Source organism: Triticum aestivum, chromosome 3A, assembly GCF_018294505.1.
Source record: "Triticum aestivum cultivar Chinese Spring chromosome 3A, IWGSC CS RefSeq v2.1, whole genome shotgun sequence".
Lineage (NCBI taxonomy): Eukaryota > Viridiplantae > Streptophyta > Magnoliopsida > Poales > Poaceae > Triticum > Triticum aestivum.
The window spans coordinates 659,225,433-659,297,107 of record NC_057800.1 but is presented as its reverse complement, the minus strand read 5'-3'; the positions used below and the strand labels follow the sequence as shown (position 1 = coordinate 659,297,107).

The 71,675-nt window shown below is 45.3% G+C and overlaps 4 protein-coding genes and 1 non-coding gene across 6 annotated transcripts; 2 read left to right on the top strand and 3 right to left on the bottom strand.

Moving 5' to 3' along the window:
- Positions 1–39,124: 39,124 nt before the first annotated feature.
- LOC123063008 (uncharacterized) lies at positions 39,125–39,656 on the top strand. Its single transcript, XM_044486713.1, has one exon. The coding sequence runs from the start codon at positions 39,181–39,183 to the stop codon at positions 39,457–39,459; it is 279 nt and encodes a 92-aa protein (XP_044342648.1). The 5' UTR covers positions 39,125–39,180; the 3' UTR covers positions 39,460–39,656.
- A 1,435-nt stretch (positions 39,657–41,091) lies between these two features.
- LOC123058992 (increased DNA methylation 1) lies at positions 41,092–43,866 on the bottom strand. The gene is made up of 6 exons (XM_044481657.1): positions 42,662–43,866; positions 42,501–42,574; positions 42,140–42,372; positions 41,934–42,020; positions 41,675–41,774; positions 41,092–41,576 (listed from the first exon to the last, which is right to left on the bottom strand). The coding sequence occupies exons 1-6, from the start codon at positions 43,836–43,838 to the stop codon at positions 41,235–41,237; spliced, it is 2,013 nt and encodes a 670-aa protein (XP_044337592.1). The 5' UTR covers positions 43,839–43,866; the 3' UTR covers positions 41,092–41,234.
- An 8,628-nt stretch (positions 43,867–52,494) lies between these two features.
- Positions 52,495–56,300, bottom strand: LOC123058991 (uncharacterized). The gene is made up of 4 exons (XM_044481656.1): positions 55,664–56,300; positions 55,102–55,138; positions 54,158–55,022; positions 52,495–53,250 (listed from the first exon to the last, which is right to left on the bottom strand). Exon 4 carries the CDS (start codon positions 53,209–53,211, stop codon positions 52,720–52,722), a length of 492 nt encoding a protein of 163 aa, XP_044337591.1. The 5' UTR covers positions 53,212–53,250; positions 54,158–55,022; positions 55,102–55,138; positions 55,664–56,300; the 3' UTR covers positions 52,495–52,719.
- A 2,857-nt stretch (positions 56,301–59,157) lies between these two features.
- TRNAR-UCU (transfer RNA arginine (anticodon UCU)) lies at positions 59,158–59,230 on the top strand. Its single transcript has one exon. It is a non-coding gene; the product is annotated as a tRNA-Arg (tRNA).
- A 978-nt stretch (positions 59,231–60,208) lies between these two features.
- Positions 60,209–70,033, bottom strand: LOC123063007 (general transcription and DNA repair factor IIH subunit TFB1-1). 2 transcript variants are annotated; one of them, XM_044486712.1, is made up of 20 exons: positions 69,598–70,032; positions 68,871–68,949; positions 68,432–68,505; positions 68,254–68,317; positions 67,884–68,022; positions 67,099–67,174; positions 66,914–67,009; positions 66,720–66,764; positions 65,445–65,501; positions 65,122–65,277; positions 64,965–65,030; positions 64,673–64,796; positions 64,203–64,259; positions 64,000–64,124; positions 63,498–63,677; positions 62,094–62,207; positions 61,801–61,878; positions 61,102–61,149; positions 60,929–60,997; positions 60,209–60,648 (listed from the first exon to the last, which is right to left on the bottom strand). In XM_044486712.1, the coding sequence occupies exons 1-20, from the start codon at positions 69,670–69,672 to the stop codon at positions 60,568–60,570; spliced, it is 1,803 nt and encodes a 600-aa protein (XP_044342647.1). In that variant the 5' UTR covers positions 69,673–70,032; the 3' UTR covers positions 60,209–60,567. The 2 variants fall into 2 exon arrangements, 1 of the variants encoding a protein (XP_044342647.1); XR_006430013.1 differs by lacking the exons at positions 60,209–60,648; positions 60,929–60,997 and having other exon boundaries at positions 62,094–62,240; positions 69,598–70,033.
- Between the last annotated feature and the right edge of the window lie 1,642 nt (positions 70,034–71,675).

The following is a 71,675-nucleotide window of genomic DNA, read 5'->3' as shown; positions in this document are numbered from 1 at the left end:
CGGTTTTGATCCCGAACTATTATTCTGTCAGTATAGTCATTTGGGCGGTGATGATTCTGTGCCGGAACACGCTTCCTAGGTCCGTAAATGGACCTGGTCAACCCGGCTTTTATGTGTAGGTCCTCACGCAGGTCTTGTGCTGACTTGTGTATGTCATCGTTACCCGCCCTGTCACGACCACGGGGTGGCCGGTCCGGTTGATCGGCCATTTTATTCTCCGGCTGAGTGGGCTCTAAGGCCTCGTCGTCGAATTCAGGCAACTACTTGCGCATTGGATAGCTTTTTGTGTGGCGATTACCTCCGTACTTTTCTTCCGTGTCAAGCACTTTATTCCATCTGCTGTTGAGTGTATTCTGTGCGGTCTTAAGCCTTTGCTTCTGCTTCTTCAGGCTCCGCACGGTTTCAATGAGCCTTTTATGAAGGTTCTCTTGTTCCAAGTGTCTTTCAGGGATGATGTGTGCATCGCCGTCCGGACTATTCATGTCTTCGGAGACAGGTTGATGAGTTTTACCCTCGGGGTCGTCGTGACCGGACAACGGCTCCGTACTATGTTCGCCATCCGCTGGTTCGCCCTGCTCCACCGCTGGGTTCATGTGGTCATTGTCTCCTTTGGGGTCGACCGGGGTGTTACTCTTTCTTGCACTGTTATCGTTTTTTTGCCGGGGCGGGATTTGGAGCGGCGCTTACGCCGTCACTTTGGTTGCTTCTCGAGGGAATTGTCCTTCGCTGCTTCCTCCCGCTCCTCGTCATCATTTTCTTTGGGTGTATCCACCATGTATATATCATGTGATGAAGTGGCAGTCCAGCGCCCTGCGGGCGGTGGTTCCTGTTCGTCTCCCGCATCGTCGTCCATACCGTCGATGTCTTTGGAGCCGAAATCAACATGTCGGTCAAGTCGTCGACAGTGGCTATTAAGTGGGTGGTGGGTGGGGAACGAATTTCTTCATCGTCCACTTCCCACTCGAGCTAAACGCAGTTCGGCCAGGGACCTCCTGACAAGGAGAGAGACCTTAATGAATTCAGCACATCGCCCAAGGGCGAGTGCTGAAAGATATCCGCGGAGGAAAATTCCGTGATCGGCGCCCAATCTGATTTGATAGGTACGGATGCAGGTGGTTTGGAGACCGTGGCCGGGGACGAATCCAAAGGTCCGACAACACAAGTCTCATAGGAGGTGAAGTCAGTATTCGGCTCTATCGCAGCTGAGTGTGTGGCCTCCATGGCGGGGTCCATCCACCCGTCCTCAGATGGCGCGATCTGTTCCGGATTGAGGGCCGGAGTAGTTACAGGTGTGATCTCCCAAACACTATCTGACGGCAGAGCTAAATCATGCTCATCGTGACTGTGCGGCGCACCTAACATGGGTTCGAATCTGTCGAAGATCAAGTCTCCACGGATGTCAGCGGTGTAGTTCAAGCTTCCAAACCTGATCTGATGGCCAGGGGTGTAGCTTTCGATCTGCTCCAGATGGCCAAGCGAGTTGGCCCGCAGTGCGAAGCCGCCGGATATGAAGATCTGTCCAGGGAGAAAAACCTCAACCTCGATGGCATCGTTGCCGACGACCGAAGGAGCCATCAAGCCTTATGGTGACGACACAGTGGAACTCTCAATGAAAGCACAAATGTCGGTGTCAAAGCCAGCGGATCTCGGGTAGGGGGTCCCGAACTATGCGTCTAAGGCGGATGGTAACCGGAGGCGGGGGACACAATGTTTACACAGGTTCGGGCCCTCTCGATGGAGATAATACCCTACTTCCTGCTTGACTGATCTTGATGATCTGAGTATTACAAGAGTTGATCTACCACGAGATCAGAGAGGCTAAACCCTAGAAGCTAGCCTATGGTATGATTGTTGTTGTCCTACGGACTAAAACCCTCTAGTTTATATAGACACCGGAGGGGGGTAGGGTTACATAGAGTCGGTTACAAGGGAGGAGATCTACATATCCGAATCGCCAAGCTTGCCTTCCACGCAAAGGAGAGTCCCATCCGGACACGGGACAAAGTCTTCAATCTTGTATCTTCATAGTCCAACAGTCCGGCCAAAGTATATAGTCCGGCTGTCCGAGGACCCCTTAATCCAGGAATCCCTCACTCACCAACATTACATTCATGTTCACACACTCATGCCAATTGTCGGTGCTCATACTTTTTCATTGTATCATCCATGCTAGTTTATTTTCCTTTTAAGCTTTCTTCTTGTGTGTTTGAATAACCTTAAGAAAAACCAAAAAAATTAGTTGTAACTTTTAGCTAGTTTACTTTCCATGCATGTAGTAGTAGTAATTAAAAAGAAAACCCAAAAAGATTTCTCGTTCTTCTTTTGTTTGTTGGGAGCTTTCCCGTGTAAATAGTTTTGCTCCTTTCCTTTTCTTTGGGGGTCGAGAGGATAAGACCATAATGAAAATGTTGAGTGGCTCTCTTATGAATTATTGTTGATCTAACAAAGAGCCCATATTACCTTGTCTTCTCTCTTGAATTGAATGCTTGCAGATTCCAGCTTAGTCCAATGCAAGTGCACTATTATTATTATCCACACTATTCGGTCGTGCAAGTGAAAGGCAATAATGACGATATATGATGAACTGATTGAGATGAGAAAAGCTGGTATGAACTCGACCTCTCTTGTTTTTGTAAATATGATTAGTCCATCATTCCTGATTCAGCCTATTACGAATGAAACATGTTTGCAATGACAGTTTGAGATTATAGTTGCTTATGCCATGCTTAATTAGCTAGGAGTTTATAATGGTTTACCTTGCCTGCCAACATGCTATTAAAATGGTTGTGATGTGGTATGATGGGGTGGTATCCTCCTTTGAACGATTCAAGTGGCTTGACTTGGCACATGTTCACGCATGTAGTTGAAACAAAATCAACATAGCCTCCACGATATTTATGTTCATGGTGAATTATATCCTACTCATGTTTGCATTCAGTGTTGATTAATTTTAATGCATGTTCATGACTGTTGTCGCTCTCTAGCTGGTCACTTCCCAGTATTTTTCTAGCCTTCACTTGTACTAAGCGGGAATACTGCTTGTGCATCCAACTCCATAAACCCCAAAGTTATTCCATATGAGTCCACCATACCTTCCTATATACGGTATCTACCTGTCGTTCCAAGTAAATTTGTATGTGCCAAACTCTAAACCTTCAAATAAACATTCTGTTTTGTATGCTCGAATAGCTCATGTATCAACTATTGTTGTCTGTATCCTCCATGTTAGGCGGGTTATTCTCAAGAGGAGTGGACTCCACTCCTCACTCACGAGAAAATGGCTGGTCACCGGGATGTCCAGTCCCATGCTCAAATCAAAATAATTGCAAACAAAAATCCCCCAGGATTGTTGTTAGTTGGAGGCACCCGTTGTTTCGGGCAAGCCATGGATTGATGCTTGTTGGTGGTGGGGGAGTATAAACTTTACCGTTCTGCTTGGGAACCGCCTATAATGTGTGTAGCATGGAAGATATCGAGATCTCTCGGTTGTTATGTTGACAATGAAAGTATACCGCTCAAAATATTATTCATCTCTATTTCAAAATCGAGCTCTGGCACCTCTACAAATCCCTGCTTCCCTCTGCGAAGGGCCTATCCATTTACTTTTATGTTGAGTCATCACCCTCTTATTAAAAAGCACTAGTTAGAGAGCACCGCTGTCATTTGCATGTATTACTTTTAGTTTACATTGAGTATGACTTGACTGGATCTCTTTTACCATGAATTACAATGTCTACTCAGTCCTTATCTTTAAAGGTGCTCTGCATTTATGTTTTGCGGTCTCAGAAAGGGCTAGCGAGATACCATCTTGTTATATCATATTATGATTGTTTTGAGAAAGTGTTGTCATCTGAGATTTATTATTATTGCTCGCTAGTTGATTATGCCATTGATATGAGTAAACATGAGACCTAAATGTTATTGTGAATATGGTTAGTTCATAATCTTTGCTGAAAGCTTGAATGCTGGCTTTACATATTTACAATAACAAGAGCAAACAGAGTTTGTAAAAGTTTTTCTTTATCACTTTTAGTTTATCAACTGAATTGCTTGAGGACAAGCAAAAGTTAAGCTTGGGGGAGTTGATACGTCTCCGTCGTATCTACTTTTCCAAACACTTTCGCCCTTGTTTTGGCCTCTAACTTGCATGATTTGAATGGAACTAACCCGGACTGACGCTGTTTTCAGCAGAATTGACATGGTGTTATTTTTGTGCAGAAATAAAAGTACTCGGAATGACCTGAAAATCAACGAAGATTATTTTTGGAATATATAAAAAATACTGGCGAAAAGATCCACGTCAGGGGCCCCACACCCTATCCACGAGGGTGGGGGCGCGCCTACCACCTGGACACGCCCCCTGCCTCGTGGGCCCCCTGACGCTCCACCGACATCCATCTTGACTCCATATATTCACTTTCAGGGAGAGAAAAAACAGGGAGAAGGATTCATCGCGTTTTACGATACGGAGCCACCGCCAAGCCCTAATCTCTCTCGGGAGGGCTGATCTGGAGTCCGTTCGGGGTTCATGAGAGGGGAATCCGTCGCCATCGTCATCATCAACCTTCCTCCATCACCAATTTCATGATGATCACCGCCGTGCGTGAGTAATTCCATCGTAGGCTTGCTGTACGGTGATGGGTTGGATGAGATTTATCATCTAATCGAGTTAGTTTTGTAAGGGTTTGATCCCTAGTATCCACTATGTTCTGAGATTGATGTTGCTATGACTTTGCTATGCTTAATGCTTGTCACCAGGGCCCGAGTGCCATGATTTCAGATCTGAACCTATTATGTTTTCATGAATATATGTGAGTTCTTGATCCTATCTTGCAAGTCTATAGTCACCTATTATGTGTTATGATCCGTTAACCCCGAAGTGACAATAATCGGGATACTTACTGGTGATGACCGTAGTTTGAGGAGTTCATGTATTCACTATGTGTTAATGCTTTGGTCCGGTACTCTATTAAAAGGAGGCCTTAATATCCCTTAGTTTCCAATAGGACCCCGCTGCCACGGGAGGGTAGGACAAAAGATGTCATGCAAGTTCTTTTCCATACGCACGTATGACTATATTCGGAATACATGCCTACATTACATTGATGAACTAGAGCTAGTTCTGTGTCACCCTATGTTATAACTATTGCATGAGGAATTGCATCTGACATAATTATCCATCATCGATCCAATGCCTACGAGCTTTTCATACATTGTTCTTCGCTTATTTACTTTTCCGTTGCTACTATTACAATCACTATAAAACTAAAAATATTACTTGTGCCACCGTTACTACTACTATCATATTGCTTTGCTACTAAACACTATGTTGCAGATATTAAGTTTCTAGGTGTGGTTGAATTGACAACTCAGCTGCTAATACTTGAGAATATTCTTTGGCTCCCCTTGTGTCGAATCAATAAATTTGGGTTAAATACTCTACCCTCAAAAACTGTTGCGATCCCCTGTACTTGTGGGTTATCAATGTTCCACGATGATCTCATCGGTGAACCACGATGTCGGGGATTCAATCAATCCCGTATACAATTCCTTTTGTCCATCGGTATGTTACTTGCCCGAGATTTGATCGTCGATATCTCTATACCTCGTTCAATCTCATTACCGGCAAGTCTCTTTACTCATTCCGTAACGCATGATCCCGTGGCTAACTCCTTAGTCACATTGAGCTCGTTATGATGATGCATTACCGAGTGGGCCCAGAGATACCTCTCCGTCATACGGAGTGACAAATCCCAGTCTCGATTTGTACCAACCCAACAGATACTTTCAGAGATACCTGTAGTGCACCTTTATAGCCACCCAGTTACGTTGTGACATTTGGTACACCCAAAGCATTCCTACAGTATCCGGGAGTTGCACAATCTCATGGTCTAAGGAAATGATACTTGACATTATAAAAGCTTTAGAAAACGAACTACATGATCTTGCGCTATGCTTAGGATTGGGTCTTGTCCATCACATCATTCTCCTAATGATGTGATCCCGTTATCAATGACATCCAATGTCCATGGCCAGGAAACCATGACCATCTATTGATCAACGAGCTAGTCAACTAGAGGCTTACTAGGGACATATTATGATCTATGTATTCACACATGTATTATGGTTTCCGGTTAATACAATTATAGCATGAACAGTAGTCAATTATCATGAACACGGAAATATAATAAGAGCCACATTATTATTGCCTCTAGGGCATATTTCCAACAGTCTGCCACTTGCACTAGAGTCAATAATCTAGTTACATTGTGATGAACCGAACACCCATAGAGTTCTGGTGTTGATCATGTTTTGCTCGCGGGAGAGGTTTAGTCAACAGATCTGCGACATTCGGATTCGTATGCACTTTACAAATATCTATGTCTCCATCCTGAATATATTCACGAATGGAGTTGAAGCGGCGCTTGATATGCCTGGTCTTATTGTGAAACCTGGGCTCCTTGGCAAGGGCAATTGCTCCAGTGTTGTCACAGAAGAGAGTCATCAGGCCCGACGCATTGGGAATAACTCCTAGGTCGGTGATGAACTCCTTCATCCAGACTATTTCCTGTGCTTCCTCCGAGGCTGCTATGTACTCCGCTTCACATGTAGATCCCGCCACGACACTTTGCTTGCAACTGCACCAGCTGACTGCCCCACCATTCAAAATGTACACGTATCCGGTTTGTGACTTGGAGTCATCCAGATCTGTGTCGAAGCTAGCATCGACGTAACCCTTTACAATGAGCTCTTCATCACCTCCATAAACGAGAAACATATCCTTAGTCCTTTTCAGGTACTTTAGGATATTCTTGACCGCTGTCCAGTGTTCCATGCCGGGATTACTTTGGTACCTCCCTACCAAACTTACGGCAAGGTTCACATCAGGTCTAGTACACAGCATGTCATACATAATATACCCTATGGCTGAGGCATAGGGGATGACGCTCATCTTTTCTCTATCTTCTGTCGAGGTCGGGCATTGAGCCGTGCTCAATTTCACACCTTGCAATATAGGCAAGAACCCCTTCTTGGACTGATCCATATTGAACTTCTTCAATATCTTGTCAAGGTATGTGCTTTGTGAAAGACCAATGAGGCGTCTCAATCTATCTCTATAGATCTTGATGCCTAATATGTAAGCAGCTTCTCCAATTGAAAAACACTTATTCAAGTAGGCCTTTATGATTTCCAAAAATTATATATCATTTCCCATCAATAGTATGTCACCCACATATAATATGAGAAATGTTACAGAGCTCCCACTCACTTTCTTGTAAAAACAGGCTTCTCCATAAGTCTGCGTAAACCCAAACACTTTGATCATCTCATCAAAGCGAATATTCCAACTCGGAGATGTTTGCACCAGCCCATAGATTGAGCGCTGGAGCTTGCATACCTTGTCAGCATTCTTAGGATCGACAAAACCTTCCGGCTACATCATATACAATTCTTCCTTAAGGAAACCATTGAGGAATGCCGTTTTAACGTCCATTTGCCATATCTCATAATCATAGAATGTGGCAATTGCTAACATGATTCGGACGGACTTCAGCTTCGCTACGGGTGAGAAGGTCTCATCGTAGTCAACCACTTGAACTTGTCGATAACCCTTAGCGACAAGCCGAGCCTTATAGATGGTCACGTTACCATCCGCGCCAGTCTTCTTCTTAAAGATCCATTTATTCTCTATGGCTTGCCGATCATCGAGAACGTCTGTCAAAGTCCATACTTTGTTTTCATACATGGATCCTATCTCAGATTTCATGGCTTCAAGCCATTTGTTGGAGTCCAGGCCCGCTATCGCTTCTTCATAGTTCGAAGGTTCACCGTTGTCTAACAACATGATTTCCAGGACAGGGTTGCCGTACCACTCTGGTGCGGAACGTGTCCTCGTGGACCTACGAAGTTTAGTAGCTTGATCCAAAGACTCATGATCAGCATCATTATCTTCCTCTCTAGTCGGTGCAGGCACCACAGAAACATCTTCCTGAGCTGCGCTACTCTCCGGTTCAAGAGGCAGTACCTCATCAAGTTCTACTTTCCTCCCACTTACTTCTTTTGAAGGAAACTCTTTCTCTGGAAAGGATCCATTCTTGGCAACAAAGATCTTGCCTTCGGATCTGAGGTAGAAGGTATACCTGATAGTTTCCTTAGGGTATCCTATGAAGACGCATTTTTCCGACTTGGGTTCGAGTTTTTCAGGTTGAAGTTTCTTGACATAAGCATCGCATCCCCAAACTTTCAGAAATGACAGATTAGGTTTCTTTCCAAACCATAATTCATACGGTGTCATCTCAACGGAATTTTACGGAGCCTATTTAAAGTGAATGCGGCAGTCTCTAAAGCATAACCCCAAAATGATAGCGGTAGATCGGTAAGAGACATCATAGATCGCACCATATCCAATAGAGTGCGATTACGATGTTCGGACAAACCATTTCGCTGAGGTGTTCCAGGCGGCGTGAGTTGTGAAACAATTCCACATTTCTTTAGGTGTGTGCCAAAATCGTGACTTCAGTATTCTCCCCCACGATCTGATCGTAAGAACTTTATTTTCCTGTCACGTTGATGCTCTACCGCACTCTGAAATTCCTTGAACTTTTCAAAGGTCTCAGACTTGTGTTTCATTAAGTATACATACCCATATCTACTTAAGTCATCAGTGAGGGTGAGAACATAACGATAGCCACCGTGAGCTTCAACGCTCATTGGACCGCACACATCAGTATGTATGATTTCCAATAAGTTGGTTGCTCGCTCCATTGTTCCGGAGAACAGAGTCTTGGTCATTTTTCCCATGAGGCATGGTTCACACGTGTCAAATGATTCATAATCAAGAGACTCCAAAAGTCCATCTGCATGGAGTTTCTTCATGCGTTTGACAGCAATGTGATCAAGGCGGCAGTGCCACAAGTATGTGGGACTATCATTATCAACCTTACATCTTTTGGCATTCACACTATGAATATGTGTAACATCATGTTCGAGATTAAACAAAAATAAACCATTGACCAGCGGGGCATGACCATAAAACATATCTCTCATATAAATGGAACAACCATTATTCTCAGATTTAAATGAGTAGCCATCTCGCATTAAACGAGATCTAGATACAATGTTCATGCTCAAAGCTGGTACTAAATAACAATTATTGAGGTTTAAAACTAATCCCGTAAGTATATGTAGAGGGAGCGTCCCGACGGCGATCACATCGACCTTGGAACCATTCCCGACGCGCATTGTCACCTCATCCTTCGCCAGTCTCCGCTTATTCCGCAACTCCTGTTTTGAGTTACAGATATGAGCAACCGCACTGGTATCAAATACCCATGAGCTACTACAACCGCTGGTAAGGTACACATCAATAACATGTATATCACATGTACCTTTGGCGTTGCCGGCCTTCTTACCCGCTAAGTACTTGGGGCAGTTCCGCTTCCAGTGACCATTTCCCTTACAATAAAGCACTGAGTCTCGGGCTTGGGTCCATTCTTTGGATTCTTCCTGGCAACTGATTTACCGGGTGCGGCAACTCCCTTGTCATCCTTCTTGAAGTTCTTTTTACCCTTGCCTTTCTTGAAACTAGTGGTTTTATTCACCATCAACACTTGATGTTCCTTTTTGATTTCCACCTCTGCTGATTTCAGCATTGAATATAACTCAGGAATGGACTTTTCCATCCCTTGCATATTGTAGTTCATCACAAAGCTCTTGTAGCTACGTGGAAGCGACTGGAGGATCCTGTCAATGACCGAGTCATCTGGAAGATTAACTCCCAGCTGAGACAAGCGGTTGTGCAACCCAGACATTTTGAGTATATGCTCATTGACAGAACTGTTTTCCTCCATCTTACAATTGTAGAACTTGTCGGAGACTTCATATCTCTTGACCCGGGCATGAGCTTGGAAAACCATTTTCAGCTCTTGGAACAACTCATATGCTCTGTGCTGCTCAAAACGCTTTTGGAGCCCCGGTTCTAAGCTGTAAAGCATGCCGCACTGAACCAGGGAGTAATCATCACTACGTGGCTGCCAGGCGTTCATAACATCTTGAGTTGCTGGGGAAATGGGTGCTTCACCTAGAGGTGCTTCAAGGACATATGCCTTCTTGGCAGCTATGAGGATGATCCTCAGGTTACGGACCCAGTCCGTATAGTTTCTACCATCGTCTTTCAGCTTGGTTTTTTCTAGGAACGCGTTGAAGTTGAGGGCAACATTAGCGTGGGCCATTTGATCTACAAGACATATTGTAAAGATATTTTAGACTAAGTTCATGATAATTAAGTTCATCTAATCAAATTATTTAATGAACACCCACTCAGACAGACATCCCTCTAGTCATCCAAGTGATACATGATCCGAATCGACTAGGCCGTGTTTGATCATCATGTGAGACGGACTAGTCATCAACGGTGAACATCTCCATGTTGATTGTATCTACTATAAGACTCATGTTCGACCTTTCGGTCTCTCATGTTCCGAGGCCATGTCAATACATGCTAGGCTCGTCAAGTCAACCTAAGTGTTTTGCATATGTAAATCTGGCTTACACCCGTTGTATGCGAATGTTAGAATCTATCACACCCGATCATCACGTGGTGCTTCGAAACAACAAACCTTCGCAACGGTGCACAGTTAGGGGGAACACTTTTCTTGAAATTTTAGTGAGGGATCATCTTATTTATGCTATCGTCGTTCTAAGCAAATAAGATGTAAACATGACAAACATCACATGCAAATCGTAAAGTGACATGATATGGCCAATATCATCTTGCGCCTTTGATCTCCATCTTTGAGGCGCGGCATGAACACCATCGTCACCGGCATGACACCATGATCTCCATCATCATGATCGCCATCATCGTGTCTTCATGAAGTTGTCTCGCCAACTATTACTTCGACTACTATGGCTAACGGTTAGCAATAAAGTAAAGTAATTACATGGCATTTTTATTGACACGCAGGTCATACAATAAACTAAGACAATTCCTATGGCTCCTGCCGATTGTCATACTCATCTACATGCAAGTCGTGATTCCTATTACAAGAACATGATCAATCTCATACATCACATATATCATTCATCACATCCTTTTGGCCATATCACATCACATAGCATACCCTGCAAAAACAAGTTCAACATCCTCTAATTGTTGTTGCATGTTTTACGTGGCTGCTATGGGTTTCTAGCAAGAATGTTTCTTATCTACGCAAAACCACAACGGTGATATGCCAATTGCTATTTACCCTTCATGAGGACCCTTTTCATCGAATCCGATCCGACTAAAGTGGGAGAGACAGACACCCGCTAGCCACCTTATGCATCAAGTGCATGTCAGTCGGTGGAACCAGTCTCACGTAAGTGTACGTGTAAGGTCGGTCCGGGACGCTTCATCCCACAATGCCGCCGAATCAAGATAAGACTAGTAACGGTAAGCAAATTGAACAAATCATCCCCCACAACTGCTTTGTGTTCTACTCGTGCATAGAATCTACGCATAGACCTAGCTCATGATGCCACTGTTGGGTAACATAGCAATAATTCAAAGAATTTCCTACATGTCACCAAGATCAATCTAGGATATGCTAGCAACAAGAGAGAGGGAGTGCATCTTCATACCCTTGAAGATCGCTAAGCGGAAGCATTGCAAGAACGCGGTTGGTGGAGTCGTACTCGCAGCAATTCAGATTGCAGTCGATTTCGATCTAAGAGCCAAACAATGGCACCTCCGTGTTCAAAACATGTACAGCCCGAGGACGTCTCCTCCTTCTTGATCCAGCAAGGGGAGAGGAGAAGTTGAGGGAGAACTCGGACAGCACGACGGCGTGGTGGTGATGGAGCTCGTGGTTCTCCGGTAGGGCTTTGCCAAGCGTGACGGAGGTGGAGGAGGTGTTGGAGAGGGGGAGGGCTGCGCCAGGGGAAGCGTATGGCAGACCTCCCACCCCACTATTTATAGGGAAAGGGGGGAGGGGGCCGGCCCCCAGATTCCATCTACAGGGGGGCGGCCAAGGGGGGACTTGCCCCCCAAGTCAGGTGGGAGGCGCCCCACCCCCTAGGGTTTCTAACCCTAGGCGCCTAGGGCCCCTTGGGGCGTGGGGAGCACCAGCCCACCAGGGGCTGGTTCCTTCCCTTGTTCAGCCCACTAGGCCCACGGGGCAGGTGGCCCCACCCGGTGGACCCCCGGACACCTACTGGTGGTCCCGGTACAATACCGATAACCCCCAAAATCATTCCGGCGACTGAAACAAGACTTCCCATATATAATTGTTCACCTCCGGACTATTCCGGAACCTCTCGTGACATCCGGGATCGCATCCGAGACTCCGAACAACCTTCGGTAACCACATACTATTTCCCATAACAACTGTAGCATCACCGAACCTTAAGTGTGTAGACCCTACGGGTTCGGGAACCATGCAGACATGACCGAGACATCTCTCTGGCCAATAACCAACAGCGGGGTCTGGATACCCATCTTGGCTCCCACATGTTCCACGATGATCTCATCGGATTAACCACGATGTCGGGGATTCAATCGATCCCGTATACAATTCCCTTTGTCCATCGGTATATTACTTGCCCGAGATTCGATCGTCGGTATCTCTACACCTCGTTCAATCTCGTTACTGGAAAGTCTCTTTACTCGTTCCATAACGCATGATCCTGTGGCTAACTTCTTAGTCACATTGAGCTCGTTATGATGATGCATTACCGAGTGGGCCCAGAGATACCTCTCCGTCATACGGAGTGACAAATCCCAGTCTCGATTTGTGCCAACCCAACACATACTTTCGGAGATACCTGTAGTGCACCTTTATAGCCACCCAGTTACGTTGTGACATTTGGTACACCCAAAGCATTCCTACGGTATCTGGGAGTTGCACAATCTCATGGTCTAAGGAAATGATACTTGATACGTCCATTTTGCATCATGCTTTTATATCGATATTTATTGCATTATGGGTTGTTATTACACATTATGTCACAATACTTATGCCTATTCTCTCTTATTTTACAAGGTTTACATAAAGAGGGAGAATGCCGGCAGCTGGGATTCTGGGCTGGAAAAGGAGCAAATATTAGAGACCTATTCTGCACAGCTCCAAAAGTCCTGAAACTTCACGGAAGACGTTTTCAGAATATATAAAAAATACTCAGCGGAAGAAGTTCACCAGGGGGGCCACACCCTGCCCACAAGGGTGGGGGGCACGCCCTACCCCCCTGGGCGTGCCCCCTACCTCGTGGGCCCCCTGGTGGCCCTTTGGTGGCCATCTTCTGCTATATGAAGTCTTTCGATGGAAAAAAAATAGGAAGCCATCTTCTCGGACGAAACTCCGCCGCCACGAGGCAGAACCTTGGCGGATCCAATCTAGGGCTCCGGCAGAGCTGTTCTGCCGGGGAAACTTCCCCCGGGAGGGGGAAATCATCGCCATCGTCATCACCAACGCTCCTCTCATCGGGAGAGGGAAACCTCCATCAACATCTTCACCAGCACCATCTCCTCTCAAAACCCTAGTTCATCTCTTGTATCCAATTCTTGTCTCCAAGTCCTGGATTGGTACCTGTGGGTTGCTAGTAGTGTTAATTACTCCTTGTAGTTGATGCCAGTTGGTTTATTTGGTGGAAGATCATATGTTCAGATCCTATATGCATATTAATACCCCTCTGATTATGAACATGAATATGCTTTGTGAGTAGTTACATTTGTTCCTGAGGACATGGGAGAAGTCTTGCTATTAGTAGTCATGTGAATTTGGTCTTCGTTCAATATTTCGATGAGGTGTATGTTGTCATCCCTCTATTGGTGTCATGTGAACGTCGACTACATGACACTTCACCATTATTTGGGCCTATAGGAAGGCATTGGGGAGTAATAAGTAGATGATGGGTTGCTAGAGTGACAGAAGCTTAAACCCTAGTTTATGTGTTGCTGCGTAAGGGGCTAATTTGGATCCATATGTTTCATGCTATGGTTAGGTTTACCTTAATACTTTTGTTGTAGTTGCGGATGCTTGCAATAGAGGTTAATCATAAGTGGGATGCTTGTCCAAGTAAGGACAGTACCCAAGCACCGGTCCACCCACATACCAAATTATCAAAGTACCGAACGCGAATCATTTGAGCGTGATGAAAACTAGCTTGACGATATTCCCACGTGTCCTCGGGAGAGCTTTTCTCTATATAAGAGTTTGTCCAGGCTTGTCCTTTGCTACAAAAAGGATTGGGCCACCTTGCTGCACTTTATTTACTTTTGTTACTTGTTGCTCGTTACAAATTATCCTATCACAAAACTATCTGTTATCACTTATTTCAGTACTTGCAGAGAATACCTTGCTGGAAACCGCTTATCATTTCCTTCTGCTCCTCGTTGGGTTCGACACTCTTACTTATCGAAAGGACTGCGATAGATCCCCTATACTTGTGGGTCATCAAGACTCTTTTCTGGCGCCGTTGCCGGGGAGTGAAGCGCCTTTGGTAGGTGGAATTTGGTAAGGAAAAATTTATATAGTATGCTGAAATTTACTGTCACTCGTTACTATGGAAAGTAATCCTCTGAGGGGCTTGTTCGGGGTACCTTCACCCCGACCAGTAGAGCAAAGAGTTGCTCCTCAACCTACTGAACCTACTGAAAATGAAAATGTCTGCTTTGAAATTCCTTCGGGTATGATAGAAAAACTGCTAGCTAATCCTTTTGTAGGAGATGGAACAAAGCATCCTGATGAGCATCTAATATATGTGGATGAAGTTTGTGGATTATTTAAGCTTGCAGGTGTACCCGGAGATGTTGTTAAGAAGAAGGTCTTCCCTTTATCTTTGAAGGGAGATGCATAGACATGGTATAGGCTATGTGATGATATGGGGTCATGGAACTACAAACGATTGAAATTGGAATTTCATCAAAAGTTTTATCCTATGCATCTTGTTCATCATGATTGCAATTATATATATAATTTTTGGCCTCGCAAAGGAGAAAGCATTGCTCAAGCTTGGGGGAGGCTTAAATCAATGTTATATTCATGCCCCAATCATGATCTCTCAAGAGAAATGATTATTTAAAATTTATATGCTCGGCTTTCTGATAACAATCGCACCATGCTCGATACTTCTTGTGCTGGCTCTTTTTTGATCAAGACTATTGAATTCAAATGGGATTTATTAGAAAGAACTAAACGCAACTCTGAAGATTGGTACTTAGATGAAGGTAAGGAGTCAGGTATGACACCTAAGTTTGATTGTGTTAAATCTTTTATGGATACCGATGTTTTTCGTAAATTTAGCACTAAATATGGACTTGACTCTGAGACAGTAGCTTCTTTCTGTGAATCTTTTGCTACTTATGTTGATCTCCCCAAGGAAAGTGGTTTAAATATCATCCTCCCATAGAAGTAAAAGTAGTTGCACCTATTAAAGTTGAAGAAAAGACTATCACTTATAATGACCCTATTGTTCCTGCTTCTTATGTTGAGAAACCACCTTTCCCTGTTAGTATAAAGGATCATGCTAAAGCTTCAACTGTGGTTAGTAAAAGCAATATTAAAACTTATACACCTTCTGAGCAAATTAAAGTTGAACCTGATATTGCTATTGTTAAAGATCTCTTGTCTGATAATATTGATGGGCATGTTATTCATTTTCTTGATGAGACTGCTAGAATTGCTAAACCTTGTGCTAAAGATAAAAACAGACCTGTGGTAGGCATGCCTGTTATTTCTGTTAAAATAAGAGATCATTGTTATCATGGCTTATGTGATATGGGTGCTAGTGCTAGTGCAATACCTTACGCCTTATACAAAGAAATTATGCATGATATTGCACCTGCTGAGATAGAAGATATTGATGTCACAATTAAACTTGCCAATAGAGATACTATTTCACCAATGGGAATTGTTAGAGATGTTGAAGTCTTGTGTGGGAAAACTAAATATCCTGCTGATTTTCTTGTTCTTGGTTCCCCACAAGATAGCTTTTGTCCCATTATATTTGGTAGACCCTTCATGAACACTGTTAATGCTAAGATAGATTGCAAAAAGGGTGTTGTTACTATCGGTTTACATGATATGACTCATGAATTTAATTTCTCTAAATTTAGTAGACACCACCGTGAAGAAGAATTACCTAGTAAGGATGAAATTATTGGTCTTGGTTCTATTGCCATACCTCCTAGTGATCCTTTAGAACAATATTTGCTAGACCATGAAAATGATATGTTTATGAATGAAAGAAGGGAAATAGATGAAGTATTCTTTAAACAGGAACCTATTCTAAAAAACAATTTACCCGTTGAAATCCCAGGGGATCCTCCTCCACCCAAGGGTGATCCCGTGTTTGAGCTTAAACCATTGCCTGATACTCTTAAATATGCTTATCTTGATGAGAAAAAGATATATCCTGTTATTATTAGTGCTAACCTTTCAGAGCATGAGGAAGAGAGATTATTGAAAACTCTGAAGAAGCACCGTGCTGCTATTGGGTATATTGTTGATGATCTTAAGGGTATTAGTCCCACTCTATGTCAACATAAAATAAATTTGGAAGAAGATGCTAAACCAGTTCGTGATCATCAACGACGGCTGAATCCTAAAATGAAAGAAGTGGTAATAAAGGAAATACTAAAGCTCCTTGAGGCAGGTATAATCTATCCCGTTGCTGATAGTCAGTGGGTAAGTCATGTCCATTGTGTCCCTAAGAAGGGAGGTATTACTGTCGTTCCAAATGATAAAGATGAATTGATTCCTCAAAGAATTATTACAGGTTATAGGATGGTAATTGATTTCCGTAAATTAAATAAGGCCACTAAAAAGGATCATTACCCCTTACCTTTTATCGATCAAATGCTAGAAAGATTATCCAAACATACACAATTTTGCTTTCTAGATGGTTATTCTGGTTTCTCTCAAATACCTGTGTCAGCCAAAGATCAATCAAAGACTACTTTTACTTGCCCTTTTGGTACTTTTGCTTATAGACGTATGCCTTTTGGTTTATGTAATGCACCTGCTACCTTTCAAAGATGCACGATGGCTATATTCTCTGACTTTTGTGAAAAGATTTGTGAGGTTTTCAAGGACGATTTCTCCGTCTATGGATCTTATTTTGATGACTGCTTAAGCAACCTTGATCAAGTTTTGCAGAGATGTGAAGAAACTAATCTTGTCTTGAATTGGGAAAAGTGCCACTTTATGGTTAATGAAGGTATTGTCCTCGGGCATAAAGTTTCCGAAAGAGGTATTGAGGTTGATAAAGCCAAGGTTGATGCTATTGAGAAGATGCCATGTCCCAAGGACATCAAAGGTATAAGAAGTTTCCTTGGTCACGCCAGATTTTATAGGAGGTTCATTAAGGACTTCTCGAAAATTTCTCGGCCTCTGACTAATTTATTACAAAAAGATATACCATTTGTCTTTGATACTGATTGTGTAGAAGCATTTGAAATACTTAAGAAAGCATTGATCTCTGCACCTATTGTTCAGCCACCTGATTGGAATTTACCCTTTGAAATTATGTGTGATGCTAGTGATTATGATGTAGGTGCTGTTCTAGGGCAAAGAGTTGATAAGAAATTAAACGTTATTCAATATGCTAGTAAAACCTTAGACAATGCCCAAAGAAATTATGCTACTACTAAAAAAGAATTCTTAGGAGTTGTATTTGCTTGTGATAAGTTCAGACCTTATATTGTTGATTCTAAAGTAACTATTCACACTGATCATGCTGCTATTAAATATCTTATGGAAAAGAAAGATGCTAAACCTAGACTTATTAGATGGGTTCTCTTGCTACAAGAATTTGATTTACATATTGTTGATAGAAAGGGAGCTGAGAACCCCGTTGCAGACAGCTTGTTTGGGTTAGAAAATGTGCTTGATGACCCACTACCTATTGATGATAGCTTTCCCGACGAGCAATTAAATGTCATAAATACTTCTCATACTGCTCCACGGTATGCTGATTATGCTAATTACATTGTTGCTAAGTTTATACCACCTAGTTTCACATACTAGCAAAAGAAAAAGTTCTTCTATGATTTGAGGAATTACTTTTGGGATGACCCACATCTTTATAAAGAAGGAGTGGATGGTGTTATTAGACGTTGTGTACCTGAGCATGAACAGGAACATATCCTACGCAAGTATCACTCCGAAGCTTATGGAGGACACCATGCTGGAGATAGAACTGCACATAAGGTATTGCAATCTGGTTTTTATTGGCCTACTCTCTTCAAGGATGCCTGTAAGTTTGTCTTATCTTGTGATGAATGTCAAAGAATTGGTAATATTAGTAGACGTCAAGAAATGCCTATGAACTATTCACTCGTTATTGAACCATTTGATGTTTGGGGCTTTGACTATATGGGGCCTTTTCCTTCCTCTAATGGATATACACATATTTTAGTTGTTGTTGATTACATTACTATGTGGGTAGAAGCTATTCCAACTAGTAGTGCTGATCATAACACTTCTATTAAAATGCTTAAAGAAGTTATTTTTCCAAGGTTTGGAGTCCCTAGATATTTAATGACTGATGGTGGTTCACATTTTATTCATGGTGCTTTCCGTAAAATGCTTGCTAAGTATGATGTTAATCATAGAATTGCATCCCCTTATCACCCTCAGTCCAGTGGTCAAGTAGAATTGAGTAATAGAGAGCTCAAATTAATTTTGCAAAAGACTGTTAATAGATCTAGAAATAAAGTGGTTAAGAGATGTTGGTTAAAAGTAGGAGGAGCGGTGACATCTTGCACGATCATGTTAGCAAGGCATGTCAGAAGGTAGAATGTCAGTTATGTCGGCAACAACATCGGTACCAAGGGCGAGGGACGAAGAGAACCATTTTCCTGCTCGTAGAACAAGGCGGACCAATAGGAAAAGTTCTCATCCATCGGTGTCTACCAGAATGTCATCAACAATAGTAACAGGGTCTTGCTGACAGAATTGTACACCGAGGTGTTTACATAAGTAGGAGAATAATACTGCTTAGATCATATAGACCTCAAGAAAGGTTAAACCAAACAATAGAAAGGATAATATGATTATCAAATTAACAGAAAATGGAAAGGGAATATGTGTTTAAAAACATATTTCAAGGGTATATCCTTCCCAAGGACAAACAGAGCATGATATCCATGATAGGATAGAAGTAGAAAACCATTTAGGTAAGGGGAGAGGAATTTCATGACATTACCCAAACAAAGGTGTTTGGATAATTGATAAGGAAAATGTGGTGTTGTGCTTTAAATGTTCTTATTGATGATAGGAGTACCGCATACATGCCTCGACATAGCTTTGACATGGTCTTCAAGCAAAGGTCGGACTTTGCATACACAAAGGATTCATCAGGAACAACTTATAAAATAAGTCTTACAATTTCCTCCATGGAAGAATCACTAAGCTTGCTAAAAAGGGAACTATAACAATAGGTCCTCCGGCCAGGGGTGATAGGCATGACATCACCTTACCGATATATAAGGACCAATGTTATAACTCTTGGAAATAAGTCCCAACCATCATATCTGACCGAGATTCAGATATGGTTGGTGTCAGGATACCTCAGACTCATGATGCATGAGAAGTAAAAGTGCAACACAAATTGGCGAGATGACATTGTAAGATCCTTGGGAAATGAACTATGGAAGCGAGTTCCGAAACAAGAGTTCATCATTAAATCAAGGAGAGGGTGGGGAGGTGGCTGATGGACTTGACGCCAATTCATTGAGATTTTCAAAAAGATGGATTTCCACAATTATATGAACAAGGACATAACATTTGCCAGATCAAATGATATAATAATGCATGCTCAAGGAAAACATACAAATTAACATTGGTTGAAGGGTGCACCCGAAATATGGGCTTTAGGTAGCAGAATCAATGTTAGAATGGTGATTCAATAATCAATGACCTAAGGATGTAATGTTGACCATCAACTCCAAAGCAATAAGGGTGATAGAAGGGCAGAATCGTTCACCTGTTGGTATCCCGGTTATAAACAACACGGGGACCAAGAAAAGAATGGTGATGGTGATAAGTATCACTTGTACAAGAATTTTCGAGAGGTGGTGAAATTCTCACGACATTCTTGACATAAAAGATGGTAATACTCCAAGGTAAAGAAGATCAATTGCTGGATAGCAAGGAACTCAAGGTATAACACAAAACGTGGACAAGTTTGTGTTGGAGGGAAGACAGTAGAGTGGTCGATGATAACACTTATCATCGAGGGCAAGGATGGTCTTTCTCATTATGAATTCAATTGATATCCTGGAAGAGTTCGGAATGTTGACTATGATCACGACACATTTGTCGAGAGATTTCATGAAAATGTATTCGATCAGCGATGACATCAAGTTAAAGGAATGATGAAGCAAAAGGTTATTGGAACCATGGGTACAACACAAACTCTAAATCAAGTTTGTTATTCAAGGAGCAATGATGTGACGAGGAAGATCGACGTAAGATTAGCTCACCTCGAAATTTGTGCTCCGGGAAGAAGGACCAGGTAGCATAGTTAAAAAAATGTACGATAATGATATAGTCGATCACCCTATGAATGACTTGAAGGATTAGTAAACTCATAAGCAATGTAGATTACTTAGAGTTATTGAATCAGAGTGCGGACTCGATTCACTATTTGGTGTTCTCGGTTGACGACAACCCAAACTCGAGGGAATTCTAAAAACGGTGAGAAGCAATACTAGATGAAGACTCATAAGCAGTTATGTAGTTCGGTGATATTCTCGAGATAATAGAGGTGAAACTCGGAGGTAGATCAGAATAGAAACTGATTTGTATCATAGACTTGCGATAGCAGATACTTTAATCTTGTCAAAATAGATGAGGCAATGGAATGGTTTCCTTTCAAATATATTGAATAACGTTAGCATGGTCGGAACCATGATTGCAAAAGGCCAGATCCCAGATATAAGATGAACTTATACCAAGGGAATAATTAATTTAAGAGAAGCTTTAATGATAAGATCTACATCGTTTCCATGGGCATGAACACCAGTTCAAGGTCGACTCCCACTTCTCCAATGCATGACCATTCATTCACTTCTCATCCTCGAAGAAGTTGTATGGTAGAAACTTATCTGGTAAAACACTAGAAGGGTATGACTTGTGAAAACCTTCGGGTTCATACGGTTTTTAGGGAAGGTATAGGTTCAACTCATCGGGGCATCTTAGAAACATATACCTCAAGCTTCAAGAGTAAATATCACCAGCTCGAAAAGCAGAGCATGGTTGGCCAAATCAGAGAATAGGATTTACCAATGGCCTTATGTATCAAGGAAAGAACTCCAGGTTTTGAGAATATGCAAGAATGGTCAGATAATAATCCACCAAAGGATCTAGCAGACCGCAAAGGATCTAATGTGAGTAATGGTACTCAGCCAGAAGAAGAAACAATGCAAAGGCATGGGATTATAGAAACAAAGGACTAATTCAAAGCTCAATGCAAATGAATTATGATCTCCATATCAAGGGATCAGAAGCAATTGCTCTGATGAAGGATGGATAAGTTGGGCAAGCTTAGGGGTACAATCGATGGCAATTTGATTGGTCGAGATCCAGCTCATGTTTAAAATGACGCCTAAGCTAGAAGGATGAATTCTAGGATCTGATTGAGGGTTGCTGGCATTCGCAACATATTGAATCAACAGACTCAAGATGATAGTGACAAAGGATGCCAATAAGATTACTAGACTTATGGGATTAACCATAATGTAAGCAAGCAAGAATTTCAAGAGCAATATGATGCTGAGGATTTTCGGATGTTCGAATGGTATTTCAAAGATTTAAAAAAAACACCTAAATAACTGGGGATGAATGAATCCCCGGTAAGTGTGAGAAATTATCCATAGGGGTATTCATGTGGCAAAGAACAACATGGTAGTAAGCTCAAAGGATTCTCGGGACAACAGAGAGTATTTCGGGGCATCTTGTAATAACAAGAGCAATGGGGAATGTTTGTATTTATGGCAAGTGTATGTAGTTTTTCATAGAGGTTTATCGATGGACGGAAATTGCAAAAGTGATGGCACAAAGTCTCGAGAGAACATCATAGAGTATTCTCGAAATCTTCTGGTGCAACAGACGATCATCGGTAATAAGTTGCTCTTCGGGTGAAAGTGATCATGAGACCCTAATGTTAGATTTAGCAAAATTTATTTAACCCAAATAGAAGAGAGATCAGAGTCCCAGAGTATAGACGAGGAATAAAAGATCCTAATACCACCCAATGGCAACATGGGCCCGTAAGACACACAGCCATGTTAGTAAAAGATTTTCAATGACTAGACTCAACTTTGGCGAAGGAGTGCGGAAGGGGGATTCCTACAGGCAGTCGGCTCTGATACCAACTTGTGGCACCCCCGATTCAATCGTACACTAATCATACACGCAAACGTGTACGATCAAGATAAGGGACTCACGGAAAGATATCACAACACAACTCTAAAAATAAAATAAGTCATACAAGCATCATAATACAAGCCAGGGGCCTCGAGGGATCGAATACAAGTGCTCGATCATAGACGAGTCAGCGGAAGCAACAATATCTGAGTACATACATAAGTTAAACAAGTTTTCCTTAAGAAGGCTAGCACAAACTGGGATACAGATCGAAAGAGGCGCAGGCCTCCTGCCTGGGATCCTCCTAAACTACTCCTGGACATCGTCAGCGGCCTGCACGTAGTAGTAGGCACCTCCGGTGTAGTAGAAGTCGTCATCGACGGTGGCGTCAAGCTCCTGGGCTCCAGCATCTGGTTGCGACAACCAGGTAGAATGGAAAGGGGGAAAAGAGGGAGAAAAGCAACCGTGAGTACTCATCCAAAGTACTCGCAAGCAAGGATCTACACTACATATGTATGCATTGGTATCGAATGGAAAAGGGTAACATATGTGGACTGAACTGCAGAATGCCAGAATAAGAGGGGGATAGCTAATCCTATCGAAACTACGCTTCTGGTAACCTCCATCTTGCAGCAGAAGAAGAGAGTAGATGGTAAGTTCACCAAGTAACATCACATAGCATAATCCTAACCAATGATCCTCCCCTCGTCGCCCTGTGAGAGAGCGACCACCGGTTGTATCTGGCACTTGGAAGGATGTGTTTTATTAAGTATCTGGTTCTAGTTGTCATAAGGTCAAGGTACAACTCCAAGTCGTCCTATTACCGAAGATCATGGCTATTCGAATAGTTTAACTTCCCTGCATGGGTGCACCACATTTCCCAACACGCTCGATCCCCTTTGTTCGGACACACTTTTCTGGTTCATGCCCGGCCTCGGAAGATCAACACGTCGCAGCCCTACCTAGGCACAACAGAGAGGTCAGCACGCCGGTCTAAATCCTATGGCGCATGGGTCTGGGCCTATCGCCCATTGCACACCTGCACGTTGCGTACGCGGCCGGTGAGCAGACCTAGCCTCCCTTATACAAGAGCAGGCGTTCCAGTCCAACCCAGCGCGCGCCGCTCAGTCGCTGACGTCACGAAGGCTTCGGCTGATACCACGACGTCGAGTGCCCATAACTGTTCCCACGTAGTTGGTTAGTGCGTATAGGCCAGTAGCCAGACTCAGATCAAATACCCCAGATCTTGTTAAGCGTGTTATTTTAAAGTAACCGCGAACACCGACCAGGGCCAGGCCCACCTCTCTCCTAGGTGGTCTCCGCCTGCCCTGTCGCTCCGCCTCAAAGTAACAGTCGGGGGCCATCGGGAACCTAGGCCCACCACTACCTGGGTGGAACCACCTGCCCCTTCAGCCCCCAACATCGGAATCACTTGCGGGTACTCAACGAGCCGACCCGACTTTAGTCACAACATGTATAGTATGTATGTATAGTATATACCTGTGATCAACACCCGACGTGATCACAGCCCGATAGTATAGCATGGCAGTCTGACAAGAATGTAGGGCCACTCATGATAATCTAGCATCCTATACTAAGCATTTAGGATTGCAGGTAAGGTATCAACAGTTGTAGCAACAATGGCATGCTATGCATCAGAATAGGATTAACGGAAAGCAGTAACATGCTACACTGCTCTAATGCAAGCAGTAGAGAGAAGAGTAGGCGATATCTGGTGATCAAGGGGGGGCTTGCCTGGAAGCTCCGTTGAAAGGGATGAAGGGTCGTCGTCGACATAGTCGATCACAGCGGCATCGGCAGCGGTCTCGGGGTCTACTGGAGAGAAGAGGGGGAAGAAACAATAAACAGAGAGCAAACAAGTGCAATACTAAACATGATAAGGCAACAAGCAGCGCTAGGGGTGTTCTAACGCAGGGCTACCCGATACCGACGAAGGGGAATAACATCCGGGAATGTTTTCCCGAAGTTAGGCATTTTCGTACAGTTGAAACGGAGGGGGAAAGTTCCATGTTCACTATGATAGGGGCATATGACAGATGAATAGGCCGCGTGTTTGGATTTGTCTCATCATTCTGAGCAACTTTCATGTAGAAAACTTTTTCATCCAAGTTACGGATTAATTTCTATGATTTTCCGGAGTTTTAGCAATATTCTGAAAATTCCTGAAATTTTGCTAAGTCTGAGAATTTGCCAGTTTTAAACGTCTTTTAGCTGTTTTCAAAAGGCTACAACTATGGATCTGTACCTCCTATGATTATATGCCTTATATCAATTTTGAGCGTTTTTCTGTCATATACAAGATAGTAGCACTTTCGTCCAAATTAGAGTTCATTTGCTTGATCATCAACAACTCTAAAGTAGCTATGAAAATAAAGCTGTTTTCGGTTTTTTTTCACTTAACAGAACTTAGCATTTTGTGATTTTTGTAGGATTTAAACCATGCATCGAAAGGATTTGGTCCAGTGGGATAAAATGAAGTTTGTCAAGTATAATTTCTACTCATATTAATTTCACCCAACTTAACAGCTGTTTAGACGTTGTATAGAGGATGTCTAGAGGGTTAGTCAATGTATAATCAGAAAGCTAGCTAGTAGCCGCTACAGTAACTAGCATCACCAGTACGGTAAGCAACGGTGTGGCTCGGGCGCAGCAGCCAAGCGAGGCGCAACAGCAGCCACAAGCAGAGCAGCGCGGGGCACGCGAGGGCACGGGCGAAGCCACACGTAGGCAGGCGCAAGCGGCAGCAGCGATGGGCGCAGGTGGCTGCAGGAGACGCGCGCGAGCACGTGATGCACGCACAAGGCGAGGCCGCGACCGGTGGAGCTCGCGAACGGGGCGGCCGCAGCAGCAGATGCAGAAGCAGCCGCGCCGCGCGTGGGAGGGGAGGAGGAGCAGGGGGCGCGCTGGGGCGAGTGCAGCAGCAGAGCAAGCGGGCGGACGCGGGCAGGGCACCAGTGAGCGCGAGCGCGTGTGGGTGAGTAAGCGAGTGCAGCGAGGCGAGGCAGAGGAGAGGGCTAGGGACGATGCGGGTCGCGGCGCTCGCGACGCGTAGGCGGGCAACCACGACGGAGCAGCGGCACAGGAGCAGCACAACACACCCACACGTACGCGTATGCGTACGCGGGGGGCTCGGACGAACTCGGGGACGGCGGCCTACGACACAAGAACGGGAGGGGAGAGGAGGTGCTCACCGAGCAGGCACAAGGAGGCCCGTCGAGTGGCTTAGGAGTAGCAGAGGTGGCCGGAGTCGAAGAACGCGGCGATGATCCGGGGCGGACGGAGGTTGAGGACGGGGAGGCAGCGGGCACACGGGTGGCTTTCGGCCCGAGCTCACCCACGTAGTCGAAGTAGGCGACGAAGGCGGTGCCCCTGGCGCGGTCTTCGGCAGCGGGGAGGGCAGCGGCGATGGCTACGCCAGCGACGCGTCCATGGCGGAGCTCGGGAAGGGGGATCTGAGGAGGGGAGGTAGAGGGTGAGGGAGCGAAGGGGATCGAGCTAGGGTTCACAGTGGGAGAGAGGCGTCGAGGGAGGCACTTATCCACCCCGGGGGCCCATGGGATGGCTGACACGGTGGCCTCGGCGGGGTGGATGTCTGCCATGCCATGCTCCTGCTCTGTAGCGAGGGAGGAGGTAGTCTAGGCGGGCTGGGTTGCACTCTATCACTGGGCTTAAAGTGCATAGCGCATAATAGTTTTAATCTTTCCCTATCTACTAAATAATATAGCTCGTTATCTCTTAATTGAGTGGGCAAATGATTTTTGTTACTGATGAAAGTTGGCACTTAGATTCAAGGAAACATTTTGAGGCCACACACAAAATTTTATTTTACTTGTAAATGTTTAAATTATTGTTTATTTTAAATTACAATTTTAAATGTTGTTGGACCACCTAAAATATCTCTAGGGTCAACTTAAGAATTCATTTGATGTGGGTTTCTTCATGACAAATACCTATTGAATATTAGTAGTATTATGAACTATTTTGTTTGCATGTTTGAGGATGTAAATATTTGACTTGTACTTTAAATTTGAATTAATTGGGTTTGGATCAAAGTGATTTTTAGAAAATTAATTGCGATGGCATGGCACCATTAGTGTGTGCTTACTGTAGCTTAATTATCCGGGCGTCATACGGTGCCATAAAAATCAACAACTTCGAAGGCACAAATCCGAAGGTGGTGAACGGTCAAAGAATCAAAAATTATATCTCAGGTAATCCCATAAATGTTGAAACCAATGTTATTGAAACCGTAACCCCGGAGAAATACATAAGAGACACTTTCCAGAACGTTTCAGACTCCGAAAAGGAATAGGTATGTGGTACGGTAAGTAAACTGACTCCAAAACAGTTTTAAGACAATATTTCTCCGTTTTGGAATATTTAGAAAAATAGAAAAATAAGTAGCAGTCCGGGAAGGACACGAGGCCTCCACGAGGGTGGAGGGCGCGCCCTACCCCCTGGGCGCGCCCCCCTACCTCGTGGGCACCTCGTGCGCTTTCCGGACTCCGTTTTCTTACACGACACGTATTTTGATCGGTAAAAAATCATTATATAATCTCCCGAAAGTTTTGACTCATGTATCACGCAAATATCTCTCGTCTTTGTTTCGAGCTGTCCTGCTGCAGATTAGGGCAACATGTCATCCCAGGATTCGGAAGGAGAAAGCTATGTGGCTGATTACCTTGCAGGTCCTAAGGTCTATGGGGATGTGGAGCATTGTGATTGGACTACGGAAGAAGAAGAGGACTATGAACCTAAGGGAAAGGAGGAGACGAGCTCAGATGAAGATGAAGTCCCACTACCTCAACCTGGGGACATGCATGTTCAAAAAGTCAAGCCTCCCGGATAGAGTAAAGAAACCTAAGATCGAGTTTATCCCTTTTCGCCTCTTGCAGGAAAACAAAAAGGAACTATGCAAAAAGATAGTGAGCCTGGAGCAAGAGATCGAGGACCTAAGGGACCAAAATTCTGTCCTCAAGCGCAAATTAAGGAAGAAACCTACATCATCAACAACTCCACCTTCTTCACCAACAAAGGAGACATAATCACATGGGTATGGGCACTCCCCTTGGCAACTGCCAAGCTTGGGGGAGTACCCCGGTATCGTATCACCATCACTTTTATCTTTACCATTTTTCTTAGTTCGGTCCTTTTGGTAATATCTTGATCTAGTAGAATAAAAGTTCTTAGTATGATCTAGTTGTGAGTTTTGCTTTATGATCCTTCTATGTAATCGAGTCCGTGAGCTATATAATAAAGATTAGTGTTGAGTCAAGGGCTTGATTATTTTGCCATGATCCTAAGGGAATAAAAGAAAAGAGAAAGAAACAAAAAGAAACAAAAGAGATCATATGGATCTTTATGGAAAGTAATGAGCTCACCTAGAAAAAGTATGATGAATAAAAGTTGTTGAGAGTTGACAAGCATAGTTTTGGTCATCGTTGCAATTAATAGGAAGTAATAAAGAAAGAGAGGTCTTCACATATATATATACTATCTTGAACATCTTTTATGATTGTGAGCACTCATTAAAATATGACATGCTAAAGAGTTGACGTTGGACAAGGAAGACAACGTAATGGGTTATGCTTTCTTACATCTAAGATAAATTATATTATCATGGATCATCCAACATGGTTGAGCTTGCCTTTCCCCCTCATGCTAGCCAAATTTATCACACCAAGTAGAGATACTACTTGTGCTTCCAAATACCCTTAAACCAGTTTTGCCATGAGAGTCCACTATACCTACCTATGGATTGAGTAAGATCCTCCAAGTAAGTTGTCATCGGTGCAAGCAATACAAATTTCTCTCTAAATATGTATGATTTATTAGTGTGGGAGAAATAAGCTTTATACGATCGTGTGATATGGAAGAAATAAAAGCGACAGACTGCATAATAAAGGTCTGTATCACAAGTGGCAATATAAAGTAACGTTATTTCGCATTAAGATTTTGTGCATCCAACTATAAAAGCGCATGACAACCTCTGCTTCCCTCTGCGAAGGGCCTATCTTTTACTTTTATCTCCTACCCTGCATAAGAGTCATGGTGATCTTCACCTTTCCCTTTTTACATTTTATCCTTTGGCAAGCATAGTATGTTGTAAAGATCCTGATATATATGGCTAATTGGGTGTGAGTTTTCATGAACTATTATTGTTGACATTACCCTTGAGGTAAACATTGGGAGGCAAAACTATAAGCCCCTATCTTTCTCTGTGTCCGATTAAAACTCCATACCCATAAGTATTGCGTGAGTGTTAGCAATTGTGAAAGACTATATGATAGTTGAGTATGTGGACTTGCTGAAAAGCTCTTATATATTGACTCTTTCCTATGTTATGATAAATTGCAATTGCTCCAATGATCGAGATTATAGTTTTTAGTTCTCAATGAAGTTTACGATTCATACTTGAAATTGTGATTGAATTATTACTCTAGCATAAGAGATCATATGACAAGAATTATATAAGATTGTTGTTCTAAGAATGATCATGATGCCCTCATGTCCGTATTTCATTTTTATCAACACCTCTATCTCTAAACATGTGGACATATTTTTCGATTTCGGCTTTCGGTTGAGGACAAGCGAGGTCTAAGCTTGGGGGAGTTGATACATCCATTTTGCATCATGCTTTTATATCGATATTTATTGCATTATGGGCTGTTATTACACATTATGTCACAATACTTATGCCTTTTCTCTCTTATTTTACAAGGTTTACATAAAGAGGGAGAATGTTGGCAGTTGGGATTTTGGGCTGGAAAAGGAGCAAATATTAGAGACCTATTCTGCACAGCTCCAAAAGTCCTGAAACTTCATGGAAGACGTTTTCAGAATATATAAAAAATACTCAGTGGAAGAAGTTCACCAGGGGGGCCACACCCTGCCCACGAGGGTGGGGGGCGGGCCCTACCCCCCTGGGCGCGCCCCCTACCTCGTGGGCCCCTTGGTGGCCCTCCGGTGGCCATCTTCTGCTATATGAAGTCTTTAGATGGGAAAAAATAGGAAGCCATCTTCTCGGATGAAACTCCGCCGCCACAAGGCAGAACCTTGGCGAGGATCCAATCTAGGGCTCCGGCAGAGCTGTTCTGCCGGGGAAACTTCCCTCTGGGAGGGGAAATCATCGCCATCGTCATCACCAACGCTCCTCTCATCGGGAGAGGGCAATCTCCATCAACGTCTTCACCAGCACCATCTCCTCTCAAAACCCTAGTTCATCTCTTGTATCCAACTCTTGTCTCCAAGTCCGGGATTGGTACCTGTGGGTTGCTAGTAGTTTTAATTACTCCTTGTAGTTGATGCTAGTTGGCTTATTTGGTGGAAGATCATATGTTCAGATCCTATATGCATATTAATACCCCTCTGATTATGAGCATGAATATGCTTTGTGAGTAGTTACGTTTGTTCCTGAGGACGTGGGAGAAGTCTTGCTATTAGTACTCATGTGAATTTGGTCTTCGTTCGATATTTTGATGAGATGTAAGTTGTCATCCCTCTAGTGGTGTCATGTGAACGTCGACTACATGACACTTCACCATTATTTGGGCCTAGAGGAAGGCATTGGGGAGTAATCAGTAGATGATGGGTTGCTAGAGTGACATAAGCTTAAACCCTAGTTTATGCGTTGCTTCGTAAGGGGCTGATTTGGATCCATATGTTTCATGCTATGGTTAGGTTTACCTTAATACTTTTGTTGTAGTTGCGGATGCTTGCAATAGAGGTTAATCATAAGTGGGATGCTTGTCCAAGTAAGGACAGTACCCAAGCACCGGTCCACCCACATACCAAATTATCAAAGTACCGAACGTGAATCATTTGAGCGTGTTGAAAACTAGCTTGACGATATTCCCATGTGTCCTCGGGAGCGCTTTTCTCTATATAAGAGTTTGTCCAGGCTTGTCCTTTGCTACAAAAAGGATTGGGCCACCTTGTTGCACTTTATTTACTTTTGTTACTTGTTGCTTGTTACAAATTATCCTATCACAAAACTATTTATTACCACTTATTTCAGTACTTGCAGAGAATACCTTGCTGGAAACCGCTTATCATTTCCTTCTGCTCCTCGTTGGGTTCGACACTCTTACTTATCGAAAGGACTACGATAGATCCCCTATACTTGTGGGTCATCAATACTTGACATTAGAAAAGCTTTAGCAAACGAACTACACGATCTTGTGCTACGCTTAGGATTGGGTCTTGTCCATCACATCATTCTCCTAATGATGTGATCCCGTTATCAATGACATCCAATGTCCATGGTCAGGAAACCATGACCATCTATTGATCATCGAGCTAGTCAACTAGAGGCTTACTAGGGACCTATTATGATCTATGTATTCACACATGTATTACGGTTTCCGGTTAATACAATTATAGCACGAACAATAAACAATTATCATGAACACGGAAATATAATAATAGCCATTTATTATTGCCTCTAGGGCATATTTCCAACAGGTTGCTCACTCGATTCTGGAGCCACATGGGTCTCCGGAATGGTGTTCGGCTGGGGGCTGGACTGGTCAGGGCCCCCGTCGTCAGTCTCGATTGTACCCCCCCTCCCCCCCATGTTCTCGGCAGCCGAGGCATTACCCTCTGGCGCCGTCTTGGTGGCCTCCCACACCTCTCCATGGACCGGAGAGGTCCTTTGGGATAACACCTCGATGTCGTCCGCGGCGGGTGGCGGGGAGGCTCGTGGAGGCATCTCTCTCTCTCCACCATCTCCGGCGCCAGAGAATTCCCGAAGATGATGATAATTGGGGGAGTTCACGGGCCGGACTAAAACACACATAATAGAACATGTTATCCTACAATCATAAAAGACCGGATATATGTAAGGCATCTCGGATACTTATGATGCGGTCTGGGGCTTCACCCTGGGGTGCCGCTCGGGGATGACTTCGACATCCGAATCTGAGCCGTCCGAGAGAGATATTTTCCCTCTCTTGGACACCCCTGCCTCCAGGTCAACGGAGGCCGCCCTTTTTCTTCATCCTCCCCTTAAGGGGAGAATCACTTTTTGCCTCCTCCTCCTCTTCATATTCATCTTCCTTGCGAGAGGAGGGAGCCTCGGTCTCTCCGAACACTATGTCCGAAGTACCTTTACGGCGGAGGCCACCCTTGGCCTCCTTGCTCTTCTTCTTGGCCTTATTCTCCGGTGCCTGATATGGCGCCGGGACCAGCATCCTTGTTAGCAGAGGAATGGTTGGGTCTTCGGGTAGTGGAGCCGGACACTTGATTCGCTCAGCCTTCTTTGTCTAGCCCTGATTGAAGAATGGAAGGCTCAGTATACCTTTTGATTTATGAGCTGAAGTAATGTTCGGAAACTAAATACTTACCGGGGTGGCCGGATGCGCGCAGTCGAGGCCGATGTCGTCGGTCGTCTCCGGCCACGTCTTCTGGGCCTTGAAGAGCAGCTTCCAGATCTCTTCATGCGTTCTGCCGAAGAATCGATGTAGGGTTCGCGGCCCTTCTGGATTGAACTCACACATGTGGAGAGGCCGGCGCTGGCAGGGGAGGATCCGGTGGAAAAGCATCACCTGAATCACATCGGTGAGACTGGTGTTCTTCTCTATCATATTTTTGATGCGCTTTTGCAGCACCATCACTTCATCGGACGGCGCCCAGTCTAGACCCTTATTAATCCACGACGCGAGCCGCATTGGGGGTCCAGATCTAAACTCAGGAGTGGCTTCCCATGTGGCGCCGCGGGGTTCGGTGATGTAGAACCACTCCTGCTGCCATATCTTGATAGTCTCCACGAAGGCCCCTTTGGGCCAGGTGACGTTGGGGAGCTTGCTCACCATGACGCCGCCGCAGTCCGCGTGTTGCTCGTCGACCACCTTCGGCTTCACGTTGAAGACCTTAAGCCATATGCCGAAGTGGGGGAGATGCGGAGGAGCACCTCGCTCACGATGATAAACGCCGAGATGTGGAGGAAGGAATTTGGGGCTAGATCATGGAAATCTAGCCCGTAATAGAACATGAGGCCACAGACAAAAGGGTTGACAGGAAACCCTAGTCCACGGAGGAAGTGGGGGATAAACACCACTCTCTCGCCGGGCTGTGGAGTGGGGATGACCTGCTTTTTGGCAGGGAGCCTGTGCGCGACGCCCGCAGCAAGGTACCCCGCTTCCCGGAGCTTCTTGACGTCCTTCTCCGTAACGGAGGAGGTCATCCACTTGCCCTGAGATCCGGAGCCGGACATGGCTAGAGAGGCTCGGTGTGGTGGGAAAGATTGATGCTTTGGCACTAGGGCTCAAAGGATGGGAAGGCAGAGGAAGGAAGAAGGCGTGGGGTAAAAAGATGGGTCTTTATCCGCTTATATAGGCAGTGAATATCAAGCGCCCCCACAAGCCTTAAAACTCGCCTATTCCCAAGGGGTCATGCGAATGGCACGGTTGGATTACCCAAACCCGTATTGATGAGAATCCTGCAATAAGAGGACATGATCTGCTGCTTTGACAAGACGTGTCAATAGATGCCGCGCCTCGAAACGCGAAGCGGGAGGCTAAAAACGGTTCGAAATGATAAATAGGCGAGATGTAATGTTTCACCAAAGAAGTTGTTAGTTGACAAGCCTTATTTTGATTAAGTATATCGCCTTCGTGGTTGAGGGTTGTGGATGTTATGTAGAGCCGGATATAGATCTCTTATTCATAAGACCACTTTGAAGTATTCGGATGAGGAACCCGCCTTGCAATGCTAAAGACAATCTGCGTGCTGAACACATCGTCATCGAAAGACTGGTTCAGGGGCTACTGAGGGAGTCCTGGATTATGGGGTCCTTGGGTGTCCGGGCTATGTGACATGGGCTGGACTGATGGGCCGCGAAGATACAAGGTAGAAGGCCTTCCCTCGTGTCCGGATAGGACTCTCCTTTGCGTGGACGACACGATTGGCGTCCAGATGCGTGCTTTCCTTTCTCTGTAAACCGACCATGTACAACCCTAGGCCCCTCCGGTGTCTATATAAACCGGAGGGTTTAGTCCATAGAGGCTATCAGAATTCATACAGGCTAGACATCTAGGGTTTAGCCATTACGATCTCGAGGTAGATCAACTCTTGTAACCCCTATACTCATCAAGATCAATCAAGTAGTAAGTAGGGTATTACCTCCATTAAGAGGGCCCAAACCTGGGTAAACATCGTGTCCCATTTGTCTCATGTTACCTTTGTTCCTCAGACGCACATTTCGGGACCCCCTACCCGAGATCGGTCGGTTTTGACACCGACACCATGTGGGCCCATGGGACTCCGTTCCACCACCTCTCAGCGCCTATATTTTTCGTTTGCTCCAAAAACCCGAACCGTTGAGCTGTTTTTCTGTTTCTGTCGTGACACCTCTCGATTCCTTTGGCGATCTAATCTTGAGGCCTTTTCCGGTACTTTGGAGGGGGAAATCATCACGGTGACCATCTTCATCAACTTGAAGGTCATCGTGATCGCCTATGAGTTGTTTTTCTTTGGATTATGGATCCATAGAAGTATGTAGATGGTTTCTCTTTCTTGCTTCTCAATACAAAGATCACATGAGCAACCCTACATGATTGTGATCCATATGGTGTAATATGTTGGTGTTTTTGTTGCGATATGATGAATCATCACTTTATAATCATATATATCCATACATTCTTTTGAAATCAACTTGCTTTGTTTGCTGCATAATTCTTATTCATATGTGTTCTTTGATCTATTTGTTTTTCTTTGGCCAAGCTTGATGAGTAATGTCCAAGAGGGAGTTGTGTATGATAGTTGAGTAGAATCTTGCAAGTAATCTACCACAAGGACATAAAGTGGAAAAGGCTTGCATTGTGTTGTTGTCGCCACGGATAAAAAGATGATTAGGTAGTTGTCCTTTGAATGCATGATAACTTATATGGTGCTCTATATCTCTATGAATCTAGGAACTTTTGCTTGCATTGTATTATTTGGTCTACTACCGGAGCTGATAGCATTTGAGATTATGCAGGATTATACACGAAACATCTTTTTTGGCTCTTTCTTTAGCCTATGTCTCTTATCCCTAGGAGGCCTTCCTCCACTAGCAGGTTTTTCGAAAAACTCTATCTATTCTGGTGTGGATGGCAAGCATGTCTATATTTATTGGTTTCAACAGGACTCCTTACGAGCATTCTTTCTATATATTATTATCTAAAAATAATCAACTTATTAATGACCGGATGAAATCAAGAAATGACCCGACAATATATCATCTACTTAATGCCATGCTCTGTTTTGTTACTTAATACTTTAAGATGCAGTTGGATAACGGTCTATAGATGTTTGGACGTGATGCTCATATGTAGTTTTGCCAATGTATAATCTCAGTGAAAAATTGCAATTTAATCGATGCACAACTGTAACTTGTTCACCACACCGCACTGTCTTTTGTAGAGAAACCACTAATGAACCAATGGATCCTGCTCCATTCCTCTTCCTATTTCTTCCAATCTCGGTCAAAGCTCTTTTAAAATTCTTGTGCAATCAATCTTCCATACACACTTGCATTTAATCATTTTAACTAGCAAGACTAGTAAGACAAAAAATCTCACTAGTTTTGTTGGGGGGCCAAGGAAGTTTTGTATTTATGTGTGCATGTACTTATCATTGGTAAATTAGCAAACTCTTACTAGTTCGATAAACCTTAAGGTCATCCACTTTGAGGAATAATTTTTACTTGCTACAAACCTTTGCACTTATGGGGCCAACACCTTCCTACTTAAGAGGAAGCCCACCTTCGGAGTGGAAAAAAGTTTTCGATCGCCTCTACAATTGTGTATAGGCCTATGATGGCTACTACATCTTGAATAAGGATGTCGTTGGAAGAATTGAATTATCTGGTTACCAAAAGTGTCTGGTTGCATTGAGGATGTTTGCTATGGCACAATAGCAGATTTGTGGGACGAGTACCTCTCTGGATGTCCGAAAGCACATATAGAGTTGGCATGGTTAGGTTTTCTATTGCGGTGGTCAAGGTGTTTGGACGACAGTACTTGATAGAACCAACAATTTGTTGGGGAACGTTGCAGAAAACAAAAATTTTCCTACTCGTTTCACCAAGATCATCTAGGAGTTCATCTAGCAACGAGTGATTAGATGCATCTACATACCTTTGTAGATCGCGCACGGAAGCGTTCAAAAGAACGATGATGATGTAGTCGTACTCGACGTGATCCAAATCACCGATGACCAGCGCCGAACGGACGCCACCTCCGCGTTCAACACACGTACGGGACGGGAGACGTCTCCTCCTTCTTGATCCAGCAAGGGGGGAGGAGAGGTTGATGAAGATCCAGCAGCACGACAGCGTGGTGGTGGATGCAGGGCGTCACAGCAGCAGGGCTTCGCCGAGACTACGAGGGAGAGACGTAACGGGGGGGGGAGATGGAGGCGCCAGGGGCTGGTCTGAAATCCCTCCTCTCCCCCCCACTATATATAGGGGTGCCAGGGGGGCGCCGGCCCTAGTAGATGAGATCTACTAGGGGGGGCGGCGGCCAAGGGGAGGTTTCCCTCCCCCCCCCCCCAAGGCACCTAGGGGTGCCTTCCACCACTAGGACTTCTCCTTGGTGGAAACCCTAGGCGCATGGGCCTATAGGGGCTGGTGCCCTTGGCCCATCTAGGCCAAGGCGCACCCCCTACAGCCCATGTGGCCCCCCGGGACAGGTGGCCCCACCCGGTGGACCCCCGGGACCCTTCCGGTGGTCCCGGTACAATACCGATAACCCCGAAACTTGTCCCGATGCCCGAAATAGCATTTCCTATATATAATTCTTTACCTCCGGACCATTCCGGAACTCCTCGTGACGTCCGGGATCTCATCCGGGACTCCGAACAACATTCAGGTTTCTGCATATACATATCTTCATAACCCTAGCGTCACTGAACCTTAAGTGTGTAGACCCTACGGGTTCGGGAGACAAGCAGACATGACCGAGACGACTCTCTGGTCAATAACCAACAGCGGGATCTGGATACCCATGTTGGCTCCCACATGCTCCACGATGATCTCATCGGATGAACCACTATGTCGAGGATTCAATCAATCCCGTACGCTATTCCCTTTGTCTATCGATATGTTACTTGCCCGAGATTCGATCGTCGGTATCCCAATACCTCGTTCAATCTCGTTACCGGCAAGTCACTTTACTCGTACCGTAATGCATGATCCCGTGACCAGACACTTGGTCACTCTGAGCTCATTATGATGATGCATTACCGAGTGGGCCCAGTGATACCTCTCCGTCATACGGAGTGACAAATCCCAGTCTTGATCCATGTCACCCAACAGACACTTTCGGAGATACCCGTAGTCTACCTTTATAGTCACCCAGTTACGTTGTGACGTTTGGCATACCCAAAGCACTCCTACGGTATCCGGGAGTTACACGATCTCATGGTCTAAGGAAAAGATACTTTGACATTGGAAAACTCTAGCAAACGAACTATACGATCTTGTGCTATGTTTAGGATTGGGTCTTGTCCATCACATCATTCTCCTAATGATGTGATCTCGTTATCAATGACATCCAGTGTCCATAGTCAGGAAACCATGACTATCTGTTGATCAACGAGCTAGTCAACTAGAGGCTCACTAGGGACATGTTGGTGTCTGTTATTCACACATGTATTACGATTTCCGGATAACACAATTATAGCATGAATAAAGACAATTATCATGAACAAGGAAATATAATAATAATGCTTTTATTATTGCCTCTAGGGCATATTTCCAACACAATTAGTAGACATCGAAAGACTCATAGCACCCTGGAAGCAAGAAGGTGGTCAGGTATGCTCGAATCGCTTGATTGCATGTACCAGAGAGGGAAGGACTGCCCATATGCTCTACAAGAGCGATATCAGGGCCTTGTTAATAAGCCCACCATCATTCTTGAATCAGTTGCATCGCAAGACCCTGGATTTGACACATTTTCTTTGGCAATCCCGAGTCTCACAATGGCATCAACATGCTGCATCCGTCTCCATTGTTTGCTAGGTTGACTAAATTAAGGATAAGCTCCTCCATGCAACTAGGCCATCAATGGTCATGATTGCAACATGTGCTACTATCTAGTTGATGGTATCTATCTGTGAGCCTGTTGGTCAGAGAAGAGCTCCCTTTGCCCAAAGGCAAGAAGGAGGTAGTAAGGATATGTAGAGGGCATTTGGAGTTCTCCAAGCTTGTTCTGCAGTTGTTTGAGGACGTGCAAAAATATGAGACCCAGAGACCTTGTGGGAGGTGATGATAACTTGTATGATCACGCACAACATGATTGTGGAGAATGAGGGTGAAGGAGTTTGTGGAGATATGGAATTTGAGAAAATGTGATCCTATCCAACTACCAGCTCAGAATCCGGTCATGTTTGAGGAGCTTGTTCAAATGCATCGGCATATTCGGCATCATGAAACTCATGAGTAGCTTAAGAATGATCCGATTAAGCAATTGCGTGTGGTTAAAGGGGACAACTAAAACATAATTGAATTCAAGGTTGACTATTTCTTATTTAATGTTTGGATTGTATTCCCTCTGTTTCTAAATATAAGACGTTTTTGTAGTTCAATTTAAATTGCAAAAACGTTTTATATTTGGGAAAAGAGGTAATAATATTATATTTAAACTAGTGTTGCATTTGAATATTTTCACTACTCAAAAAATTATGCAGATGAGCTCGGAAGCAGAGATGGATTTTTGGCTTATCTATAGTTATTTTGAGCGCTGCGGATTTTAAAAAAGAGAAAAGAAGGACGGACGTTTGATGAATAGTGTTGGAAGGCCGGCTTTCGTATCGGTGTCCAAAGACGCGTCCGATTTGGGGACGCAGTTGGAGATGCCCTTAGCAATTCAAGTGGTATCATGGTTTATCATGACCATGCATGTGAGTTAACTTGGTGACTATTCTGTACCAGATCCTTCATTCGACGGAGCGCATCTTTCTGTCCTTCCTAACGTAGTGCAAGGCGAGACGCAAGTATATATTCCCACTTGCAAGAGATAAGTTTATTCTTACATGACTGGCAACCACTCTTGAAGGTGACCTAGAAGACATGAGCATCGAGACGTGTCTGTTGGCTGCTCACGTTGCTAATCACCAGGTTGTTTTCCGTTCTTGTACGAAAAAACTGAATTTGGACTAACAAATTCTCTTACGAGTTGGAGAAACTAACGCTAAACTAACTAAGAGGTGGGAAATGTTCAGTCGATCATGATAGACCGATGCTTGCCTCTGCAAGCTACAGAGATGTAAACGGCAAATAAATATGGCCCCTGCTAGTCCGTTTTGGTTAGCTTTAGCTAGCTCGATGGTTTATTTTAAAAACAATTATTAAATTGTTAGACAATATAAGTGGGTTTAAATGGGATCTGATTTATATCCATAAAGTTACTAGATCGATCAGAAGCAACATGACCAAGATCAGAGAGGCAACGGAGCTACTGCTAAAATAGCTCTCTTTGCGAGCAAACAGCAGATCAGTGTGAGTAGACTCCAAAAAAATGCAGATCAGTGTGAGCCGTTTAATTAGTTCTTTTTCCCAATGTCCAACTGAATTACTGAAACGTAAAAAGGGCACCAAAGCCGCCAAGGTATCGATCCTCCTGGCCAAAAATTCTTAGAGGATGCTAGAAAAAAGTGAAGGAAGAAAGCAGAAAGCAGTGTGCAGATGTGTCTTTCGCGAGGAAATTCCCTGCCCCACTCATGCACGGAACCACACTATAAAAGCGCACCTCATCCCACAGCATTGCACAACTCGGGTCCTACAACGCACGAACATACACAAACCCAAGCACATCAGTAGATCGGCATGGCGCACTTCCAGGAGGTGGACTACTGCTCGGAGGAGGTGAGGGCGGTGGGCTACCCGGCCCGCCGCGGCTGCGGCGGCGTGCAGGAGCACATCGTCAAGGAGACGTTCGTGCAGGAGTTCGACACCGCCGGCCGCCGCCATGGTCACCACGGTCACCACGGCCGTGGCTCCGGCCACTTCGAGGTGCGCGAGAGCAGGCTGGAGGAGGACATCAACACCCGCACCGGCGAGTTCCACGAGCGCAAGGAGAACTTCGTCGTCAGGGCCGATGACTAAGCTTACACGTTACGGAGCACACTACGATGTGTGTATATGTCGGCATCATATATATGTATGTGTGATGTTGCGCACAGTCGTATAGCGTATGCAGGCGTGCGTGTTTGGCGGCTATCAGCCCCGATCGTGCGCGCGTGCAGCGCTTAAATAAGCGCTGATCGTGAACAAGAATAAAGCTTCTCGTGATAAATATTCCAGTCTCTTGTGTGTTACTAGAAGTTAGAACCTGTCAATGATGGCAACAGATCACAAGGGGCTGATACCGAGCTAGTATAACCGTTAGCATCATGATGATTCTGAAAAATGAAGGGCACACCATAGCCATCAGCTACGACGTCTACAAATTTCACAAGCAGGTGAACCATCTCAGTTTGGAGGTTTATTAGGTAAAAATTGCTGACCTTCAGGTAGGATGTCAATATGTGCCTACTAGGGTCCTGGATTAAAATAATTATTCAATAGAATCGATCATGTTAGTTTGGTTTCTCATCAAGAACTGCTCTGGTGTAATAAAACTTCTCCCCCTTCTCATTCGGTCAGTAGTTTGGTGTACTGAAACACAGACTTGAACCAGCGCAAGGAGCCTATGAATTTTCGGCACTACCGTTAATTTGAACATGTTTCATAACTATTCTAGCATCATCATCGCCATTTTCTGTTTTGTGGATGTACTAACTGTTCCTCTATCATATTGAAAATCATGGATGTACGCCATTTATTTAATTTGTACTCCCTCCGTTCCAAATTACTGGTCGTGGTTTTAGTTCAAATTTGAACTAAAACCACGACGAGTAATTTGGAACGGAGGGAGTAGCAGCTACCCAGCAAAGTAAGTGTGCATTTTATTTTCTTCACTTCAGTAAGCAGCAAGTAAAACTGCATTTCATTTGGACTCATTTGGTAAGCAGCAAAACAACTTACCACCACAACACACACAGAGCAGCAGTTCCTACCCAAAGACATGGGAGCAAGACCTCCTAGATTTCTTTGACCTAACGGGATGGAGACCATCAACAGTACAGAGTAGAGGCCGGACTTGTGAACGCCAGCTTCAGATCCGGCATTCCCAGGTGCATGGTCAGGGGAATTGGAAAGCCAAATTGACGCCTGAAGATGCAAAACCAAACTGAACCTACTTGATCAATGAAACTCTCCATTCACCAAAAACAAAATTCTAATGACCTCACTAGTATAAATTTGCCATTAAGAAAGAACCGTGTGCTTCATTCTTCCGTTTAACCAGTCCGTATGTACCGTGATTTTCTCTTGGGCTCTCACAATAGAACAAAGACACGACTATTTCTTTCTTGATGAACTAGATCCAAAACAGAAAATCACACACCAACCAAAACAGAAGTAGTACAAGAATGATGCCCAGAAGGGATGCTGAGGTCATTCATTTTCTAGGAGCCCATCCCGTTTAAAAAGTACTCTACATGCAAGGTTCGTGCCATCCCAAGAGTCTCACTAGAAAAAAAAAAGCAGCAATCAACAACAGAAATATACGATTCCTTGTCATCCAAAAACTTATAGATCTCATGATAACATAAACATAAACTGAAATATTTCCGAACCATGTCTAAGATATGTAAATAAACTCCAAATGTCAAAACTTCAGAGTTATCGGTCCATTCTTCCGACTTTTTAAAACAAACGGTATGTAAACTAACTTCAATTGTCAAATAAAGAAACACAACAAATTCTTCAGAAAATGGAGTCATGATCACTTGTTCACGCGGAGGTGGAGGTTGTCGCTGCATGAGGCCGCGGCGTAGCTACGCCTCGCCACCGCCGCCGCCCGCCCCCCTCACGGCAACGGCCACGGGGTCAGCATATGGCGACCATGGGAACGCGGTCCCGGTCAAGAGGTCGACAAAGCTGCAGCGCAGCCAGCTCATCTCCAGGAACGCCCGCTCGTCCTCGGTTATCAGCAACATGTCCTGCTTGGCCGTGGGCTTCTGGAGTAGGATGGTGCCGGCAATGGTGACCATGCTGAGCCTCTTGGCCTCATCTCTCAGCTGTGGCTCCACGTCCTCGAAGCCAAGCTTCTTCCATGTGTCCACTACCTCATCCACCGCCGAGATCACCAAATTCTCCACCTGCACCGATTGTAGCACCTGACTCAAGAGATGCACATGCATCAGTGCAAAACTTACAAATGATATGTGCCGAAAATAGATACAAACAAGTAGTGTTTCCTGTGTGTTGTGGCAACCTTGTCGATGGCATTGACGAGGAGGCGCATCATCCCTTGTCTATGGTACTGCGGCAGTGTGCACGCGAACGGCATCTCCGCCAGCTTGGCCCCATGGAACCTGCAAATTAAATTAAGACACATGTATGTGAAGCGCGTTCATCAGTATATATACAATTGAAATTAAAAACGAAACTAAGACCATATGATTTCTTTATATGAACCCCCCAAAAGAAAAAGAAAATGCGGCGAAGGGATGGATGCGCCCATATATAGATACCTGAGCAAGGCTACAGATATGATCTCCGTGTCCTTCTCCAGAACTATGGTGTAAAACCGTTGATAGCTCAGCCGCTTGAAGTCCGATCTGCACCACAACATCCAAAACACAGTCAATCGAGTCTTGTTCAGAACCTTGATCTGCCTCACACTGAGAGAGAGAGAGAGAGAGAGAGAGAGAGGAGAGAAGAGCCCCGGCCGACTTACTCGACGCTGTAGACGGCCTGGTGAAGCATGTCAATGCCGGTCAGCCTGTCCTTCACGGGGTTGAAGCACTCATTCAGCACGCCCAACGCCACTGCCAGCTTCGCGTTGCACTCCAGCAGGGCGGCGGGGTCTGACGTCACGGAGCCCTCTTGGAACTTTAACAGGGACCATGAGTGGCCTTCCTCGCCGATGCTGACCATGGCTCCCACCATGTTTGACAGATTCACCGCTATCTGAATAAAAAATGTTACCGTGGACGTGTTATGGCAGCAGGTTTTATGGTAAAATAACGGATTATACTAAACTTCAACGAAATAAAGTTCCTGAAAGCAAATATGTATGTTTCATCAGGTGCTTTTACCTTGTTGCAGGCTTTGCTGCAGTAGGGCCCGATCTCGTGCCCGGCCAACAGGGGCGCGCGGCAGTGGTGGTGATCTGCATGCATGCAGAAGCATCATCAGTGAGGTACTTTTCATCAGTGGAGATCCTTATTCTTCAGAGACACGAGAGAGAGTTGCTTACACTTGCGGGTGCACTGGTGGCAGATGGAGAGGCCGCCATGGCCGTCATCGTCGGCGGAGCACAGGAAGCAGCGGCAGTAGTGGCAGACCCAGGAGTCCTCAGGGACCTCCACGGCGAGGCACTCCGGGTGGAAGGTGGACGGGCAGTTGTCGCAGCACAGCAGCTGTCCGCCGTCTGCGCACACGCCGCACGCGTCGTCGCTCCGGTCGTCGTCCCCGCCATAGTTGGTCCCGTCGAGGTCGAGGGCGAGGGCTGGTTCCTTCCTGCTCTGCTTGGCGAGCAGCAGAGCACGCTTCTTCTCCTGTGTGCTCCTCTCCCGTTCCTTCTCCACCGCAGCCTGTGCCTTCTGCTTGGCGTGTAAGATCCTCAGGTGCTCCCCCTCCCATGCCTCCCGCACGCACTCCAGCAACGACTTGCCGGACTTTAGCAGGAGCCTCTCCCACGGTGCCGAGTCCTCGGAGCCGGCGTGAGACGAGAAGGCCGGGGGCGCCATCGTGGCGTCGCAGCAGGTGCACTGGATGCCGGCCCTAGTCACCGCGCCAGAGGCCTTCGTGGCGAAGCTGGTGCTGTCCGCGTACGAGACCTTCTCGTTCTCTTTGAGCACACCGCAGTCGATCAGCCATGTCAGGATGGTGTGCTTCTTGGCTCCGGCCGCCGCCGTGCCGGACGTGCTACTGTTATTCCTGCGAGGCCTCCGGCTCGATGACACGGCTGAGGCAGAGGCCGTGCTCTTCCTATTCCTGCTGTTGCTTGGAGCCGAGACAGTCTTCAGCTGGTCGTTGTCTTGGGTGCCATGGTGCATGCCCGCCGGTTCGCCGGCGTCAGATTTCTTGCCGGGCACCTTCCTGGATTCTGCTAGAGTGCTGCTCCCCTTGGGCGCGCGTGTCTTCCGTACGCGGCCGTTTGCCGGCACGGCAGTGCCACCGGCCGGTGGCACGTTCTTGCCCTTCCCAGCTCTGGTGTTAGCAGGAACGATCTGAAGCAGCCTCTCGCTCACTGGTTGGCCGTGGCCACCGTCAGTGCTGCTGGCATGGTGGTTGCCGCCGCCGTCTCTCAATATGGCAGAAGGCCCACCATCGGCGCTAGCCCCCTGTTTCCGGGAATAAACAACAGGTGGTGGCATCCCACGGCCACTCTCAGGGGAGAACAATGGCGGCGTTCTCCCATTGCTCTGCATCGACAATGGCCGGAAAGAAGAACCCCGCCCCGCCACTGCAGTCCACAAAAGATTCACACATTAATTCACAATCTGTAAATTTCATAACCATGCATTCCACGAAGTATTGCATACCCATTTCATAGAGTTTTTGGACACTATTTCAAATTCAGCTGAAGTCTACACACATGCTTTAATGCAATTTCAGAAAAGATGCACAATCAGAAGACCGCTAAATGCTAATCCACGTCGTCCACTCCCACGTCAACCAGTTAGTAAATTGTGGGTCCTTGAGTCCATTGGCCTTATGGTGGGAGATGAGGTGCTCCCCCATGGTGGCAAAAAACATGTCCATTCATTCTACTCAGAAGGGCACGTACTTTGCCATCTTGATGGTGTCAAGGTGCATTTGGAAGCATCACAACATTATCTTAGCTCGCATCCTTGACACGATCAAGGCAGAAGTCAGGCAGCGGCGACCCTGTGGACGAGGGATCTAGCGATGTTGCTACTGGCAGGGGCGATGCCTAGCGATTAGAGGTGTCATGTTGTAATATTGGATGCTGCCCTTATTAGGGGCTGTATAAATTCTTCTTTGCATCGAGATGCAAGACTTTTGTGTTTTCTTGAAAAAAAAATCAGAAGACTCTAATACACAATGATTTAAAAAGTCACAACATATTTTTTGCACAAAACTGAAGCGATTTCAATAAGAAAAATGGAATTATAATGTAGTTTTTCTATACTAGATTTCATTTCTATTTAATTTTTTGGATACATTACACATGAATTTCACAATTATTTTCTTCCTATTTTCATAAGTTTAGATGCAATATACATACATTTCAAAAGAAATCAACTACACTATATATGCATTTGACTAGGTTCATAATTTCAAATGAACTACAGATGAATTTGCTAATTAAATTATATTTCACAAAAGATCAACTAAATTTTACAAAAAAGTTAGATCCCTATTTCATAATTTCAGTAACACTATCCATGCATTTCAAAACTATTTTTTTCATATTTTCATAAATTCAAATGCACTACCTCGCCTTCGGAGTCGTCCTGGCCTGTGTTTATGGTAAACTAAGAGTGGAAAATAGACATCTTATGTGGTCTACCATTCAGTCCTTAAAACCGGTTTCCGATCTGCCTTGGATGCTTGTGGGCGACTTTAACGAACTTTGTGGCAGTAGGAGCATTTTTCCCTTATACAGCTAGCTGAGAACCAGATGGTAGCTTTCATGGACGTGTTGCATGTCTGCAGATTGACAGATCTTAGTTTCTCAGGCGCCCCTTGTACTTATGATAATAAGCGCATTGGACAGCAAGATGATCGAGTAAGACTAGATCGTGCTGTGGCTGATGTGAATTGGGCACGCCACCCTCTAGTAAAATTGGACACGAAGAATGGAACCAGTGACAACAGAAGCGGCAAACAGTACTAGTTCTTTCTCCTAGAGCCGGGGCAGGCGACCTCCCTGAAAATATTTTGTCCGCGTGGGCTAATGCCAATCCTAAGCACAACCTTGGCGAGATTTACGAGTGCATGGGAGTTCTTCAGGGCTGGAGTTGGATAAATTCCGAAACGTGTTGCGGGAGCTGGGTAAACTCCGGAAAGAGCTTGCCACTACTACAATCAAGATAATGGCCGACCTCGCAAGATGTCTCACAAACATCATGAATGAGACGCTCTACCGGGAAGAAATGTTGATGGCCTGTGGAAGTTGGTGCCTTCTGAAATGGAGTGTACAACAACGTCATACTTCAAGGAGATCTTCACCAATGACCATTATCTCAATCCTGCAGCTGTTTTACAGGTGCTCCAGCCAAAGTTTATTGTGGCTATGAATGATGATCTACGCAAGAAATTCTCGAACGAGGAGATCGCTGATGCGTTGTTCCAAAACGGCCCCTTGAAAACGCCTGGTCCAAAGGGGTTTCTGGCCCGATCTTATCAGCGTAATTGGGTATTTTGAGGCGAGCGAGTTTATAGTAGTGGTGAAGGAATTTTTTCTCATTGGGATAATGCCTACAAATGCTAAAATAACGTCTATAGCCTCATTCTGAAGATCGACCAAGAAGAGGTGATGAAAGACTTCCTGCCTATTAGTCTATTCTGATGCACATATTTTTGTCACATCCGATGCACATATGACCCTCCGGACAAAAACTTCCCAGTGGGCTGAGCAGGATTTCATTGTCTGGTAAGCTGACAAACATGGCACATTCTCTGTACGAAGCTCCTATCGGCTAGGATTTGCTGCATGTCTGGATGAGCAGCGGGTAGGAGCGTCGAGCTCTAGGCCTGACAACCACCTACAAGGCTGGGCTATGACTGGCACAGTTTGGCTCCTCCGAAAGTGCAGTTCTTCGCCTGGAAGCTGGTCACCGAGGCACTCGCCACCCAACAGAGCAAAATATCGGTTGCATCCGGATAATCATGGCACCTACCGGTGTGTGGTGTGGAGGAAAAGGACGCCCTGCATGCCCTATATCGGTGTCTGCATATGCGTGAACTATGGCACATGATGAGCTAGTACTGGGACTTACCAGCAGATGAACTGATGCGTGTTAATGGACATGAATGGATTATGCACCTTCTTCGGCCATTGTGCATTGAACAACGCCTTAATGTTGCTCATGCTCTTGCGGAAATTTTGGTTTGTGCGAAATGAAAATCACACAGAATAAGCCAATGCCTTTGCATGCGGTTGCACTTTTTTGTGTAGCAACATGGAGTCCATCCTGCTTATTAATGAACACCCACATGCAGACTTGAATAAAGGGAAGCAGGTCACTAAGCTTAAAATAGGTAGCCTGCTTGTACTCATGTTGAGAGGCCAAGGTGGTGTGGCTCACAACCAGGATGGGTGCAGCTCGACGTAGATAGCTCTTTCGTGGAGAGCAGGGCGGCTTGCTGCTGGCTCTACAACTATTTCTCCCCGCTAGACGCAGAACTTGATACGTGTAATGAAGGCCTATGGCTAGCCTTGGCTTGGTTCCAACTGCCCATCATTTTTTCCAGAACACGCAGGAGATCTGAGTGCCTACATATTATGATAGGAAAGCAGTGACGATTACAAGTGCTACCGTACAGGGGGGTGTGGGGAAGAGGCAGCTCAGGCCATCCGCGTCGACACGCAACGGGACTACTTGCTTTAGACTACCGTTACCCACCTTCCGCCAATTGCGAAAATGTTCGGGGATCTTCTCTATCACAGCCATAGGGCCTAACGAACGGTTCTTGAAAACTCACCGGTTCTGCTCGGGCTAAATGCATCCTAGGGAGCAAAGGATCACCGGATTGACGCATTTGCTCATCTTTGGGGGAATGGCAGTTTGGCAGTAAGACCACCACTCGAGGATTGAGTCGTCAGTTGTGGGTGCGAGGTGAGCAATGCCAATCAACTGGAGAGTGTCGTACCAGGCCTCCCGCGCAGAGACACAACATAGCAGGAGGTGCTTGATTGACTCATCTTATTGCCTGCAAAGGGGGGAAATGCCTGATGGGAGAGGCTCCATCTTGCCAAGCGATCCGAGGTACAACACCGTTCCCAAAGGGCCAGCCACGCGAAGAACTTTAACTTCATATGAGACCCAGGCTTCCAGATGAGCTCACCACAGCCCCACTCAATGCGGCCAGCGAACGTCACAATGTAGGAAGGCTTAGTGGAGTGCTCAGCAGAAGCTGTCCACTTCCAAGACCACAAGTTCGGGCCGGTAGACGGGGCCGTACCGGAGATCTTCAACCATAATTCAAGGAATTGTACGATCGTCGCCACAGATAGTTGGCCATAGAGGTCACTTACCCAAGATGTGTTTGCCATGCCATCATTGATCGTGTGGCAAGCAAGAGCGTGGGGGCGGACAACGACCACTAGGTCCGGCGCCAGCATAGGTATGCTCGATCCATCAATCCAATTGTCATGCAAAAAGAATGAATAGGTCCCATCCATAACCACAAGAGAAGACAAGGCCCTGAAGGTGGCCGTGTCTTCATCTGAGACAGAGAGGTCAACAACAGACCAGGGGATGTGATTGGAGGTTTTTGCCATCCGAAGCCACTTAGTGTGAAGCGCACCGTTGATGTTCTTCGGATTGTGCATACCTAGCCCCCAAGGTGCAAAGGGGTGCACACGTTCTTCCAAGGGACCAAACATTGCCCTCCCTTGGTGCAATACGAGTTTGCCCATAAAAATCCGTGAAGGATTTTGTCCGCCGCCTTGAGGACCCATGGTGGAACATCAAGAGCAAGCATGTGGTAAATTCCCAGCACAGTGAGATCCAAGTTCATGAGGAAGATGCGCCCGGTAGTGGGGATCATGACCGTCTTCCAGGCCGGGAGCTTGTTGGAAAATAATTCCACAAGGGGTAAGAGGTCAGCCTTGTGGAGCCATGAGTGGGACATCGAGAGGCCCAGATACTTAATCTGGAAGGAGGAAACTAGGCAAGGGAATTTCGCGGAGAGGCATTGTATGTCTATTCCTTGGCAGCGAATGGGAACCAACGCGCTCTTAGAAAGATTAACCTTCAAAGCTGAAGCATTTTTGAAGATCTCAAGGAGGAAGCGGGCACCGACCAGATCATGCGTAGATTAGTCATAGGAAGAGTGCCACATCGTCTGCAAATAGGAAGCACAATGCTTAATGCCCCAATGGAAGAGGGGTAGGAAGATCCCCTCCCGATTGAACTTCCGGAGGAGAGCATCGAGCATACCAATAACAATAACGAAAAGCATAGGGGAGATATGGGGTCACCTTGCCGCAGGCTGCGATCATGCACAATAGGGCTGAAAGGGCTACCATTGATCAGAACCTACGAGGAGGAGGTGCGGAGAAGGGTCGCAATTATGGAAATACACTTGTAGCCAAAACCCCTATGACGAAGCACCTCCAAGAAGAAAGGCCAAGCCACCGAGTCGAATGCTTTCGAACTATCAAGCTTAAGCAAGATCGATGGTATTTTCTTCAGGTGGAGGAGCTTCACGGATTGTTGAACTAAGAAGAAATTATCTAGGATCACCCTGCCTTTGACGAAGGCGATTTAATTGGCGTAGATGAGCTCAGCCAAACAAGGTGCAAACCGATTTGATAAGACTTTGGCGAGGAGCTTGGGAAGCTATGAACGAGGCTAATCAGTTGAAAGTCGCCCAAATCCATAGCTGCATCTCACTTGGGGAGGAGGACCAGGGAGGCCCGGTTGAGCAGGTGGTGGGAATTGCCAACAAGGCAAAATCACAGGTCAATAGCAGCGATAATATCGGATTTGATGATCTGCCAAAACTTTTGGTAGAACGGTGTCGAGAATGCGTTAGGGCCCGGTGCCCTGTCCGTCGGAGGTCCTTAATAGCATATTCCAGACTTCCAGAACAAAGAAGGGAAGGTCGAGTTCGGTCAACATAGCTTGGGAAGCTATGAACGAGGCTAATCGGTTGAAAGTCGCCCGAATTCATAGCCGCATCTCACTTGGGGAGGAGGACCAGGGAGGCCTGGTTGAGCAGGTGGAGCCAACAAGGTAAAATCACAGGTCAATAGCGGTGATAACACCAGATTTGATGATCTGCCAAAACTTTTGGTAGAATGGTGTCGAGAATGCGTTAGGGCCCGGTGCCCTGTCTGCCGGAGGTCCTTAATGGCATATTCTAGATTTCCAGAACGAAGAAGGGAAGGTCGAGTTCGGTCAATGCCGTGGGAAGGGGGCGGTACAGGGATCAACAGCGTGTGGGCGGGAGACGCGGGTGCCAAAATCTCCTCATAGTAAGACTTGGCCAAAGCCTCCGTATCTTATTGAGGAAGCAGCATCGCTGCGGTGCTGAAGGTGTGAGAATATTCCTCCATTTACTAACCTAGATGTGGCAAAAATGGGAATTGGCCACGTTCCTGCAACCAGTGAATGCGAGATCTCTGCCAGCAATCCTGTGCTCCAGCGATGCGAGGTTCAGGGCTTTCCTCTTCATCTCAAAACGTAGCCAGTCTTCCGCTGCAGGGAGGGGGAGGTTGTCATATGCCTGATTGAACGAAAGGGCTAGTTCCTTCCTGCACAGGAGCTACGCAAGAATATTACCCACTTTAGATTGGCTCCACCTTTGCAGGGATTTGGCCAATCACTAGTCAGGCTCTATCCACTGGGATGAGATGTACCGTGACAACCTCCTCTCAGCCCTCTCCTCGGTTGCCTCTGATCACTACCCTATTCTTATGTCTATGGATGTTGGATTCCGCTGCAAAGGAAGATTCAGATTCGAGAGCGAAGCAGCATCCTGATGTGGGTTGAAGGCCATGGCGTCCCATGTCTACATGGTTGTGGTGGTGTCCTGAGAAGACGGTCGTGGTAGCAGCAGCGACAATGATGCCGACTGATTTGGGGATAGGCGTTCCACGGGAGATTGGTGCTCAGGTCAGCCCATGATGGCTTGATCTTGTGGTCCACTGACGCTGACGAAGCTAGGGTTTGACGAGGGCCTGCTGGATGGGAACATGCTCAAGTTGCCCGTCCAGTACAAGGATACGTGCATGTTACTTGCCTAGATATGCTCCTTCTGGCCATCCAACATCTTATCCCTATCCCAACTCTCGGGGTGAGTCTCAAATCAGCACCCATCTCCTTCCCTAGCCTGCTAGTCGACCGGGGCGGTAGTTGAATTTGCATATCGAATGCTAGGAATTTGGTCGAGGCAACAAATGAAGTTGGGCATCTCACTGGCAGGGTAGCTGGGGAGGGGTGCCAATAGTGAAAACTATACAACCACGGGTAGGAGGGAAGTTGCATATCGACTGCTAAGCAATTAACAGGGGTAGCAGACGAAGTTGTACATCTCACTGGTAGGGTAGTTGAGGCAGAGTGCCAGGTGAAAACTGCACATCCACGGCTAGAGGGAAAAGTTGCACACTGAGTGATGCACAGTTGGCTGAGGACAATGAACAAAGTCACACTTCTCACTAGTAGGGGTAGTTTGGGCTAGGTGCGAGCAGTGAAAACTACACATCTAGGGGAACAGGGGGAAATTGCACATCAACTGTTAGACAGTTGCCAGGGCAACATACGGAGTTCCACATCACAGGAAGCTGGTCACCATGGTTGCTAAGTTACAACCTCACAGGAAGTTGGTTCATGTAGCACTAAAGTTACAACATGTAGAGTTGGCTCTCGTAGCACCAAAGTTGGTTTCAAAAAGTTGCATCCTTCATTACTAAATTTGGCTCCGTAACACCAAAATTGGTTTGGAGAAATGTTGGTCGAAACATATACAGATGGGGCCTAGTTTCAAAGAGCCCATGGATTGATTCCAAAGACAGAAACAACGTGAATTACAGGCACAACAAAAAAACACATTTACTGCAGGGAGCTAGGCGGGGCTAACACGTGTGGGAGGACCAGGTGGTGTAGTTGGTGGAAAATTTCCATTTTTATCTCATGGGGACCACGCGGGGGACAAGTTTCCTTTTCTGGGCGTGCGCCATGGACCGCTTGTTAGATGCCTCCTTAGTTTTTCCCATATTTTGAGTCGACTATAATTTTGTTCCTAAATTGGTTAAGAAAAAAATGGAAATAACTGACAAAAAAGGGAAAAATCACATCATGGCATCGAAGATCCACACCCTCTACTCGCATGAGATCGCATCATCTAACAAGATCACGTCGTAACGCGTGAAATCCAATGTTTTAAGGCGGTAAGGCGAGGCAAGGCGCTGGGGGTGCCTCACCGCCTATGCGCTAAGGCATAAGGCAAGCGACGCCTTAGAGGGTTCTAAGCAGCTGAATAGAGTAGAATTTGGTAGGGGTGAGGTAAAACCAATGCTGACCTGGAGAAGAGGAGCTGAGGAGGATCTGCCAGAGAGGATGGGAGAAGCTACAAGAGAGGAGGGGGGGAGGATCTACTGAAGAGGAGGGGGATCCGCCTGAGAGGAGAAGTTGTCAGGTGGGGCAGATTCGATTTGCAGCTCCAGCCGCCACCAAAGGTTCAGGTGGGGGAAAACTGGTTCGATCTCTCTGATTCCCCTGCTCGTAACTGTTGGCACGCGAGAGCCTCTGGTTCCCGCCCAAGACTCTGTTTCCCGCCTAAAGCCCTTGCCCCTACCCGAGGCATCCAGATTTGCCTAGGTGGATGACTTGGACGCCCTATGACCTAAGCAGACGCCTTAAGCATGTGTATAAGGCAAGGTCGACGCCCCCCTAGGCGACGCCTTAGGGACGACTTAAAACCAACTGTGAGATCTATCCTAATATCCACTACTACTAGCATGGCGATGAATTCTCTAGCCACCCCGCCACTCGAGCCGTACCAGAACCCTCCCCACCATCTGACATTAAACACATATGTAAGAAAAAGGGTCTTGGGGCTTACCAGGGGTCACGTGTGAGCAGCAATGCTTGGGCAATCGATCCCCTTTCTCCTCCCTCATGGCTCTAGCTCGACGGTCCCGTGCGTTCTTGTTGGGCACCTCCCACGACTCAGCCTGGGCATTTGGTATAAACCAAACTTCGGTTAGTAAATTTTGGTGTTTTTATATTTCCTTTTTCGATTCGGTTTTCAGTTTATACCGAAAGGGTAGCCTGCGTTGGGCTCACCAAGGATTTGGATGCCCTTCCACGAATGGCACCACATCCTATTAAATAGCCAAGCGCCCGACCCCATTTTGCGTAGCCAGGCGATGTGGGACTAATCACTAAACGAAACAAGCCCCATGGGTAACCTCCTCATGGAGGTGGTGAGGTTACCAGCACATTAGGCAGGCAGAACAAACCAAAGACACACAAATAGATATCATATAAACATAAGTTTAAACCAAATCAAGCAGTTCTCAACATAGCATGACACTTAGACTAAGCAGTTTTTAACCGAACCAGTACGACATAGTCCTAACCAAACCAGCATGTGCAACAAAGAGGTCTCCTAGACGTTCACGGCGAAGGCGTTGTCGTGCCTCCCACACTTGGTCACCACTTCAATGACGTCGTCGTTGAAGACGGTCAGCTTCGGGGTGTCGGGAACCAGCAACTTGAAGGTCACCATGAACCGGATCTTGATCTGGTGGACGACGGCGAAGGGGGCCCAACCCCGATCGAGGGTGACTCGGTCGTTCATCAGCCGGACAGTGACCCTCCATCCGCAGTCGGTGTTTGTCTTCAGCTTGAACTCCGTCCGCACGGCGGGGAAGTGCTTTGTGAAGTCCAGGGGCATAGGCAGGCACTCCATCTTCGGGGCAAGGATCATCTTGCAGAAGTGAGTTGGCCCAACCTCATGGTAGTGCCCATAGTTCTGGCACTTGCCATTGTGGGGCTCCTCCACCACCACATCCCCGTCCGTGAGCGGCACCTCGTCCAAGGGCGGCACCACCTCCTCGCCCTTCTCCATTGCCGACACCACCTCCTCGCCCTTCTCCATTGCCGACACCACCTCCTTGCCCTTGTTCTCCGTCTCGATCTGCATTATGAACAACACAAAGTTCAAAGGTTGTTCGGTATTAAATCCTATCGCCCAAGCCCCTATATTTACCCACCACCGCACTCAATTAACCCTCTATGTCTCTTACTCCTCTACCACCTCTCCATCGCCATGAACTCCAACCCCTTCCCCTGGGGCATTAGATGGAGGGCATTCTTCCTCGGGTGCTCGCTCGGTGACCACACCAAGTTCGAGAACACCATTGAAGTGTGCTCAAACTTCACCAACATCGATGAGGGAGGAGTTGAAGACGCTGATTCCTGACCCAGTGAAGGGCGCTATGTCAGTCGACATCCTGCGCTAGGCCATGAATCACCCCGACTCCGAGATGTTGCACGGAGCGCAAGATGGGCCAAGTACAAGGAGTACAGAGCTCCTCAAGACCAGCGTGCCGTAGCGTTCTGGAATAGGACGTTGGTGGCGTCGGAGGTCATCACTTTGGAGCCGGAGGAGGAAGCGGTGGCGATGGTGGTCAGGGCGCCGGAGCTAGCCCACCATAGTATGCGAATAGATCTGGACGGCAGTGAGGATGACGAGACAGTGCATGCTACGGTCGAGCTAGAGGACAACTACAAGACCGAGGGGCACCGCCGCTCCAAGCGCCTCCAGGGTCGGCGCGGCTAGGATTTAAAGCTACTGTGTAAGATTAACCCCGAATCCCCATTCCCCTTGTACTCAATCCGGATCAGAACCCTAAAATCCATCGCTACTTAGTACTCATGAAGAAGTTCTGAACAATCCTATGGCTATTTACCCCGATTCCCCATTCCCCTAGAACACGGATGGATTACGTGGACCGAATCTGAACGTGGATGGATTACACGGACCGAATCTGAACGCGGATCGAATACGAATTGGTATGGGAGGAGATGAAAATAGGGCTTACCGCCACTGCCGAAGTGCTAGGGGTGATGTTTCTGATGCCGGTGATGGAGGCCGGTGGTTGCCTTGCTGTTCTCCAATCCGCTGAACGCCGCCCCCGGTGTGACAGCGGGAGAATGGAGAGAGGGGAGAGAGAGTGGTGAGGATAATTATTGTCGACGATTAGGGAAACAACGCGAAGTTTCTAGCATGGCTCCTCGCGTGCACCCGCCGCCGACCACGTGCATCCCGCGGGCCTGGCCATGGAAAAACTGCCAATTCTGAGGTTCCTAGCGAGCCTGGCTGGTGGTGCTTTAAACATCGTGTGATGCGGGCCAAACAGGCCAAACAATGAACACATGTAACCAAACGGACAATTTTCTTCTCGCGCGGGCCCGGTTGGGCCTAATGCGGGCAAACAAACACGCCCTAGGACAATGCCCGTGCATTGCTATGAGCAAAATGAGTCAACACAATTTAACAAATGCATCGACCAATAAGTGAAGAATTATTTGATATCATAGTTGAATGTCCATGAATTGAGACAAAATATATATTACTATGATGACCAAAGGCATAAGGAAGACGAAAATCAAGCAAACCCAAGTATTTCCCAAAAAAGAGCTCACAACTTAGAAATTAAAGGAACCGATAACACATCATGATTTTGAACTTGGTTTCCGAACACATGCATGATTTAACTTTTCATCTAAGTATGCTAAGTAATGTAAAATTTATTACCTCCGGAGATCAGCATATTCCGAGACATTAGACAACTCCGGGTGATATGAAATTGAGACAGCCCTAGATGGCATACAACTATGCAATGTTGGCATTGTTCATCCGGTTCTAAATCAGTCTTAACTGAAGCCTGCCTTTGACCAACTTCTCTGCAAATAGACAAATATCGAGAGAAATCAGCGCGACTTCTCTGAAACAAACTACACATAATAGACACAATAGCATCACCTTGCTTGTTAACCCCCTACGAACCTGCCCTCCTTTCCTGAAACCCACAGGAAAAAAACAAAACCAAAATCAGAGACATGTTAGGACGAGATTATCTCACAAAATCTGCACCTAATTGAATAGCAAACAAAGTTGAAAAGATCCATCACACAGATACTGTTCGATGGAAATCCTAGCTATTTTAAGTAAACTGGTAGCAAAAATGTACCAGAACTCATCTCCATGCATGCACCAAAATCAGCTCCAACCAAGGCTAGGTCAGAGCATTAACAGAAACAAATTCCGTGGCAACATTCAACGACAATCATACCAAACTTCTATGGCAAAACCTATCCAAGAGATGACAGATTGTATTTGTGTATTTGGATCTTGCAAGATCAGCGAATCTGCACATATGCTCCATATCAAAAATCTAACGATCCACCAATGCTTCTGTTTCATAAACTTTCTAATGCTTGAACCTATCAGAATCAGACTAAAGCAAAGCACAGTAAGCAATATCGACGACTCGGTAACAATTTCTAAAGGTAACGACCGACTAGTGACACAAAGATCGCCATACCTTAAACACCACGAACTTGGAGGAAGTCTTGGCGAGTCCGGCAGCAAGGCCTCGTCTGCATTTTTTCCAGTCTCCTCATGTGACGCCTTGTCAGCACAAAATCAGCTTGTTTCCTGTCCGGCCAAGTCCAGCGATAATGCCCCATCTGCATACAGGTGGGGAGCATTCTCTTCCTCCATGGACGATTCACCTACATCCCTATCTCGTCCGTTCTCGAGGAGGCAGATCCGGCGTTCCAGATCCACGCCACGGCATCCTCCTCGCTCCCCTCCTGCCCGTCCTCGTAGTGGTACTCCTCGTTGTAGCAGCGGAGCGCCGGACAGTAATCGTCGTCCTCGTCGCTGTCGGGTAGCCGGACAACGAGGCGGAGGGAGGCAGGTCAGCTGGTAGGTGCGGACGCGGGCGAGGTGCCGCGACGAGGGCGCGGAGGTGGTCGATCTGGGCGGCGACGAGCGCCATTTCTGGTAGGCGGAGCGGCAGAACTGGCGCAGCTGCATCTGCGCAGATGCAGTCGGCCGGAGTGGTGATTTCGGGAAGGGCAACCGGCGATCAAGGAGATGAGAGGGAGCGTGGCGATGGATGGGTTGTTGACGGGAAATAACTTGGAGCAATGCTATTCACGAAGTGATTTTACGTAACTTTTTTTTACGTGCTATACTAGTGTCGTCTCACGGTGGCTGGCTAAAATGGTGGGGTGTTATGATTCCAAATAAACTATTTTGTGTCATTGTCTTAATTCACAGCTGTCTACGGTGAATCAACAACTGCTGTACTAGTATGGAATAGCCCTACGACTTGAGCATAACACATCTCCAACTCTGAGTTGCAAAACATTATGGCCGGTGCTAGGCACCGGTCGACCGTACGCCAGCCTAGATCAGTCCCCCTCCCCCGCCACACGATCTGTGTTTTTCCTAATCGTACAATTCCTTGATCCACCTTACAACATGCTTGAATAAAAAAGAAGAGGAAAAGGAAGGGAAGAGAGAGCAGCGCCCCCGCTTGTTCTCGGCCACCTGCACCACCCTCGCTCGCCGGCTGCCTGGGGGTCACCCTCGGTTGGTCGCATGAACCCACCACAACAGGTCGTCGGCGGCGCCGCGAGGTCGTCATCGTCACAACACTGGCCGCGTCTGTTGCAGCATGGGGTTGTTGCCGTCCCAGCATCATGTGGTCATCGTCACAACCCTGGCCGCATCCGTTGCAGCACGAGGTCGCCATTGTCCAGCATCGTGTGGCCGTTATAGCGTCACTAGCACGGGCGTAGCAACCTCGCCGGACGGTTGCATCCTCCCGTGGTGCCCGCCTTGCATCTTTGGTGGGTGTTGGTCCGTTATTGTACTGTTAGTTGGGCACCGGTCCGCAACCTCCCCCGGGGGTTGGTGCGGTGCCGGTTGTAGTAAACATGTGATCCTGATTGTACAAAACATGAACCCGATTGTAGCAAAACGTGAAGCCGGTTGTAGCAAAATGTAGCAAAAAATACTACGTCGATTGTAGCAAGGCGTGACACCCGTGGTAGCAACACACGATGTTAGTTGTAGCAATGCGCGGTGTCGCTTGGACCAAGGCTGTCGTCCTAGCCCCCCGCAATCACCACGCTCGTCTTACATGGTCGTGGCTCCCCTAGACACCAGTTGGAGCTCTCACATCCATGGTTGCAACACCGGCAATCGATGGTCGCAACCTTTTGGTCGTAAGATGAGGAGAAGAGAGGAGGGGATGGCAGTAGGGCAGAAAGAAGGGGGGTGGGTACCGACCATGGCGGGTCACAGCACCGCAGGGCGGAAGGGAGAAGGTCGGCGGCAGCCACAACCACTGCATGGCAGAAAGAAGGGAGGGCGCGTGGCCCGTCGCGGATCGCGTGTCTTCAATGGCAGCAACCACGACCACCAAGGGGGGGAGGTGATACAAAGGTTGGGCATGATGGGGAATAGATACAAAGATTCTTTCTTTTTTTTGAGTAATCAGATACAAAGAAATGAGGCAAAGTAGAACGAGAGGTTGACGCCATTTTGGTGAAGAGATAAGAAAAGGAAGGGGCAGGCGGTGCGAGAAGGGATAAGGTTGGGCCCGCATGAGAGGACGTTGCCTCGTGCACAAGGGCGACGTGCAGAGACACCGGCGCAGGTTCTAGCCGGTCACCCGGCGTGAAATATTTACCAAACTTTATAAAATAAAGGCACTTTAGCAAGGAATCCTCACATGCATTTTGCCTTTGGATTTTGCACTCACGCAACAATACTCAACAGTATCTGTTCCATAATAGGCTTTGGTTGTCGAGTATTTCACGAATCCATTGCAGATTACACCACATTCCTTTTTATTTTATTTTATTATGTAAGGGGTTCAAGTAATGTTGCCTCTCTCTGGAAATTGACATATAACCTTATTGTCAACATTCTTTGCCAGTAATACCACATGAGCAACAAAGTGGTGAAAACAACTAGTGTTACCGTCCCTCACGACCATCTTGGAGATGAGCTAGGCAAAATCATGACAATCTTCACAAACTCGCTGTCAAGAATTAGAGGGTTTGTGAAGATTGTCAAGAATCTTGGAGACAACTTGTGGAGGCATGTCTTCGTCGGATCTCGTGGGATTCGATCCGTGCTTGTCTTTGGTGGATCTGTTTGAATCCGGTCTTTGTTCGTCTTCGTTTGGGTGTTTACATGTTTGATCCTTCTGATCTACGACTTTCTTCATCGATGATGGTTGCTGATCTCGTGTGTTGGTCATATGGGACCTTAGCACGGCGACTTTCCGACTGTTTACCACCGCAAGATTTGCCCGGTTCCGGTGAGGGAGGGGCGATAACGGCGGCGCGTCTTCAGCTCGCTACAGTGCTTGTAGTCGTCGCTAGGTGGTCCACGGACATGGTTGTAATTTTTATTACCTCTGTTGTTCTTTGTACTGCCGTGATTGAAAATGAATAGATTGGAAGTTTCTCGCAAAAAAATAGAATGGATTAAGGTAACAATGTTGCATTCACCAAAAAAAATGATCATGAACCCTGATAAGTGCCACACATGTGACACGAACACATGTCAACTTCGAAAGGTTTTTTTTGGCAAGTTTAGTTACACGAAGATGACAACTTACTTTTAGATGGCAAATTCCCGTATTTTTTTTAGATGGCAACATATTATTTTTTATTGTAAAAACTGTCAGGGACAGAATGCTTTGTGTCATACGTGTGACATTTATCATCTGGGATAATCATAGGCTGCACCCACCCAGAGACCGTAGACGTTTTGTTCTCCTCCGGCGAAGATTGGTGACCTGAAATGAAATTATGTTGGCTTGCTACTCGCAAAAAGAAATGTTGGCTTGCAACGTGTGAATATTCCTATGCAATCCCTAAAGCAGCTCGGAGACGCATCACGCTGCTCTTTCCTTAATTATCTTTTACCCCTTCTCGCAAAAAAAAAAATATCTTTTACCCCCAAAAAGAAAGATAAACCAATAGATTTTGGGTGCGATTTAATCAAAAAGCGCCCATGGCCTAATGGATAAGGCGTCTGACTTCTAATCAGGCGATTGTGGGTTCGAGTCCCACTGGGCGTGTGTAATATTTGTTCCTTTTGCTTTTGCTTCTATTTTCCATTTCTCTCTGTATGTATACTTTTTCTGAACTCACTCTCTTGTGAGTTATTATTTTCTCTCTTAAATTCGAAGTGAACTTATTCCATTGGTTGTTCTACAGCGTATTGTTTTCCTCTGCTGAAATAACTGGCCTCACTCCCACTCCCACCACCACCGCTCCATTTTTCCCTTGAAAAACTGGCGTTGGCAAAATCCTAGTGGCAGCATGCCACTTCCACGGAACCAGTTTCAGCCACAAGGACGCCAACATCACACCTTCGCGCCATGTTGCTCCATCGGTTCTAGAATGGTCTGATGACAACAGCCCTACCAGGCAAACTTAATGTAACTATTAGAGGTACTCCCTCACTCCCTCTGTAAAGTTTCTACACCTAGGAACAAATGCTCCTGGTGTGAACAGTAAAATCAAAACAATTCAAAAAATTATGAATTTTTTTTGTGATGTACTTTTATAAATGTTTGTTGTGCATGCAAAATCACATTGGTGGAAGGTGTGGTAAAGAAACAAAATCAATGCTCTAAAAATGTTACTTACAAAAGAATTTTGAAGCTCTGATTTTATTTTTCTTCTGGCACAACTTTCACCAATGTGATTTCGCAATGAAACTTTGCATGCACATAACATTTGTGAAAGTACGTCACGAAAAAAAATTCAGATTTTTTTTGTGATTTTACTGTTCACACCAGGAGCATTTGCTCCTACTAGGTGTAGGAAGGTACTTCCGCATTTAGATCACTTTACAGAGGGAGTACCATGCAACAACTATTGACATGAAAACTGCATTTATCATCAAACACAATTTTATTTCTTCGTACCAACACTTCTCTTTTTGGCAATCCAGCACATTAATTTTTAAAATACCCATAGAAGAAGATGCACGTTACAAGCTACTACTACATTATAATGCCTATTTTTTTTAACATGGAACAAAACAAGCATTCGTTCGCAAGAGCAAATTGCTGATATATCATGGTATACCTATCTTTTCATCAGGATTTTCTTTATTTATAACCATTTGCACATCGCCACTGCAGGGGAAATAGGACATCCATAAACACAACGAAGAACCAGAATGATGATTCTATCTTGAAACAGCTAGGAGGGGAGGAATGCGAGATGTCCAGGGCAAAATTTGCAAGTAGGCATGTTATTATGTTCCACGTGTATTTAATAATTAATACACGGCAAAATCAAAGCCTCTTCAACACGGCATCATTGCCGCCTAGAGCTCACCGGCGTGGTAGCCCTCACGCTCTAGCAGTAATCAGGCTGAATCCTTATGGGGGGTTTTCTCTGCTCAAAACCCATTGGGCTTGCTCCCGGTACCGGCCTTTGAAGATTTCTGCTGCTGGTCATGGTAGAATGCAGCATCCAGCGCCTGGAAATTATATAATCAGCTTGCTGAAAATTACTGAAAGAAGAATGGTATTCGTGTGTTTTATGACATCAACAGCAAGGAAGTAAGTATCCAATGAGCATGAAAACCAGCAAATGAGCATTCAATACAAATATTTGCTCTCACACATATGCTTCTGCTTTGCAAATATGGAAATGTATAGCTAAATCATGACAAAAGGTATAGGTGGATAGTTTTCTCCAAGTTTCAGATAATTCATTGGGTAATGTAATCAAGCACAACAGTAAGGAATGGTAGGAACCTGTGTCATGGGCTTTACGAGTTGAGATATTTCATGTCGTACATCAGGCTGTGCTGATTCCTTTATATCCTGCACGTATGAAGTTGCACACACGATGCGTATATACAAATATAATCAAAGGCAATTCAGTTATAATTAGATTCCAAATATCAACTGTGCTGAGGAAGACTAACCTGTAACTTCTGATATATCTGTGTCATTGCTTCCTTCAGCCGTTGAACCTGTGGAACAACCGGAGAAGTGCGTAAACATCTAAGCAATAATGGTCTGGATGTTTTAATTGTTTAAGATAGCTTACCATATAGCAGTCCTACCAGGTATCTAGATTATAAATTAGTGACAAAACCACAGAACATAGCCATCAATCTGGGCATCCTTGACTTACTATTACACTGTATACACAAATATACCAATACTAGACTGTATAACACAATCCTAACATCTGCTATTTTTCAGTAATTGGTTCTGTTAACAGAATTAATGTAGTATGAGAAAAGCTAAAAACAAATTGGGTAGTTAAATGCAACATTTTGACAGCCAAAAATATAATAATAAAGGAGAAGAAGAACCTGGTGGTGGTTAATTTCCATAATTACTGATAGCAAGGAAAGAGACAACCATCATGTTGGCAACACATCAAACTCCACCACTAACATTATTAACTGATAATTTCTACTTGCTCTCTTATTAGTTATTATTCACATGTATAACATGCACTGGTATTGTTCTCATCTTGAAGCAGGAAACTACATTTCAGTAACCATTTGTTTAATCAAAAGTCACCCCGCCACTGAGCTACATTTAGCAACTTCCACCAAAATACTATTTGTGGGTTAGAAAATAGTACAGACAAGATAGGAGTGACAATACACCTTATTACTAAGGACTGTGGTTGTTATTGGGTATGATGACCAAAAATGGCGCAGCAACTCCTGGATAGCCGTCCAATGCTAACAAAATAGACAGTCACAATAAACTCTGTCAATACAAGATGTATAATAAGATCTCGAGTGCAGTGATAAGATGATTTTAGAATGGTCGGACAAATATACATAAATAAATAAATAAAGGTACATTAAGATAAGTCCGGAAAGAAAACATTCTAGAAAAAATTGGAAGTACAGTACAGCTTCTGGATAAAAGGTAAATAGGTGCAGTATCTCACATCCATAAGTTCCTCTCGTGTTCGGTGAGGAAGACGACCAAGGAGACTGTCTTGGGGATTCTTAAGATTAAGCCTCCGTGAACGTGAAATTCCTTCATTCAATTCGCTAAGAACCTAGGCCCATACCATGTAGGTAGTTAGGTTTTCCTGCTCATGCAATTTAATACCTTAAGAATAGAGAAGCCACAGCAATACAGCATCCAAAACGTGTGTTTGTAAGGGAAACTTGGAGTATTCAGGTAACTGGGAGTATTGGGATGTTGATGAAATGACAATCCAACATTAAGAATTGGAACAAAACAAACAAAGGTAAACCAGTTTCAAAATGGATACTGTTTCTTTTTTGGCAATGCAAAATTGTGGACCAGATAAGGTGTAAGTTAGTCATATATATAAAACAGTTACACAAACATCAACTTTTCTCATAGTAGAAGTGTTTGTAGCATTTAGAATGTCGGGCCTATCATTGTGTCCATAGAAATGGTTGGGAACTGATTGGTTAGTCCTATGCAAATTTTCTTCACTGGTTTTGGAAGAGCAAATTCTCTTCCAGTAAAATATGTACAGACACAGTGTTAGAGTACGTAATGGGCCTAATGGCCTGGGCTGGCGGGATAGCCCGTTAGTCTTAGGGTTAATTAGAGATAAGGATCGCTTGCTTAGGGGGTCAAGTAAGCCTTGCTTGGGAGTCAAGTAAACCTCTCTATATAAAGAGAGGAGATGTATCAATCTAATCAAGCAAGAATTAAGAAGGAAATCCCTTCCATCTTGCCCGGCCGTGAGCAAAAGGCCCCCTAAGCAAGGCTTACTTGACCCCTAAGCAAACGACCCTTATCTCTAATTAACCCTAAGACTAACGGGCTATACCTCCAGCCCAGGCCATTAGGCCCATTACGTACTCTAACACACAAAGAACCACCATCCCGTTTACAGAGGAAACAAGATTCACCTACACTGGATGAGGTAACCCCATGACAGAGGAAATGAAAGAGTAATAGACCAATGTGCAGAGGGGGGGAGGGGGGTTTAGTACACCAACAATTTTGCTTACGAGATAGTACTACTCCCTCCATTCCACCGAATAAGGCGCACACACATTCCAAATCCAACTTTAACCATAAATTAGACCAATAATATATAATTTTTATAACCTACAAATCATACCATTGGAAACTTCTTTCGAATACGAATTCAACGGTATAATTTTTGTTGCACATAACGCACATTTAGTTTGTCTAATTTATTGTTGAAGATCATTTTTTAAATGCATGCATGCTTTATTCATTGGAATGGAGGGAGTAAGTCAGATATATCTACAGACATGCATCTTTCAAGGAAACAGGACCTAATCCCCGTAAAGTTTATTATAGAACATTGGTATCAGGTTCAAGTAGAACTGCTTACCTTTAGAGCAACATCTGACTGAACAACAGGACAGTTCATTTTCACAGAAGATATTTGATCCATTAAATGACGGAATGCATCATCGGTGCTCAGGCTGCAGCTGCGGGCCTTTCTTCCATCGTTGCTACCTAAAGGTCTCAGAGCATTTGCTTGCTGAGAATCAAAATATTCTCGAGGATCCTATGAAGACAAGAAAGGCGTGAGAATCCATAATCTTGCGATATACTCCCTCCGTTCGGAATTACTTGTCTTGGAAATGGATGTATCTAGAACTAAAATACGTCTAGATACATCCAATTTTGCGACAAGTAATTCCAAACGGAGGGAGTATTACTGTAGTTGATACTCCCTCCGTCCCGAATTAGTTGTCTTAGATTTGTCTAGATATGGATGTATATAGACACGTTTTAGTGTTAGGTACATCCGTATCTAGACAAATCTAAGACAACTAATTTGGGACGGAGGTAATATATTATATCAAGCCATATGAACCAACTATTACCTTTATACAAAGTGGTGCATATGGGAGACTTCGTGGAGCTTGCAGATCCTCTATCTCAGTCATGCGGGCCACCTTTACCAATCTCTCATGACTAGCATCATCAGCAGCAGAGCTAGGAGGTGGTTCTGCAGTTCATAACTCATCAGCCTAGTAAGGAACTAATTAGGGTGAGAAAAGATGCACACAGCGATATAATTACTAACCCTTCTTGGACCTTGCAAGTGCTTCAGCCACAGTCTTCGTATCAGTTGATTCAATATCTGCAAAAAGACGCATAACACATACAATCACCTTACGCACTGAAACCATATGGTGCATTAATACTAAGTTATTAACAGCAATGAGCAAATGCAAAGTAGAAATGATTGGCATTCCTCTGATGTGAAGGGGAAAGTACACCAGCACGGAGAAGGTACTACACTAGAGCATTACAGTGTGCAACCAACCAGCAGTATAGGACGGTTGATTTGTGCAATTGTCGGTGCATTCTTTTCAGGAAAGTGTTAGATAGACAAACAGGAAGCCAGTAGAAGTGTAGTCGCAGGAGAACTGTTAGGCTGTTAGCATATCAGTATCATCTCATAATAGTAATAGCATGCTTGACCAATCAACTTCAGTATACAAAAACTTAAAGAGACAGCATGAAAACTTTTGAGTTGAGTCCAAACTTCACCTGTTGATCTCCCTTCAAGAACAACAGCAGCATGCCGATTCAGATCCTGAGAAAGTGTTCTCCTAGCCAACTCGCTATCAATATCAGTTGTCTCTCTGCTGCCATCACGGAGAACCCCATGATCCTAGATGCCCGAAAGAATAATGATATGAATTTTTCAAAATAGGACTAAGCACTACATGAGGTTGTGATCAAAATAGCAGACAAAGTTGCTCATTATGAGAAACGGATAAACCACTTGTCTTTGTGAACTTGTAGATATAACAAAACAGTAGCAAGAACACAAACACACCGGAAGATGGATGTAGTCATCCCCTGCATCTGCCTCCATGTCTAATGTTGGATCAACTCGTTTTATCTGTAAACAATAATTGAGACATCAATATTTTTTGAAGGAAACTTGTATTGCAAAATATGCAGGATGCAACAATAAACAGCCAGAATTATACCTTGAGCTTTGCCTCCTTGGCAAGTATATCATCATTTTTCAAAAACATGGCTAATTCCTCATCATCAGCGGCTTCAGCTTTTGCCGCTAAAGTATTTTTTGTCCTAAGTAGATACTCAGCTCTACAGTATTTTGTCCAAAAATCCTTTTCTGACAACTTTTTGGGAGTCATGGGAGATGAAGGAAAAACAGAGCAAAATGAGAATCCAAATCCACTTTATGCCAACACAGATATAGTATAAACTAACTTCAACTTAAGCTCAAGCTTCCTAAAGCCTTGGTAAGGCACATGAAAATAGTATATACAAGTATGCACTATCTTACCTTCTTCGGGACATAATCCAAAAATGCCCGATGCACGGCTGGCTTTTCTGCAAAAATCTGCAAAACCGCAAATAATATATCATATTCATAACAACTGATTTTCAAGACTTATTCAACATCCAATAAACAATCTCGGAGTTTAGCATTGACATGGTTAATAATGTATGCCAGGTAAACTAGTATTACTGAGCAGATGTAGCCCAGCCCAAGGACCAGAATAAGCCTGTTCGACCGGGTCAAGAAATGCGGTCACGACGGTGTGGCCTCACTCATAGTAAAGTCATAGGTGGCTACCCATGTGAGTCAAAAGGGGCAATGTTCTTCACGACACTGATTATGAATGTGGCCCGATGAATCCAGGTCGATGACCCTAAGAGTCAGATAATACATCGATACAATCTAAATGTATTCAGAGAAGGGAATAAGGAAGAGAATGAGAAGGGAGTGGGCTGTGGGACTAGCTCACTTCCTCTCAATCTCTCTCTTCCACTCTGTCCTTGTCCCATTGCTATTGCATGGGGTCATGACCAGCAGCTTCCTGGTGGACAACCAGATCACAAGAATACAGGGTGCTCGACCTGACATCGTGAATAGGACAGTGACCTGCAATCCAAGTAACTATGTCCAGGACAGGCTTACAATGCCTGATAGTCTAGACAGGCCAATCCTGAGCATAGCTTCAATTATCCAGACTAATAGATGCAAGAATGCGTTTGAGTAGCCCACTCGAAGTTTTTGAACAGGTATAGCTAAACATAGTGGAATTTACATTTTTCATGCAGTAAAAATGGCATATTTAGATTTTTCATGGCATAAAAATGGCTTGACAAGGGATCCTACCATTCTATATGTATGTCAAGTACTGAAGAAGAAAAGAAAAATAGAACTGTGTCATCACAAAGAGTTACAGTTTGTAAAATACCACCCAGTGAGGATGACGTGGAGTCTAGGACCATGTGTCAGTACATGACCCTAAGAAAACAAGTGAGGTGTTGCTCCTTACACAGAATGCAATAGGTGCTAATAAATAGTTGGTGAAGTGAAACCATTAAACAACACAACTGTTTAGAAATTCCATCAACCATAGTATTACACCTTTTTTAGGTACATAGCACGGCACATGACAGTTAAAAATATTGCAAATGATGCTACCAGGCAGACCAGCATTTAGATGAATGCATAGCTGCATTTATGATGGTTGAAGAAGTAGCAAATGATGCTAGCAGGTAGACCTGCTTTAGATGATAATTCATTACCAAGGTAGAAACAATGTACCTGATGGATAATCTCAGTAGTCAGACTGAAAGTAACCTTGTTTGTCTGTGGAAGGATACACATAAATCAGAAATGAGTAAATTAAGATAACCAACATTCAGTGAAGTCAATAAGTGATAGGATACAGCCATGTACTACATAAACTATCATAATTTGCCACATAGGCTTGCAATGACTATAGGCCCATAGCATACCTGTCCATCAGCTGATGGCCTAACATCAGCTAGCATGGCACTTTTGAAACCTGGCTTTTGTTTTGATGCTTTGTTTGTTTCATCGTCAAGTAAATTCTGCAGGACTTAAATAAGTATTGGTTGCAACGGAATAAGAATATACTACAAAACAAACAGAAATTGTATCCATGCACAGTAGTTTTTACCTTTCTTGTTGCCCAAAATTCAGACTCTTGCAGAATATTGCCAAGCACAAACTTCTTATGTAACTTCTGCAGTTCACTGCAAACAGAGAAGGTTCAACAAGACAATAATACAACAGAACTGTGTTCCTCTGGTTGGCTATGATAGTCTGAAACTCTGTCTGTATCATTCTCTTAAAACAACATAGGAAGATTAAATGTTCATCCCTACAGCTACACAGATCTGTTAACCTAACAGCATCAACATGCTCCTGACGTGATCTATTAATAAAATATAACCGAATGACATTACACCAACAACGGTAGCATTTCGTCCCAAGCAAGTTCAGGTACGCTAGGAAATATATCTGAATGACATTCCCATACAAAAAATGGATAGGTGAAAACATTTTGGCATCTGCACTTTATTTTGGCTCTTTCAAAGTTCTACAGTTACAACACATAAAAGGCATATCATTTTCAATCTAGAAGCTATGCCACCAGCTTCATTATGTAATGTTGCGCAGATTTGTATGCTGATGAAACAGACCAGTAAAGACCAGTTAAAAGTGAAGCTTTAGTATCATCTTTGAATAAGTGAACCTACAAAAGCCAAATGCATACTTAACAAGAAAAAAAATAAGAATCAGGTAATCAATTGAAAAGCACAAGCACATAAGGGCTCAGCAAAAATTACTAAAGAGAGCAAGACAGCTTGCACTGTTGCAGTTTAGTATTAAATTATTATCAATACCCCATGTTGCTGTCAGCAGAAGAATCATGCAGGGTGTTTGAAATACAGATATTACCTGTCTTCTCGTAGCAATTTCATCCGCCGTTCCATTTCGGCAGAACTGAGCTGTTCTGGACCAGTTGACACAGCTGATTTTTCTGGAGGTACATTTGTTCTAGCAGGCACAGTACCTTGATGTTTGCCTAAAACCCTAGCTGAAAGGACAACATCACCAGTTAGTTCTATATTTTGTTGGCAATAATTGTGTAGACTAGAGGTGAAACTCACAATCAAAATATTGAAGCAAGGACCAAAAGTAACATTAAAAATGCATATACTCAGTCTAACAAGAATAATCATTTTCAAAAGATGTATTTGTTCATAATATGTGATCTATTTGATGGCAGAAAATGACATGCCTATTAGAAACATTTACTGAACATTACCTACAAAGTCGCGACACAAATCACGGTTACCAACATTGTCAAACTCAAAAATATAGCCTCCCCCCTGAAAAAAGCACAGAAATCACAATCTTCTCAGTCACAGAAATAAATGCAGAGCATACATATGCCTATCAACCAAAACTCAACAGGATGTTTATATTTAATTAATTGATCATACCTTGTCAGAATCTTTTGAAAGATTCAATAATGGCGGCGTTGGTTTGCTGCCATCTACCTTGTTAAACTTGTGGCCTGAAGCACATGTAGGAAGAAGCTACAAAGTTACCATCAAGCATATTGGTAATGACCATGAAATCAATTCTCATCAACCAACATGCATGGCCTACTCTGGCACAGCTGATGAGCTGAATATGTAATATTGGACGTATGTATTCTGAATATGTAATCTTGGATGTATATGTTCTCCATTCTGTTGAATCATTTCAAACAAACCCACAGCAAATCGCAAACCACACCTAGTAAATTCCCATCTATCTACAATTAAGTAGTTTCCTAACACATTAGAACAAGGAGAACAATGGCAGTACTTCAATTTTGTACAACCCTCAGTGCTATGATTATGAAACCAGCGCTGCATATGGACAAAGGACAAGCACCTTTGATGCTTCGGAAATCAACATTGAGCTTCATTAGTGAGCGTGGATCATTAGGGGTAAATATTAACTTGTCTTCACTCTGCAATTACAAGAACAAAGAAGCCCATTATGATCACTTGCAAGCAACGGTAAGATTGCATCAGCACCAAATATGAAAAATGAAAATACTAGGAACATCATACATAAACAATGCAATCACGAACCAAACAACTGCCTCAAGCGGATTTTTTATAGCATGTGTTGAGCCCCCAATTTCATTAAGCAAACTGGGTGTTCCTACTTGGGGCACAAATTGGCTCCCACTAAAGGCAAAGGAGGCACCACCGGGCTTGACACACAATCCTTTCACTCCAACCGCAATGCTAACTTACGGCGGATCAGACTTACTCTGTTCCACGACTAAACCCGAATGTTGGGTGCAGTATACATACAACAATGAGGAAAGCACAGGCACACGCACACGCACACGCACGCCGATCTAGTAAGCAGCAGCATGCTTCAATTTGTTCTGTTTTGCGTCCAATCAGAAACCTACTCTGGATCAATCAGTTGGTCACCTCAACACCGATAGCCCCCTGCCGAGCAACCACGCCTCGACGACCGAGCAGCAAAAGCAATGCCGGCGCAAGCCAACCAAACAGAACCAAGGCCAACACAAAAGGGGGGTTTCGGATGGGAGGTGCGAATGGGGTGGGTGGGGAGCGGGCGAGCGAGGATGGGAACGCACCATGCGGAGGACGCCGCCGTGGCCGGGGTCCCTGAGCGTGGTCTTGTACTTGGCACCGATCGTCATGGTCCCCATCGCCTCCCCCTCCTCGCTCTCAACGGCGCAGGGAGAGGGCTAGGCGGCTATCTAGACAGGGATTCGCCCGCAAACCTCGGGAAAGTGACACCCGGATGGTCGCCTCGCCTCGCCTCGCCTCGCCGGCGCCGGTGCCGATAGGGTTGGTATCGATGTCGAGTTCGAAGGAGGGCTGTGCAGTCGGGGGCTGGAGTCGTTGCAGGGGCGGAACACGAGACGCTGCGGGGAGCTGGGACTCCGGCACAGGGAGGGAGTTAGGCGGCGGCGGCAGGAGATGCTGGTGGGAGGCGGCGGTGCTCGTCGGTCTGAGCGAGGGAGGGACGGCGAGGGGGAAAGGAGGCCGAGCGAACGTGTGGGTTTGCGGTGGCACTGGCCCGTAAATAAGAAGACAAGGCCGTGGCTAAAGCTAGGTCGCGTTTGGTTAGACCGAACTGATCGGGTTTTTTTTATACGGAAATGCTGTGCAGACGATGGATCGATCGCACGACAGTTGGACGATGCCACATCCAGCCGTTCACTGGACTTCGATGACATGCATGGACGACCTGATGTGCAGCGTCGTGCACAAATCGTTCGCGCATCGTCGTCTGCGTAGCAGCGCTCTTTTTTATAAGATTTTTTTTTTGAAACGTATTTTGAATTAACGAAGCCATCAACCGGCTAGGATTACAGCTCTGAAATACAACCACACTCCAACTAAAAGGAAAGAAAACAAACGGCAAAGATACAAGGGCGCCTAGGAGCAGCTCACAGAGGCAAACAACAAACTAGCTAGCTAGAAGATGGACATGGAACACAAAGCTAGAGATGTCAGGAACCCCATACACGCCGAGAACCAAGGCACAAAACGCTAAATGGCTCAGGAAAGAGCACCGACGACAGAGCAAAGCACGCCATTGCCAAACGCCTGGGCTTGAAGGAGACACATCCATCCAGATCCATCGTCACAGAAGGCCCCTGCCTCCTCGCCTGGCTCGAGGCGCCGCACCGATGAGCGATGGACATGCTCACCCTAGAACCTGCATGAATGGCATCGCATGCAACCACAGGGGCAGAACCAGGCGTTCCCAGCCTGCTGACGACGAATTACCAGAAACAGAGCAACGCCAAATGCAAGAGTCCGGGCATGAAACAGGGGCGAGCTGTCAGAATGCACAAAAGGGCAGCAGCAAGGCCCAAAACCAAGTCTTCAGCTCGCTCGAAGAGCAGAAGAGCAGCCACTGAAGGAGGGGAACCCTATCCCCTCCCGTCCTGGAGAATCCATGGGCGCCGGAGGAGCCCTGCAGCCCAACAAAGAGCACCAAACCAGCTTGACCACACGCCCAGGGGACACCGCCGCCGCTGGAGACACGCTTCCGCCGCTGACACACTCCACCTACACCATAACGAAGCCCGCAACCCATCTTTGTTCCCATAACAGCGCCTTCAAGAAGGTTACGACGCCCTGGGCGTCGCCGCTGCCCAACAATGTTGTGGATTTCACTCGGGAGACAAAGGGGGGAGGGGGTAGGGGGCAGGACCTGACCGGCGCCTCCAGGAAGGTGAGCGGCGCCCGCGGGCGTGGCCGCCGTCGCAGCCGACACGGCTGGCTAGGGGTTTCCTCCGATCCTGCAGCCTCGTCGCCCACTCCCACCCGCAGAAGATCGCAGTCCCATGACGAAACAGGGCGGATCTGAGGGGGGGCGCTCGTTGGGGAAGAAGGGGAATGGATGCGCTCGGTTGGGGAAGAAGGGGAATGGAGGCGGCCAGATCTGACGCATAACATTTTTATAAGATTATAAGAAGAAGAAAAAGGGTCTTCTGAAATGACTGAATCAGAACTGATTTTTTATTGAACCAGAAATTTAGTTGGGTCCCGGTTAAAAACGGAACTAGACTACATGATATGTAACACAATGCTGGAAAAAAAAAGCAATTCCCTATTCTTTTAACACAATACGGACGCAAGCGCCCATACATACGCGCATACACTCACTCATATAAACGCACACACACCATATCCC

Bases quoted from the DNA above. Each gene is read 5' to 3' on its own strand.
- LOC123058992 (XM_044481657.1), bottom strand. From the start codon at position 43,838: ATGCAGAGCAATGGGAGAACGCCGCCATTGTTCTCCCCTGAGAGTGGC. The intron at 42,373-42,500 runs GTAAAAGCACCT...TTTTTTATTCAG, and splicing joins GCAGCAAAGCCTGCAACAAG to ATAGCGGTGAATCTGTCAAA. The intron at 41,775-41,933 runs GTATCTATATAT...TTTAATTTGCAG, and splicing joins ATATCTGTAGCCTTGCTCAG to GTTCCATGGGGCCAAGCTGG.
- LOC123058991 (XM_044481656.1), bottom strand. From the start codon at position 53,211: ATGGAGAAGGGCGAGGAGGTGGTGTCGGCAATGGAGAAGGGCGAGGAG.
- LOC123063007 (XM_044486712.1), bottom strand. From the start codon at position 69,672: ATGGGGACCATGACGATCGGTGCCAAGTACAAGACCACGCTCAGGGAC. The intron at 68,318-68,431 runs GTATGATCAATT...TGCTTTTTTCAG, and splicing joins TTTCAAAAGATTCTGACAAG to GGGGGAGGCTATATTTTTGA. The intron at 67,175-67,883 runs GTAATATCTGTA...CTCTGTTTGCAG, and splicing joins AAATTGCTACGAGAAGACAG to TGAACTGCAGAAGTTACATA.
- LOC123063008 (XM_044486713.1), top strand. From the start codon at position 39,181: ATGGCGCACTTCCAGGAGGTGGACTACTGCTCGGAGGAGGTGAGGGCG.